This window comes from Cervus elaphus, chromosome 20, assembly GCF_910594005.1.
Source record: "Cervus elaphus chromosome 20, mCerEla1.1, whole genome shotgun sequence".
Classification (NCBI taxonomy): Eukaryota; Metazoa; Chordata; class Mammalia; order Artiodactyla; family Cervidae; genus Cervus; species Cervus elaphus.
This window is the reverse complement of record NC_057834.1, coordinates 11,966,437-12,038,525: the sequence shown is the minus strand read 5'-3', so window position 1 is coordinate 12,038,525 and position 72,089 is coordinate 11,966,437.

Sequence of the window (72,089 nt, the reverse complement as noted above, 5' to 3'; positions counted from 1 at the left end):
ATTCCTGTGGCACGTGGAAAGGGACCCTTGGTCTCCCGCCTCAGCTGGAGAGGCGTCCCAATTGCCCTGCCAAGCCTCGAGGAGAATCCCGAGGTGTCCCTCGCAACTAGGCAGGAGTCCTGATGGCGCTGAACAAACACGTGGGTGGAAGGGCCATCCCCGTCGTAACTCGAGAATATACCCCAGGTTCCCGCCGCAACTCGAGAAAAACCATGAGAATTCCCCCTTGTTGCGAGATGAGGCCCGATTCTCCTGCACTGCGTGCAGAGCAATTCCGTGTTAGACATCACACATGAAAGGAGCCTTGATTTCCTTGATGGCACTGCAGAGAAACCCCAAGAACACTGTTTCAAGGCTAGAGGGATCCTGAGGTCACTGTAGCAACATGAAAGAGCTCCGTGGACCAAAAATCAACTCGAGATGAGAGGTTAGTCCCTGGCTATGACTCCAGAGGAATACCACCTTACCACAAGCACCTCAAGAGGAGGCTTCTCTCAGCTCTAGGTATGTGAGAGGGACCCTGAGTTTGGGGCCTCAATAGGTATGGACAAAGCGATGCCCTGACGCGAAATAAGGCCGGATATCCCTGCAGTGACTTGAATGCAGGCTCGTCTTGCATCTCCCAAGATGAAAGGATGTCTGAATCCCCTGTGGAGACAACAGAGAAAGACCTAGTTCCCCACCTCATCGCGACAGGAGGCCTCACATCCTTTGAAAACTCCAGAGGTACGCGGAGATCAGTGCCTCCAAAGGAGACGATGCCTGACTCCTCGTGAAACTTGATAGGAGTTCCAGGATTCCTGTGGCACGTGGAAAGGGACACTTGGTCTCCCGCCTCAGCTGGAGAGGCGTCCCAATTGCCCTGCCAAGCCTCGAGGAGAATCCCGAGTTGTCCCTCGCAACTAGGCAGGAGTCCTGACGTCGCTGAACAAACACGTGGGTGGAAGGGCCATCCCAGTCGTAACTCGGGAATATACCCCAGGTTCCCGCCGCAACTCGAGAAAAACCATGAGACTTCCCCGTCGCCGCGATATGAGGCCCGATTCCCCTGCACTGCGTGCAGAGCAATTCCGTGTTGCACATCACACATGAAAGGAGCCTTGATTTCCTTGATGGCACTCCAGAGAAACCCCAGGAACACTCTTTCAAGGCGAGAGGGATCCTGAGGTCACTGTAGCAACACGAAAGAGCTCCGTGGACCAAAAATCAACTTGAGATGAGAGGTTAGTCCCTGGCTTCGACTCCAGAGGAATACCACCTAACCACAAGCACCTCAAGAGGAGGCTTCTCTCAGCTCTAGGTATGTGAGAGGGACCCTGAGTTTGCGGCCTCAAGTGGAATGGACACCGCGATGCCCTGACTCGAAATAAGGCAGGATATCCCTGCAGTGACTTGAATGCAGGCTCGTCTTGCATCTCCCAAGACGAAAAGATGTCTGAATCCCCTGTGTAGATCACAGAGAAAGACCTAGTTCAACACCTCATCGCGACCGGAGGCCTCACATTCTTTGAAAACTCCAGAGGTACGCGGAGATCAGTGCCTCCAAAGGAGACGATGCCTGACTCCTCGTGAAACTTGATAGGAGTCCCAGGATTCCTGTGGCACGTGGAAAGGGACCTTTGGTCTCCCGCCTCAGCTGGAGAAGCGTCCCATTGCCCTGCCAAGCCTCGAGGAGAATCCCGAGTTGTCCCTCGCAACTAGGCAGGAGTCCTGACGTCGCTGAACAAACTCGTGTGTGCAAGGGCCATCCCCATAGTAACTCGAGAATATACCCCAGGTTCCTGCCGCAACTCGAGAAAAACCATGAGACTTCCCCCTCGCCACGAGATGAGGCCCGATTCCCCTGCACTGTGTGCAGAGTAATTCCGTGTTGCACATCACACATGAAAGGAGCCATCATTTCCTTGGTGGCACTCCAGAGAAACCCCAAGAACACTGTTTCAAGGCTAGAGGGATCCTGAGGTCACTGTAGCAACATGAAACAGCTCCGTGGACCAAAAATCAACTCGAGATGAGAGGTTAGTCCCTGGCTACGACTCCAGAGGAATACCAACTTACCACAAGCACCTCAAGAGGAGGCTTCTCTCAGCTCTAGGTATGTGAGAGGGACCCTGAGTTCGGGGCCTCAATAGGTATGGACAAAGCGATGCCCTGACGCGAAATAAGGCCGGATATCCCTGCAGTGACTTGAATGCAGGCTCGTCTTGCATCTCCCAAGATGAAAGGATGTCTGAATCCCCTGTGGAGACAACAGAGAAAGACCTAGTTCCCCACCTCATCGCGACCGTAGGCCTCACATCCTTTGAAAACTCCAGAGGTACGCGGAGATCAGTGCCTCCAAAGGAGACGATGCCTGACTCCTCGTGAAACTTGATAGGAGTCCCAGGATTCCTGTGGCACGTGGAAAGGGACACTTGGTCTCCCGCCTCAGCTGGAGAGGCGTCCCAATTGCCCTGCCAAGCCTCGAGGAGAATCCCGAGTTGTCCCTCGCAAATAGGCAGGAGTCCTGACGTCGCTGAACAAACACGTGGGTGGAAGGGCCATCCCCGTCGTAACTCGAGAATATACCCCAGGTTCCCGCCGCAACTTGAGGAAAACATTGAGACTTTCCTCGCCGCGAAATGAGGCCCGATTCCCCTGCACTGTGTGCACAGCAATTCCGTGTTGCACATCACACATGAAAGGAGCCTTGATTTCCTTGATGGGACTCCAGAGAAACCCCAAGAACACTGTTTCAAGGCTAGAGGGATCCTGAGGTCACTGTAGCAACACGAAAGAGCTCCGTGGACCAAAAATCAACTCGAGATGAGAGGTTAGTCCCTGGCTTCGACTCCAGAGGAATACCACCTTACCACAAGCACCTCAAGAGGAGGCTTCTCTCAGCTCTAGGTATGGGAGAGGGACCCTGATTTTGCGGCCTCAAGTGGAATAGACACCGCGATGCCCTGACGCGAAATAAGGCCGGATATCCCTGCAGTGACTTGAATGCAGGCTCGTCTTGCATCTCCCAAGTCGAAAGGATGTCTGAATCCCCTGTGGAGACCACAGAGAAAGACCTAGTTCTCCACCTCATCCCGACCGGAGGCCTCACATCCCTTGAAAACTCCAGAGGTACGCGGAGATCAGTGCCTCCAAAGGAGACGATGCCTGACTCCTCGTGAAACTTGATAGGAGTCCCAGGATTCCTGTGGCACGTGAAAAGGGAACCTTCGTCTACCGCCTCAGCTGGAGAGGCGTCCCAATTGCCCTGCCAAACCTCGAGGAGAATCCCGAGTTGTCCCTCGCAACTAGGCAGGAGTCCTGACGTCGCTGAACAAACACGTGGGTCTAATGGCCATCCCCTTCGTAACTCGAGAATATACCCCAGGTTCCCACCGCAACTCGAGAAAAACCATGAGACTTCCCGCTCGCCGCGAGATGAGGCCCGATTCCCCTGCACTTCGTGCAGAGTAATTCCATGTTGCACATCACATATGAAAGGAGCCTTGATTTCCTTGATGGCACTCCAGAGAAACCCCAAGAACACTGTTTCAAGGCTAGAGGGATCCTGAGGTCACTGTAGCAATACGAAAGAGCTCCGTGGCCCAAAAATCAACTCGAGATGAAAGGTTAGTCCCTGGCTTCAAAACCAGAGGAATGCCACCTTACCACAAGCACCTCAAGAGGAGGCTTCTCTCAGCTCTAGGTATGTGAGAGGGACCCTGAATTTGCGGCCTCAAGTGGAATGGACACCGCGATGCCCTGACTCGAAATAAGGCCAGATATCCCTGCAGTGACTTGAATGCAGGCTCGTCTTGCATCTCCCAAGACGAAAGGATGTCTGAATCCCCTGTGGAGACCACCGAGAAAGACCTAGTTCCCCACCTCATCGCGACCGGAGGACTCACATCCTTTGAAAACTTCAGAGGTACGCGGAGATCAGTGCCTCCAAAGGAGACGATGCCTGACTCCTCGTGAAACTTGATAGGAGTCCCAGGATTCCTGTGGCACGTGGAAAGGGACCCTTGGTCTCCCGCCTCAGCTGCAGAGGCGTCCCAATTGCCCTGCCAAGCCTCGACGAGAATCCCGAGTTGTCCCTCGCAACTAGGCAGGAATCCTGATGGCGCTGAACAAACACGTGGGTGGAAGGGCCATCCCCGTCGTAACTAGAGAATATACCCCAGGTTCCCGCCGCAACTCGAGAAAAACCATGAGAATTCCCCCTTGCTGCGAGATGAGGCCCGATTCTCCTGCACTGCGTGCAGAACAATTCCGTGTTGCACATCACATATGAAAGGAGCCTTGATTTCCTTCATGGCACTGCAGAGAAACCCCAAGAACACTGTTTCAAGGCTAGAGGGATCCTGAGGTCACTATAGCAACATGAAAGAGCTCCGTGGACCAAAAATCAACTCGAGATGAGAGGTTAGTCCCTGGCTACGACTCCAGAGGAATACCACCTTACCACAAGCACCTCAAGAGGAGGCTTCTCTCAGCTCTAGGTATGTGAGAGGGACCCTGAATTTGCGGCCTCAAGTGGAATGGACACCGCGATGCCCTGGCTCGAAATAAGGCCGGATATCCCTGCAGTGACTTGAATGCAGGCTCGTCTTGCATCTCCCAAGATGAAAGAATGTCTGAATCCCCTGTGGAGACCACAGAGAAAGACCTAGTTCCCCACCTCATCGCGACAGGAGGCCTCACATCCTTTGAAAACTCCAGAGGTACGCGGAGATCAGTGCCTCCAAAGGAGACGATGCCTGACTCCTCGTGAAACTTGATAGGAGTCCCAGGATTCCTGTGGCACGTGGAAAGGGACCCTTGGTCTCCCGCCTCAGCTGGAGAGGCGTCCCAATTGCCCTGCCAAGCCTCGAGGAGAATCCCGAGTTTTCCCTCGCAACTAGGCAGGAGTCCTGACGGCGCTGAACAAACACGTGGGTGGAAGGGCCATCCCCGTCGTAACTCGAGAATATACCCCAGGTTCCCGCCGCAACTCGAGAAAAGCCATGAGACTTCCCTCTCGCCGCGAGATGAGGCACGATTCCCCTGCACTGCGTGCAGAGCAATTCCGTGTTGCACATCACACATGAAAGGAGCCTTCATTTCCTTGGTGGCACTCCAGAGAAACCCCAAGAACACTGTTTCAAGGCTAGAGGGATCCTGAAGTCACTGTAGCAACACGAAAGAGCTCCGTGGACCAAAAATCAACTCGAGATGAGAGGTTAGTCCCTGGCTTCGACTCCAGAGGAATACCACCTTACCACAAGCACCTCAAGAGGAGGCTTCTCTCAGCTCTAGGTATGTGAGAGGGACCCTGAGTTTGCGACCTCAAGTGGAATGGACACCGCGATGCCCTGGCTCGAAATAAGGCTGGATATCCCTGCAGTGACTTGAATGCAGGGTTGTCTTGCATCTCCCAAGACGAAAGGATGTCTGAATCCCCTGTGTAGATCATAGAGAAAGACCTAGTTCCCCACCTCATTGCGACCGGAGGGCTCACATCCTTTGAAAACTCCAGAGGTACGCGGAGATCAATGCCTCCAAAGGAGAGGATGCCTGACTCCTCGTGAAACTTGATAGGAGTCCCAGGATTCCTGTGGCACGTGGAAAGGGACCCTTGGTCTCCCGCCTCAGCTGGAGAGGCGTCCCAGTTGCCCTGCCAAGCCTCGAGGAGAATCCCGAGTGGTCCCTCGCAACTAGGCAGGAGTCCTGACTTCGCTGAAGAAACACGTGGGTGGAAGGGCCATCCCCGTCGTTACTCGAGAATATACCCCAGGTTCCCGTCGCAACTCGAGAAAAACCATGAGACTTCCCCCTCTCCGCGAGCTGAGGCCCGATTCCCCTTCACTGCGTGCAGAGCAATTCCGTGTTGCACATCACACATGAAAGGAGCCTTGATTTCCTTGATGGCACTCCAGAGAAACCCCACGAACACTGTTTCAAGGCTAGAGGGATCCTGCGGGCACTGTAGCAACACGAAAGAACTCCATGGACCAAAAATCAACTCGAGATGAGAGGTTAGTCCCTGGCTTCGACTCCAGAGGAATACCACCTTACCACAAGCACCTCAAGAGGAGGCTTCTCTCAGCTCTAGGTATGTGAGAGGGACCCTGAGTTTGCGGCCTCAAGTGGAATGGACACCGCGATGCCCTGGCTCGAAATAAGGCCGGATATCCCTGCAGTGACTTGAATGCAGGCTCGTCTTGCATCTCCCAAGACGAAAGGATGTCTGAATCCCCTGTGGAGACCACAGAGAAAGACCTAGTTCCCCAACTCATGGCGACCAGAGGCCTCACATCCTTTGAAAAATCCAGAGGTACGCGGAGATCAGTGCCTCCAAAGGAGACGATTCGTGACTCCTCGTGAAACTTGATAGGAGACCCAGGATTCCTGTGGCACGTGGAAAGGGAGCCTTAGTCTCCCGCCTCAGCTGGAGAGGCGTCCCAATTGCCCTGCCAAGCCTCGAGGAGAATTCCGAGTTGTGCCTCGCAACTAGGCAGGAGTCCTGACGTCGCTGAACAAACACGTGAGTGGAAGGGCCATCCCCGTCGTAACTCGAGAATATACCCCAGGTTCCCGCCGCAACTCGAGAAAAACCATGAGACTTCCCCCTCGCTGCGAGATGAGGCCTGATTCCCCTGCACTGCGTGCAGAGCAATTCCGTGTTGCACATCACACATGAAAGGAGCCTTGATTTCCTTGATGGCACTCCAGAGAAAACCCAAGAATAGTGTTTCAAGGCTAGAGGGATCCTGAGGTCACTGTAGCAACACGAAAGAGCTCCGGGGACCAAAAATCAACTCGAGATGAGAGGTTAGTCCCTGGCTTCGACTCCAGAGGAATACCACCTTACCACAAGCACCTCAAGAGGAGGCTTCTCTCAGCTCTAGGTATGTGAGAGGGACCCTGAGTTTGCGGCCTCAAGTGGAATGGACACCGCGATGTCCTGACTCAAAATAAGGCTGGATATCCCTGCAGTGACTTGAATGCAGGCTTGTCTTGCATCTCCCAAGACGAAAGGATGTCTGAATCCCCTGTGGAGACCACAGAGAAAGACCTAGTTCCCCACCTCATCGCGACCGGAGGGCTCATATCCTTTGAAAACTCCAGAGGTACGCGGAGATCAGTGCCTCCAAAGGAGACGATGCCTGACTCCTCGTGAAACTTGATAGGAGTCCCAGGATTCCTGTGGCACGTGGAAAGGGACCCTTGGTCTCCCGCCTCAGCTGGAGAGGCGTCCCAATTGCCCTGCCAAGCCTCGAGGAGAATCCCGAGTTGTCCCTCGCAACTAGGCAGGAGTCCTGACGTCGCTGAACAAACACGTGGGTGGAAGGGCCATCCCCGTCGTAACTCGAGAATATACCCCAGGTTCCCGCCGCAACTCGAGAAAAACCATGAGACTTCCCTCTCGCCGCGAGATGAGGCACGATTCCCCTGCACTGCGTGCAGAGCAATTCCGTGTTGCACATCACACATGAAAGGAGCCTTCATTTCCTTGGTGGCACTCCAGAGAAACCCCAAGAACACTGTTTCAAGGCTAGAGGGATCCTGAAGTCACTGTAGCAACACGAAAGAGCTCCGTGGACCAAAAATCAACTCGAGATGAGAGGTTAGTCCCTGGCTTTGACTCCAGAGGAATACCACCTTACCACAAGCACCTCAAGAGGAGGCTTCTCTCAGCTCTAGGTATGTGAGAGGGACCCTGAGTTTGCGACCTCAAGTGGAATGGACACCACGATGCCCTGACTCAAAATAAGGCTGGATATCCCTGCAGTGACTTGAATGCAGGCTTGTCTTGCATCTCCCAAGACGAAAGGATGTCTGAATCCCCTGTGTAGATCATAGAGAAAGACCTAGTTCCCCACCTCATCGCGACCGGAGGGCTCACATCCTTTGAAAACTCCAGGGGTACGCGGAGATCAATGCCTCCAAAGGAGAGGATGCCTGACTCCTCGTGAAACTTGATAGGAGTCCCAGGATTCCTGTGGCACGTGGAAAGGGACCCTTGGTCTCCCACCTCAGCTGGAGAGGCGTCCCAGTTGCCCTGCCAAGCCTCGAGGAGAATCCCGAGTTGTCCCTCGCAACTAGGCAGGAGTCCTGACTTCGCTGAAGAAACACGTGGGTGGAAGGGCCATCCCCGTCGTTACTCGAGAATATACCCCAGGTTCCCGTCGTAACTCGAGAAAAACCATGAGACTTCTCCCTCGCCGCGAGCTGAGGCCCGATTCCCCTGCACTGCGTGCAGAGCAATTCCGTGTTGCACATCACACATGAAAGGAGCCTTGATTTCCTTGATGGCACTCCAGAGAAACCCCAAGAACACTGTTTCAAGGCTAGAGGGATCCTGCGGGCACTGTAGCAACACGAAGAACTCCATGGACCAAAAATCAACTCGAGATGAGAGGTTAGTCCCTGGCTTCGACTCCAGAGGAATACCACCTTACCACAAGCACGTCAAGAGGAGGCTTCTCTCAGCTCTAGGTATGTGAGAAGGACCCTGAGTTTGCGGCCTCAAGTGGAATGGACACCGTGATGCCCTGGCTCGAAATAAGGCCGGATATCCCTGCAGTGACTTGAATGCAGGCTCGTCTTGCATCTCCCAAGACGAAAGGATGTCTGAATCCCCTGTGGAGACCACAGAGAAAGACCTAGTTCCCCAACTCATGGCGACCAGAGGCCTCACATCCTTTGAAAAATCCAGAGGTACGCGGAGATCAGTGCCTCCAAAGGAGACGATTCGTGACTCCTCGTGAAACTTGATAGGAGACCCAGGATTCCTGTGGCACGTGGAAAGGGAGCCTTGGTCTCCCGCCTCAGCTGGAGAGGCGTCCCAATTGCCCTGCCAAGCCTCGAGGAGAATTCCGAGTTGTCCCTCGCAACTAGGCAGGAGTCCTGACGTCGCTGAAGAAACACGTGTGTGGAAGGGCCATCCCCGTCGTAACTCGAGAATATACCCCAGGTTCCCGCCGCAACTCGAGAAAAACCATGAGACTTCCCCCTCGCTGCGAGATGAGGCCTGATTCCCCTGCACTGCGTGCAGAGCAATTCCGTGTTGCACATCACACATGAAAGGAGCCTTGATTTCCTTGATGGCACTCCAGAGAAAACCCAAGAACAGTGTTTCAAGGCTAGAGGGATCCTGAGGTCACTGTAGCAACACGAAAGAGCCCCGGGTACCAAAAATCAACTCGAGATGAGAGGTTAGTCCCTGGCTTCGACTCCAGAGGAATACCACCTTACCACAAGCACGTCAAGAAGAGGCTTCTCTCAGCTCTAGGTATGTGAGAGGGACCCTGAGTTTGCGGCCTCAAGTGGAATGGACACCGCGATGCCCTGACTCAAAATAAGGCCGGATATTCCTGCAGTGACTTGAATGCAGGCTCGTCTTGCATCTCCCAAGACGAAAGGATGTGTGAATCCCCTGTGGAGACCACAGAGAAAGACCAAGTTCCCCACCTCATCGCGACCGGAGGCCTCACATCCTTTGAAAACTCCAGAGGTACGCGGAGATCAGTGCCTCCAAAGAAGACGATGCCTGACTCCTCATGAACCTTGATAGGAGTCCCAGGATTCCTGTGGCACGTGGAAAGGGACCCTTGGTCTCCCGCCTTAGCTGGAGAGGCATCCCAATTGCCCTGCCAAGCCTCGAGGAGAATCCCGAGTTGTCCCTCGCAACTAGGCAGGAGTCCTGACGTCGCTGAACAAACACGTGTGTGAAAGGGCCATCCCCGTCGTAACTCGAGAATATAGCCCAGGTTCCCGCCGCAACTCGAGAAAGCCAAGAGACTTCCCCCTCGCCGTGAGATGAGGCCCGATTCCCCTGCACTGCATGCAGAGCAATTCCGTGTTGCACATCAAACATGAAAGGAGCCTTGATTTCCTTGATGGCACTCCACAGAAACACCAAGAACACTCTTTCAAGGCTAGAGGGATCCTGAGGTAACTGTAGCAACACGAAAGAGCTCCGTGGACCAAAAATCAACTCGAGATGAGAGGTTAGTCCCTGGCTTCGACTCCAGAGGACTACCACCTTACCACAAGCACCTCAAGAGGAGGCTTCTCTCAGCTCTAGGTATGTGAGAGGGGCCCTGAGTTTGCGGCCTCAAGTGGAATGGACACCGCGATGCCCTGACTCGAAATAAGGCCGGATATCCCTGCAGTGACTTGAATGCAGGCGCGTCTTGCATCTCCCAAGATGAAAGGATGTCTGAATCTCCTGTGGAGACCACAGAGAAAGACCTAGATCCCCACCTCATCGCGACCGGATTCCTTATATCCTTTGAAAATTCCAGAGGTACGCGGAGATCAGTGCCTCCAAAGGAGACGATGCCTGACTCCTCCTCAAACTTGATAGGAGTCCCAGGATTCCTGTGGCACGTGGAAAGGGACCCTTGGTCTCCCGCCTCAGCTGGAGAGGCGTCCCAATTGCCCTGCCAAGCCTCGAGGAGAATCCCGAGTTGTCCCTCGCAACTAGGCAGGAGTCCTGACGTCGCTGAACAAACACGTGGGTGGAAGGGCCATCCCCGTCGTAACTCGAGAATATACCCCAGGATCGCACCGCAACTCGAGAAAAACCATGAGACTTCCCTCTCGCCGCGAGATGAGGCACGATTCCCCTGCACTGCGTGCAGAGCAATTCCGTGTTGCACATCACACATGAAAGGAGCCTTCATTTCCTTGGTGGCACTCCAGAGAAACCCCAAGAACACTGTTTCAAGGCTAGAGGGATCCTGAGGTCACTGTAGCAACACGAAAGAGCTCCGTGGACCAAAAATCAACTCGAGATGAGAGGTTAGTCCCTGGCTTCGACTACAGAGGAATACCACCTTACCACAAGCACCTCAAGAGAAGCCTTCTCTCAGCTCTAGGTATGTGAGAGGGACCCTGAGTTTGCGGCCTCAAGTGGAATGGACACCGCGATGCCCTAGCTCGAAATAAGGCCGGATATCCCTGCAGTGACTTGAATGCAGGCTCGTCTTGCATCTCCCAAGACGAAAGGATGTCTGAATCCCCTGTGCAGACCACAGAGAAAGACCTAGTTCTCCACCTCATCGCGACCGGAGGCCTCACATCCTTTGAAAACTCCAGAGGTATGCGGAGATCAGTGCCTCCAAAGGAGATGATGCCTCACTCCTCGTGAAACTTGATAGGAGTCCCAGGATTCCTGTGGCACGTGGAAAGGGACCCTTGGTCTCCCGCCTCAGCTGGAGAGGCGTCCCAATTGCCCTGCCAAGCCTCGAGGAGAATCCCGAGTTGTCCCTCGCAACTAGGCAGGAGTCCTGACGTCGCTGAACAAACACGTGGGTGGAAGGGCCATCCCCGTCGTAACTCGAGAATATACCCCAGGTTCCCGCCGCAACTCGAGAAAAGCCATGAGACTTCCCCCTCGCCGCCAGATGAGGCCCGATTCCTCTGCACTGTGTGCAGAGGAATTCCGTGTTGCACATCACACATGAAAGGAGCCTTGATTTCCTTGATGGCACTCCAGAGAAACCCCAAGAACACTGTTTCAAGGCTAGAGGGATCCTGAGGTCACTGTAGCAACACGAAAGAGCTCCGTGGACCAAAAATCACCTCGAGATGAGAAGTTAGTCCCTGGCTTCAACTGCAGAGGAATACCACCTTACCACAAGCACCTCAAGAGGAGGCTTCTCTCAGCTCTAGGTATGTGAGAGGGACCCTGAATTTGCGGCCTCAACTGGAATGGACACCGCGATGCCCTGGCTCGAAATAAGGCCGGATATCCCTGCAGTGACTTGAATGCAGGCTCGTCTTGCATCTCCCAAGACGAAAGAATGTCTGAATCCCCTGTGGAGACCACAGAGAAAGACCTAATTCCCCACCTCATCGCGACCGGAGGCCTCACATCCTTTGAAAACTCCAGAGGTACGCGGAGATCAGTGCCTCCAAAGGAGACGATGCCTGACTCCTCGTGAAACTTGATAGGAGTCCCAGGATTCCTGTGGCACGTGGAAAGGGACCCTTGGTCTCCCGCCTCAGCTGGAGAGGCGTCCAAATTGCCCTGCCAAGCCTCGAGGAGAATCCCGAGTTTTCCCTGGCAACTAGGCAGGAGTCCTGACGTCGCTGAACAAACACGTGGGTGGAAGGGCCATCCCCGTCGTAACTCGAGAATATACCCCAGGTTCCCGTCGCAACTCGAGAAAAACCATGAGACTTCCCCCTCGCCGCGAGCTGAGGCCCGATTCCCCTGCACTGCGTGCAGAGCAATTCCGTGTTGCACATCACACATGAAAGGAGCCTTGATTTCCTTGATGGCACTCCAGAGAAACCCCAAGAACACTGTTTCAAGGCTAGAGGGATCCTGCGGGCACTGTAGCAACACGAAAGAACTCCATGGACCAAAAATCAACTCGAGATGAGAGGTTAGTCCCTGGCTTCGACTCCAGAGGAATACCACCTTACCACAAGCACCTCAAGAGGAGGCTTCTCTCAGCTCTAGGTATGTGAGAGGGACCCTGAGTTTGCGGCCTCAAGTGGAATGGACACCGCGATGCCCTGGCTCGAAATAAGGCCGGATATCCCTGCAGTGACTTGAATGCAGGCTCGTCTTGCATCTCCCAAGACGAAAGGATGTCTGAATCCCCTGTGGAGACCACAGAGAAAGACCTAGTTCCCCAACTCATGGCGACCAGAGGCCTCACATCCTTTGAAAAATCCAGAGGTACGCGGAGATCAGTGCCTCCAAAGGAGACGATTCGTGACTCCTCGTGAAACTTGATAGGAGACCCAGGATTCCTGTGGCACGTGGAAAGGGAGCCTTAGTCTCCCGCCTCAGCTGGAGAGGCGTCCCAATTGCCCTGCCAAGCCTCGAGGAGAATCCCGAGTTGTCCCTCGCAACTAGGCAGGAGTCCTGACGTCGCTGAACAAACACATGGGTGGAAGGGCCATCCCCGTCGTAACTCGAGAATATACCCCAGGTTCCCGCCGCAACTCGAGAAAAGCCATGAGACTTCCCCCTCGCCGCCAGATGAGGCCCGATTCCCCTGCACTGTGTGCAGAGGAATTCCGTGTTGCACATCACACATGAAAGGAGCCTTGATTTCCTTGATGGCACTCCAGAGAAACCCCAAGAACACTGTTTCAAGGCTAGAGGGATCCTGAGGTCACTGTAGCAACACGAAAGAGCTCCGTGGACCAAAAATCAACTCGAGATGAGAAGTTAGTCCCTGGCTTCAACTGCAGAGGAATACCACCTTACCACAAGCACCTCAAGAGGAGGCTTCTCTCAGCTCTAGGTATGTGAGAGGGACCCTGAATTTGCGGCCTCAAGTGGAATGGACACCGCGATGCCCTGGCTCGAAATAAGGCCGGATATCCCTGCAGTGACTTGAATGCAGGCTCGTCTTGCATCTTCCAAGACGAAAGGATGTCTGAATCCCCTGTGGAGACCACAGAGAAAGACCTAGTTCCCCAACTCATGGCGACCAGAGGCCTCACATCCTTTGAAAAATCCAGAGGTACGCGGAGATCAGTGCCTCCAAAGGAGACGATTCGTGACTCCTCGTGAAACTTGATAGGAGACCCAGGATTCCTGTGGCACGTGGAAAGGGAGCCTTAGTCTCCCGCCTCAGCTGGAGAGGCGTCCCAATTGCCCTGCCAAGCCTCGAGGAGAATTCCGAGTTGTCCCTCGCAACTAGGCAGGATTCCTGACGTCGCTGAACAAACACGTGTGTGGACGGGCCATCCCCGTCGTAACTCGAGAATATACCCCAGGTTCCCGCCGCAACTCGAGAAAAACCATGAGACTTCCCCCTCGCTGCGAGATGAGGCCTGATTTCCCTGCACTGCGTGCAGAGCAATTCCGTGTTGCACATCACACATGAAAGGAGCCTTGATTTCCTTGATGGCACTCCAGAGAAAACCCAAGAATAGTGTTTCAAGGCTAGAGGGATCCTGAGGTCACTGTAGCAACACGAAAGAGCTCCGGGGACCAAAAATCAACTGGAGATGAGAGGTTAGTCCCTGGCTTTGACTCCAGAGGAATACCACCTTACCACAAGCACCTCAAGAGGAGGCTTCTCTCAGCTCTAGGTATGTGAGAGGGACCCTGAGTTTGCGACCTCAAGTGGAATGGACACCGCGATGCCCTGACTCAAAATAAGGCTGGATATCCCTGCAGTGACTTGAATGCAGGCTTTTCTTGCATCTCCCAAGACGAAAGGATGTCTGAATCCCCTGTGTAGATCATAGAGAAAGACCTAGTTCCCCACCTCATCGCGACCGGAGGGCTCACATCCTTTGAAAACTCCAGAGGTACGCGGAGATCAATGCCTCCAAAGGAGAGGATGCCTGACTCCTCGTGAAACTTGATAGGAGTCCCAGGATTCCTGTGGCACGTGGAAAGGGACCCTTGGTCTCCCACCTCAGCTGGAGAGGCGTCCCAGTTGCCCTGCCAAGCCTCGAGGAGAATCCCGAGTTGTCCCTCGCAACTAGGCAGGAGTCCTGACTTCGCTGAAGAAACACGTGGGTGTAAGGGCCATCCCCGTCGTTACTCGAGAATATACCCCAGGTTCCCGTCGCAACTCGAGAAAAACCATGAGACTTCTCCCTCGCCGCGAGCTGAGGCCCGATTCCCCTGCACTGCGTGCAGAGCAATTCCGTGTTGCACATCACACATGAAAGGATCCTTGATTTCCTTGATGGCACTCCAGAGAAACCCCAAGAACACTGTTTCAAGGCTAGAGGGATCCTGCGGGCACTGTAGCAACACGAAGAACTCCATGGACCAAAAATCAACTCGAGATGAGAGGTTAGTCCCTGGCTTCGACTCCAGAGGAATACCACCTTACCACAAGCACGTCAAGAGGAGGCTTCTCTCAGCTCTAGGTATGTGAGAAGGACCCTGAGTTTGCGGCCTCAAGTGGAATGGACACCGCGATGCCCTGGCTCGAAATAAGGCCGGATATCCCTGCAGTGACTTGAATGCAGGCTCGTCTTGGATCTCCCAAGATGAAAGGATGTCTGAATCCCCTGTGGAGACCACAGAGAAAGACCTAGTTCCCCAACTCATGGCGACCAGAGGCCTCACATCCTTTGAAAAATCCAGAGGTACGCGGAGATCAGTGCCTCCAAAGGAGACGATTCGTGACTCCTCGTGAAACTTGATAGGAGACCCAGGATTCCTGTGGCACGTGGAAAGGGAGCCTTGGTCTCCCGCCTCAGCTGGAGAGGCGTCCCAATTGCCCTGCCAAGCCTCGAGGAGAATTCCGAGTTGTCCCTCGCAACTAGGCAGGAGTCCTGACGTCGCTGAAGAAACACGTGTGTGGAAGGGCCATCCCCGTCGTAACTCGAGAATATACCCCAGGTTCCCGCCGCAACTCGGGAAAAACCATGAGACTTCCCCCTCGCTGCGAGATGAGGCCTGATTCCCCTGCACTGCGTGCAGTGCAATTCCGTGTTGCACATCACACATGAAAGGAGCCTTGATTTCCTTGATGGCACTCCAGAGAAAACCCAAGAACAGTGTTTCAAGGCTAGAGGGATCCTGAGGTCACTGTAGCAACACGAAAGAGCTCCGGGGACCAAAAATCAACTCGAGATGAGAGGTTAGTCCCTGGCTTCGACTCCAGAGGAATACCACCTTACCACAAGCACGTCAAGAAGAGGCTTCTCTCAGCTCTAGGTATGTGAGAGGGACCCTGAGTTTGCGGCCTCAAGTGGAATGGACACCGCGATGCCCTGATTCGAAATAAGGCCGGATATTCCTGCAGTGACTTGAATGCAGGCTCGTCTTGCATTTCCCAAGACGAAAGGATGTGTGAATCCCCTGTGGAGACCACAGAGAAAGACCAAGTCCCCCACCTCATCGCGACCGGAGGCCTCACATCCTTTGAAAACTCCAGAGGTACGCGGAGATCAGTGCCTCCAAAGAAGACGATGCCTGACTCCTCATGAACCTTGATAGGAGTCCCAGGATTCCTGTGGCACGTGGAAAGGGACCCTTGGTCTCCCGCCTTAGCTGGAGAGGCATCCCAATTGCCCTGCCAAGCCTCGAGGAGAATCCCGAGTTGTCCCTCGCAACTAGGCAGGAGTCCTGACGTCGCTGAACAAACACGTGTGTGAAAGGGCCATCCCCGTCGTAACTCGAGAATATAGCCCAGGTTCCCGCCGCAACTCGAGAAAGCCAAGAGACTTCCCCCTCGCCATGAGATGAGGCCCGATTCCCCTGCACTGCATGCAGAGCAATTCCGTGTTGCACATCAAACATGAAAGGAGCCTTGATTTCCTTGATGGCACTCCAGAGAAACACCAAGAACACTCTTTCAAGGCTAGAGGGATCCTGAGGTAACTGTAGCAACACGAAAGAGCTCCGTGGACCAAAAATCAACTCGAGATGAGAGGTTAGTCCCTGGCTTCGACTCCAGAGGACTACCACCTTACCACAAGCACCTCAAGAGGAGGCTTCTCTCAGCTCTAGGTATGTGAGAGGGGCCCTGAGTTTGCGGCCTCAAGTGGAATGGACACCGCGATGCCCTGACTCGAAATGAGGCCGGATATCCCTGCAGTGACTTGAATGCAGGCGCGTCTTGCATCTCCCAAGATGAAAGGATGTCTGAATCTCCTGTGGAGACCACAGAGAAAGACCTAGATCCCCACCTCATCGCGACCGGATTCCTTATATCCTTTGAAAATTCCAGAGGTACGCGGAGATCAGTGCCTCCAAAGGAGACGATGCCTGACTCCTCCTCAAACTTGATAGGAGTCCCAGGATTCCTGTGGCACGTGGAAAGGGACCCTTGGTCTCCCGCCTCAGCTGGAGAGGCGTCCCAATTGCCCTGCCAAGCCTCGAGGAGAATCCCGAGTTGTCCCTCGCAACTAGGCAGGAGTCCTGACGTCGCTGAACAAACACGTGGGTGGAAGGGCCATCCCCGTCGTAACTCGAGAATATACCCCAGGTTCGCGCCGCAACTCGAGAAAAACCATGAGACTTCCCTCTCGCCGCGAGATGAGGCACGATTCCCCTGCACTGCGTGCAGAGCAATTCCGTGTTGCACATCACACATGAAAGGAGCCTTCATTTCCTTGGTGGCACTCCAGAGAAACCCCAAGAACACTGTTTCAAGGCTAGAGGGATCCTGAGGTCACTGTAGCAACACGAAAGAGCTCCGTGGACCAAAAATCAATTCGAGATGAGAGGTTAGTCCCTGGCTTCGACTCCAGAGGAATACCACCTTACCACAAGCACCTCAAGAGGAGGCTTCTCTCAGCTCTAGGTGTGTGAGAGTTATCCTGAGTTTGCGGCCTCAAGTGGAATGGACACCGCGATGCCCTGACTCGAAATAAGGCCGGATATCACAGCAGTGACTTGATTGCAGGCTCGTCTTGCATCTCCCAAGACGAAAGGATGTCTGAATCCCCTGTGGAGACCACAGAGAAAGACGTAGTTCCCCACCTCATCACGATCGGAGGCCTCACATCCTTTGAAAACTCTTGAGGGACGCGGAGATCAGTGCCTCCAAAGGAGACGATGCCTGACTCCTCGTGAAACTTGATAGGAGAACCAGGACTCCTGTGGCACGTGGAAAGGGACCCTTGGTCTCCCGCCTCAGATGGAGTGGCGTCTCAATTGCCCTGCCAAGCCTCGAGGAGAATCCCGTGTTGTCCCTCGCAACTAGGCAGGAGTCCTGACATGGCTTAACAAACACGTGGGTGGAAGGGCCATCCCCGTCGTAACTCGAGAATATACCACAGGTTCCCACCGCACTTCGAGAAAAACCATGAGACTTCCCCCTCGCCGCAAAATGAGGCCCGATACCCTGCACTGCGTGCAGAGCAATTCCGTGTTGCACATCACACATAAAAGGAGCCTTGATTTCCTTGATGGCACTCCACAGAAACCCCAAGAACACTGTTTCAAGGCTAGAGGGATCCTGAGGTCACTGTAGCAACACGAAAGAGCTCCGTGGACCAAAAATCAACTCGAGATGAGAGGTTAGTCCCTGGCTTCGACTCCAGAGGAATACCACCTTACCACAAGCACCTCAAGAGGAGGCTTCTCTCAGCTCTAGGTATGTGAGAGGGACCCTGAGTTTGCGGCCTCAAGTGGAATGGACACCGCGATGCCCTGACTCGAAATGAGGCCGGATATCACTGAAGTTACTTGAATGCAGGCTCGTCTTGCATCTCCCAAGACGAAAGGATGTCTGAATCCCCTGTGGAGACCACAGAGAAAGACCTACTTCCCCACCTCATCGCGACCGGAGGCCTCACATCCTTTGAAAACTCCAGAGGTACGCGGAGATCAGTGCCTCCAAAGGAGACGATGCCTGACTCCTCGTGAAACTTGATAGGAGTCCCTGGATTCCTGTGGCACGTGGAAAGGGACACTTGGTCTCCCGCCTCAGCTCGAGAGGCGCCCCAATTGCCCTGCCAAGCCTCGAGGAGAATCCCGAGTTGTCCCTCGCAACTAGGCAGGAGTCCTGACGTCGCTGAACAAACACGTGTGTGGAACGGCAATCCCCGTCGTAACTCGAGAATATACCCCAGGTTTCCGCCGCAACTCGAGAAAAACCATGAGACTTCCCCCTCGCCGCGAGATGAAGCCCGATTCCCCTGCACTGTGTGCAGAGCAATTCCGTGTTGCACATCACACATGAAAGGAGCCTTGATTTCCTTGATGGCACTCGAGAGAAAGCCCAAGAACACTGTTTCAAGGCTAGAGGGATCCTGAGGGCACTGTAGCAACACGAAAGAGCTCCATGGACCAAAAATCAACTCGAGATGAGAGGTTAGTCCCTGGCTTCGACACCAGAGGAATACCACCTTACCACAAGCACCTCAAGAGGAGGCTTCTCTCAGCTCTAGCTATGTGAGAGGGACCCTGAGTTTGCGACCTCAAGTGGAATGGACACCCCGATGCCCTGACTCGAAATAAGGCCGGATATCCCTGCAGTGACTTGAATGCAGGCTCGTCTTGCATCTCCCAAGACGAAAGGATGTCTGAATCCCCTGTGGAGACCACAGAGAAAGACCTAGTTCCCCACCTCATCGCGACCGGAGGCCTCACATCCTTTGAAAACTTCAGAGGTACGCGTAGATCAGTGCCTCCAAAGGAGACGATGCCTGACTCCTCGTGAAACTTGATAGGAGTCCCAGGATTCGGTGGCACGTGGAAAGGGACACTTTGTCTCCCGCCTCAGCTGGAGAGGCGTCCCAATTGCCCTGCCAAGCCTTGAGGAGAATCCCGAGTTGTCCCTTGCAACTAGGCAGGAGTCCTGACGTCGCTGAACAAACACGTTGGTGGAAGGGCCATCCTCGTCGTAACTCGAGAATATACCCCAGGTTCCCGGCCCAACTCGAGAAAAACAATGAGTCTTCCCACTTGTCGCGAGATGACGCTCAATTCCCCTGCACTGCGTGCAGAGCAATTCCGTGTTGCACATCACACACGAAAGGAGCCTTGATTTCCTTGATGGCACTCCAGAGAAACCCCAAGAACACTGTTTCAAGGCTAGAGGGATCCTGAGGTCACTGTAGCAACACGAAAGATCTCCGTGGACCAAAGATCAACTCGAGATGAGAGGTTAGTCCCTGGATTCCACTCCAGAGGAATACCACCTTACCACAAGCACCTCAAGAGGAGGCTTCTCTCAGCTCTAGGTATGTGAGAGGGTCCCTGATTTTGCGGCCTCAAGTGAAATGGACACCGCGATGCCCTGTCGCGAAATAAGGCCGGATATCCCTGCAGTGACTTGAATGCAGGCTCGTCTTGCATCTCCCAAGACGAAAGGATGTCTGAATCCCCTGTGGAGACCGCAGAGAAAGACCTAGTTCCCCACCTCATGGCGACCGGAGGCCTAACATCCTTTGAAAACACCAGAGGTACGCGGAGATCAGTGCCTCCAAAGGAGACGATGCCTGACTCCCCGGGAAACTTGATAGGAGTCCCAGGATTCCTGTGGCACGTGGAAAGGGACCCTTGGTCTCCCGCCTCAGCTGGAGAGGCGTCCCAATTGCCCTGCCAAGCCTCGAGGAGAATCACGAGTTGTCCCTCGCAACTAGGAAGGAGTCCTGACGTCGCTGAACAAACACATGTGTGGAAGGGCCATCCCCGTCGTACCTCGAGAATATACCCCAGGTTCCCGCCGCAACTCGACAAAAACGATGAGACTTCCCCCTCGCCGCGAGATGAGGCCCGATTCCCCTGCACTGCGTGCAGAGCAATTCCGTGTTGCACATCAAACATGAAAGGAGCCTTGATTTCCTTGATGGCACTCCAGAAAAACCCCAAGAACACTGTTTCAAGGCTAGAGGGATCCTGACACACTGTAGCAACACGAAAGAGCTCCGTGGACCAAAAGTCAACTCGAGATGAGAGGTTAGTCCCTGGCTTCGACTCCAGAGGAATACCACCTCACCACAAGCACCTCAAGAGGAGGCTTCTCTCAGCTCTAGGTGTGTGAGAGGGATCCTGAGTTTGTGGCCTCAAGTGGAATGGACACCGCGATGCCCTGACTCGAAATAAGGCCGGATATCCCTGCAGTGACTTGAATGCAGGCTCGTCTTGCATCTCCCAAGACGAAAGGATGTCTGAATCCCCTGTGGAGACCACAGAGAAAGATCTAGTTTCCCACCTCATCGCGACCGGAGGCTTCACATCCTTTGAAAACTCCTGAGGGACGCGGAGATCAGTGCCTCCAAAGGAGACGATGCCTGACTCCTCGTGAAACTTGATAGGAGTCCCAGGACTCCTGTGGCACGTGGAAAGGGACCCTTGGTCTCCCGCCTCAGCTGGAGAGGCGTCTCAATTGCCCTGCCAAGCCTCGAGGAGAATCCCGAGTTGTCCCTCGCAACTAGGCAGGAGTCCTGACGTCGCTGAACAAACACGTGGGTGGAAGGGCCATCCCTGTCGTAACTCGAGAATATACCCCAGGTTCCCACCGCAACTCGGGAAAAACCATGAGACTTCCCCCTCGCCGCGAGATGAGGCCCGATATCCTGCACTGCGTGCAGAGCAATTCCGTGTTGCACATCACACATGAAAGGAGCCTTGATTTCCTTGATGGCACTCCAGAGAAACCCCAAGAACACTGTTTCAAGGCTAGAGGGATCCTGAGGTCACTGTAGCAACACGAAAGAGCTCCGTGGACCAAAATTCAACTCGAGATGATAGGTTAGTCCCTGGCTTCGACTCCAGAGAAATACCACCTTACCACAAGCACCTCAAGAGGAGGCTTCTCTCAGCTCTAGGTATGTGAGAGGGAACCTGATTTTGCGGCCTCAAGCGGAATGGACACAGCGATGCCCTGACTCGAAATAAGGCTGGATATACCTGCAATGACTAGAATGCAGGCTCGTCTTGCATCTCCGAAGACGAAAGGTTGGCTGAGTCCCCTGTGGAGACCACAGAGAAAGACCTAGTTCCCCACCTCATCGCGACGGGAGGCCTCACATCCTTTGAAAACTCCAGAGGTACGCGGAGATCAGTGCCTCCAATTGAGATGATGCCTGACTCCTCGTGAAACTTGATAGGAGTCCCAGGATTCCTGTGGCACGTGGAAAGGGAGCCTTGGTTTCCCGCCTCAGCTGAGAGGCGTCCCAATTGCCCTGCCAAGCCTCGAGGAGAATCCCGAGTTGTCCCTCGCAACTATGCAGGAGTCCTGACGTCTCTAAACAAACACGTGTGTGGAAGGGCAATCCCCGTCGTAACTCGAGAATATACCCCAGGTTCCCGCCGCAACTCGAGAAAAACCATGAGACTTCCCCCTCGCCGCGAGATGAGGCCCGATTCCCCTGCATTGCGTGCAGAGCAATTCCGTGTTGCACATCACACATGAAAGGAGCCTTGATTTCCTTGATGGCACTGCAGAGAAACCCCAAGAACACTGTTTCAAGGCTAGACGGATCCTGAGGTCACTGTAGCAACACGAAAGAGCTCCGTGGACCAAAAATCAACTCGAGATGAGAGGTTAGTCCCTGGCTTCGACTCCAGAGGAATACCACCTTACCACAAGCACCTCAAGAGGAGGCTTCTCTCAGCTCTAGGTATGTGAGAGGGTCCCTGAGTTTGCGGCCTCAAGTGGAATGGACACCCCGATGCCCTGACTCGAAATAAGACCGGATATCCCTGCAGTGACTTGAATGCAGGCTCGTCTTGCATCTCCCAAGATGAAAGGATGTCTGAATCCCCTGTGGAGACCACAGAGAAAGACCTACTTCCCCACCTCATCGCGACCGGAGGCCTCACATCCTTTGAAAACTCCAGAGGTACACGGAGATCAGTGCCTCCAAAGGAGACGATGCCTGACTCCTCGTGAAACTTGATAGGAGTCCCAGGATTCCTGTGGCACATGGAAAGGGACCCTTGGTCTCCCGCCTCAGCTGGAGAGGCGTCCCAATTGCCCTGCCAAGCCTCGAGGAGAATCCCGAGTTGTCCCTCGCAACTAGGCAGGAGTCGTGACGTCGCTGAACAAACACGTGGGTGGAAGGGCCATCCCCATCGTAACTCGAGAATATACCGCAGGTTCCCGCCGTAACTCGAGAAAAACCATGAGACTTCCCCCTCGCTGGGAGATGAGGCCCGATTCCCCTGACTGCGTGCAGAGCAATTCCGTGTTGCCCACCACACATGAAAGGAGACTTGATTTCCTTGATGGCACTCCAGAGAAACCCCAAGAACACTGTTTCAAGGCTAGAGGGATCCTGAGGTCACTGTAGCAACACGAAAGACCTCCATAGACCAAAAATCAACTCGAGATGAGAGGTTAGTCCCTGGCTTCGACTCCAGAGGAATACCACCTTACCACAAGCACCTCAAGAGGAGGCTTCTCTCAGCTCTAGGTATGTGAGAGGGACCCTGAGTTTGCGGCCTCAAGTGGAATGGACACCGCGATGCCCTGACTCGAAATAAGGCCGGATATCCCTGCAGTGACTTGAATGCAGGCTCGTCTTGCATCTCCCAAGATGAAAGGATGTCTGAATCCCCTGTGGAGACCACAGAGAAAGACCTAGTTCCCCACCTCATCGCGACCGGAGGCCTCACATCCTTTGAAAACTCCAGAGGTACGCGGAGATCAGTGCCTCCAAAGGAGACGATGCCTGACTCCTCGTGAAACTTGATAGGAGTCCCAGGATTCCTGTGGCACGTGGAAAGGGATCCTTGGTCTTCTGCCTCAGCTGGAGAGGCGTCCCAATTGCCCTGCCAAGCCTCGAGGAGAATCCCGAGTTGTCTCTCGCAACTAGGCAGGAGTCCTGACGTCGCTGAACAAACACGTGGGTGGAAGGACCATCCCCGTAGTAACTCGACAATATACCCCTGGTTCCCGCCGCAACTCGAGAAAAACCATGAGACTTCCCACTCGCCGTTAGATGAGGCCTGATTCCCCTGCACTGCATGCAGAGCAATTCCGTGTTGCACATCACACATGAAAGGAGCCTTGATTTCCTTGATGGCACTCCAGAGAAACCCCAAGAACACTGTTTCAAGGCTAGAGGGATCCTGACGTCACTGTAGCAACACGAAAGAGCTCTGTGGACCAAAAATCAACTCGAGATGAGAGGTTAGTCCCTGGCTTCGACTCCAGACGAATACCACCTTACCACAAGCACCTCAAGAGGAGGCTTCTCTCAGCTCTAGGTATGTGAGAGGGACCCTGAGTTTGCGGCATCAAGTGGAATGGAAACCGCGATGCCCTGACTCAAAATAACGCCGGATATCCCTGCAGTGACTTGAATGCAGGCTCGTTTTGCATCTCCCAAGACGAAAGGATGTCTGAATCCCCTGTGGAGACCACAGAGAAAGACCTAGTTCCCCACCTCTTCGTGACCGGAGGCCTCACATCCTTTGAAAACTCCAGAGGTACGCGGAGATCAGTGCCTCCAAAGGAGACGATGCCTGACTCCTCGTGAAACTTGATAGGAGTCCCAGGATTCCTGTGGCACGTGGAAAGGGACCCTTGGTCTCCCGCCTCAGCTGGAGAGGCGTCCCAATTGCCCTGCGAAGCATCGAGGAGAATCCCGAGTTGTCCCTCGCAACTATGCAGGAGTCCTGACGTCACTGAAAAAACACGTGGGTGGAAGGGCCATCCCCGTCGTAACTCGAGAATATAACCCAGGTTCCCGCCGCAACTCGAGAAAAACCATGAGACTTCCCCCTCGCTGCGAGATGAGGCCCGATTCCCCTGCACTGCGTGCAGAGCAATTCCGTGTTGCACATCACACATGAAAGGAGCCTTGATTTCCTTGATGGCACTCCAGAGAAACCCCACGAACACTGTTTCAAGGCCAGAGGGATCCTGAGGTCACTGTAGCAACACGAAAGAGCTCCGTGCACCAAAAATCAACTCGAGATGAGAGGTTAGTCCCTGGCTTTGACTCCAGAGGAATACCACCTTACCACAAGCACCTCAAGAGAAGGCTTCTCTCAGCTCTAGCTATGTGAGAGGGACCCTGAGTTTGCGGCCTCAACTGGAATGGACACCGCGATGCCCTGACTCGAAATAAGGCCGGATATCACAGCAGTGACTTGAATGCAGGCTCGTCTTGCATCTCCCAAGACGAAAGGATGTCTGAATCCCCTGTGGAGACCACAGGGAAAGACCTAGTTCCCCACCTCATCGCGACCGGAGGCCTCACATCCTTTGAAAACTCCAGAGGGACGCGGAGATCAGTGCCTCCAAAGGAGACGATGCCTGACTCCTCGTGAAACTTGATAGGAGTCCCAGGATTCCTGTGGCACGTGGAAAGGGACCCTTGGTCTCCCGCCTCAGCTGGAGAGGCGTCCCAATTGCCCTGCCAAGCCTCGAGGAGAATCCTGAGTTGTCCCTCGCAACTAGGCAGGAGTCCTGACGTCGCTGAACAAACACGTGTGTGGGAGGGCCATCCCCGTCGTAACTCGAGAATATACCCCAGGTTCCCGCCGCAACTCGAGAAAAACCATGAGACTTCCCCCTCGCCGCGAGATGAGGCCCGATTCCCCTGCACTGTGTGCAGAGCAATTCCGTGTTGCACATCACACATGAAAGGAGCCTTGATTTCCTTGATGGCACTCCAGAGAAACCCCAAGAACACTGTTTCAAGGCTAGAGGGATCCTGAGGTCACTGTAGCAACCCGAAAGAGCTCCGTGGACCAAAAATCAACTCGAGATGAGAGGTTAGTCCCTGGCTTCGACTCCAGAGGAATACCACCTTACCACAAGCACCTCAAGAGGAGGCTTCTCTCAGCTCTAGGTATGTGAGAGGGACCCTGAGTTTGCGGCCTCAAGTGGAATGGACACCGCGATGCCCTGACTCGAAATGAGGCCGGATATCACTGAAGTTACTTGAATGCAGGCTCGTCTTGCATCTCCCAAGAAGAAAGGATGTCTGAATCCCCTGTGGAGACCACAGAGAAAGACCTAGTTCCCCACCTCATCGCGACCGGAGGCCTCACATCCTTTGAAAACTCCAGAGGTACGCGGAGATCAGTGCCTCCAAAGGAGACGATGCCTGACTCCTCGTGAAACTTGATAGGAGTCCCAGGATTCCTGTGGCACGTGGAAAGGGACACTTGGTCTCCCGCCTCAGCTCGAGAGGCGCCCCAATTGCCCTGCCAAGCCTCGAGGAGAATCCCGAGTTGTCCCTCGCAACTAGGCAGGAGTCCTGACGTCGCTGAACAAACACTTGTGTGGGAGGGCCATCCCCGTCGTAACTCGAGAATATACCCCAGGTTTCCGCCGCAACTCGAGAAAAACCATGAGACTTCCCCCTCGCCGCGAGATGAAGCCCGATTCCCCTGCACTGTGTGCAGAGCAATTCCGTGTTGCACATCACACATGAAAGGAGCCTTGATTTCCTTGATGGCACTCGAGAGAAAGCCCAAGAACACTGTTTCAAGGCTAGAGGGATCCTGAGGGCACTGTAGCAACACGAAAGAGCTCCATGGACCAAAAATCAACTCGAGATGAGAGGTTAGTCCCTGGCTTCGACACCAGAGGAATACCACCTTACCACAAGCACCTCAAGAGGAGGCTTCTCTCAGCTCTAGCTATGTGAGAGGGACCCTGAGTTTGCGACCTCAAGTGGAATGGACACCCCGATGCCCTGACTCGAAATAAGGCCGGATATCCCTGCAGTGACTTGAATGCAGGCTCGTCTTGCATCTCCCAAGACGAAAGGATGTCTGAATCCCCTGTGGAGACCACAGAGAAAGACCAAGTTCCCCACCTCATCGCGACCGGAGGCCTCACATCCTTTGAAAACTTCAGAGGTACGCGTAGATCAGTGCCTCCAAAGGAGACGATGCCTGACTCCTCGTGAAACTTGATAGGAGTCCCAGGATTCGGTGGCACGTGGAAAGGGACACTTTGTCTCCCGCCTCAGCTGGAGAGGCGTCCCAATTGCCCTGCCAAGCCTTGAGGAGAATCCCGAGTTGTCCCTTGCAACTAGGCAGGAGTCCTGACGTCGCTGAACAAACACGTTGGTGGAAGGGCCATCCTCGTCGTAACTCGAGAATATACCCCAGGTTCCCGGCCCAACTCGAGAAAAACAATGAGTCTTCCCACTTGTCGCGAGATGACGCTCAATTCCCCTGCACTGCGTGCAGAGCAATTCCGTGTTGCACATCACACACGAAAGGAGCCTTGATTTCCTTGATGGCACTCCAGAGAAACCCCAAGAACACTGTTTCAAGGCTAGAGGGATCCTGAGGTCACTGTAGCAACACGAAAGATCTCCGTGGACCAAAGATCAACTCGAGATGAGAGGTTAGTCCCTGGATTCCACTCCAGAGGAATACCACCTTACCACAAGCACCTCAAGAGGAGGCTTCTCTCAGCTCTAGGTATGTGAGAGGGTCCCTGATTTTGCGGCCTCAAGTGAAATGGACACCGCGATGCCCTGTCGCGAAATAAGGCCGGATATCCCTGCAGTGACTTGAATGCAGGCTCGTCTTGCATCTCCCAAGACGAAAGGATGTCTGAATCCCCTGTGGAGACCGCAGAGAAAGACCTAGTTCCCCACCTCATGGCGACCGGAGGCCTCACATCCTTTGAAAACACCAGAGGTACGCGGAGATCAGTGCCTCCAAAGGAGACGATGCCTGACTCCCCGGGAAACTTGATAGGAGTCCCAGGATTCCTGTGGCACGTGGAAAGGGACCCTTGGTCTCCCGCCTCAGCTGGAGAGGCGTCCCAATTGCCCTGCCAAGCCTCGAGGAGAATCACGAGTTGTCCCTCGCAACTAGGAAGGAGTCCTGACGTCGCTGAACAAACACATGTGTGGAAGGGCCATCCCCGTCGTACCTCGAGAATATACCCCAGGTTCCCGCCGCAACTCGACAAAAACGATGAGACTTCCCCCTCGCCGCGAGATGAGGCCCGATTCCCCTGCACTGCGTGCAGAGCAATTCCGTGTTGCACATCAAACATGAAAGGAGCCTTGATTTCCTTGATGGCACTCCAGAAAAACCCCAAGAACACTGTTTCAAGGCTAGAGGGATCCTGACGTCACTGTAGCAACACGAAAGAGCTCCGTGGACCAAAAGTCAACTCGAGATGAGAGGTTAGTCCCTGGCTTCGACTCCAGAGGAATACCACCTCACCACAAGCACCTCAAGAGGAGGCTTCTCTCAGCTCTAGGTGTGTGAGAGGGATCCTGAGTTTGTGGCCTCAAGTGGAATGGACACCGCGATGCCCTGACTCGAAATAAGGCCGGATATCCCTGCAGTGACTTGAATGCAGGCTCGTCTTGCATCTCCCAAGACGAAAGGATGTCTGAATCCCCTGTGGAGACCACAGAGAAAGACCTAGTTTCCCACCTCATCGCGACCGGAGGCTTCACATCCTTTGAAAACTCCTGAGGGACGCGGAGATCAGTGCCTCCAAAGGAGACGATGCCTGACTCCTCGTGAAACTTGATAGGAGTCCCAGGACTCCTGTGGCACGTGGAAAGGGACCCTTGGTCTCCCGCCTCAGCTGGAGAGGCGTCTCAATTGCCCTGCCAAGCCTCGAGGAGAATCCCGAGTTGTCCCTCGCAACTAGGCAGGAGTCCTGACGTGGCTTAACAAACACGTGGGTGGAAGGGCCATCCCCGTCGTAACTCGAGAATATACCCCAGGTTCCCACCGCAACTCGAGAAAAACCATGAGACTTCCCCCTCGCCGCGAGATGAGGCCCGATATCCTGCACTGCGTGCAGAGCAATTCCGTGTTGCACATCACACATGAAAGGAGCCTTGATTTCCTTGATGGCACTCCAGAGAAACCCCAAGAACACTGTTTCAAGGCTAGAGGGATCCTGAGGTCACTGTAGCAACACGAAAGAGCTCCGTGGACCAAAATTCAACTCGAGATGATAGGTTAGTCCCTGGCTTCGACTCCAGAGAAATACCACCTTACCACAAGCACCTCAAGAGGAGGCTTCTCTCAGCTCTAGGTATGTGAGAGGGAACCTGATTTTGCGGCCTCAAGCGGAATGGACACAGCGATGCCCTGACTCGAAATAAGGCTGGATATACCTGCAATGACTAGAAGGCAGGCTCGTCTTGCATCTCCGAAGACGAAAGGTTGGCTGAGTCCCCTGTGGAGACCACAGAGAAAGACCTAGTTCCCCACCTCATCGCGACGGGAGGCCTCACATCCTTTGAAAACTCCAGAGGTACGCGGAGATCAGTGCCTCCAATTGAGATGATGCCTGACTCCTCGTGAAACTTGATAGGAGTCCCAGGATTCCTGTGGCACGTGGAAAGGGAGCCTTGGTTTCCCGCCTCAGCTGAGAGGCGTCCCAATTGCCCTGCCAAGCCTCGAGGAGAATCCCGAGTTGTCCCTCGCAACTATGCAGGAGTCCTGACGTCTCTAAACAAACACGTGTGTGGAAGGGCAATCCCCGTCGTAACTCGAGAATATACCCCAGGTTCCCGCCGCAACTCGAGAAAAACCATGAGACTTCCCCCTCGCCGCGAGATGAGGCCCGATTCCCCTGCATTGCGTGCAGAGCAATTCCGTGTTGCACATCACACATGAAAGGAGCCTTGATTTTCTTGATGGCACTGCAGAGAAACCCCAAGAACACTGTTTCAAGGCTAGACGGATCCTGAGGTCACTGTAGCAACACGAAAGAGCTCCGTGGACCAAAAATCAACTCGAGATGAGAGGTTAGTCCCTGGCTTCGACTCCAGAGGAATACCACCTTACCACAAGCACCTCAAGAGGAGGCTTCTCTCAGCTCTAGGTATGTGAGAGGGGCCCTGAGTTTGCGGCCTCAAGTGGAATGGACACCCCGATGCCCTGACTCGAAATAAGACCGGATATCCCTGCAGTGACTTGAATGCAGGCTCGTCTTGCATCTCCCAAGATGAAAGGATGTCTGAATCCCCTGTGGAGACCACAGAGAAAGACCTACTTCCCCACCTCATCGCGACCGGAGGCCTCACATCCTTTGAAAACTCCAGAGGTACGCGGAGATCAGTGCCTCCAAAGGAGACGATGCCTGACTCCTCGTGAAACTTGATAGGAGTCCCAGGATTCCTGTGGCACGTGGAAAGGGATCCTTGGTCTTCTGCCTCAGCTGGAGAGGCGTCCCAATTGCCCTGCCAAGCCTCGAGGAGAATCCCGAGTTGTCCCTCGCAACTAGGCAGGAGTCGTGACGTCGCTGAACAAACACGTGGGTGGAAGGGCCATCCCCATCGTAACTCGAGAATATACCGCAGGTTCCCGCCGTAACTCGAGAAAAACCATGAGACTTCCCCCTCGCTGGGAGATGAGGCCCGATTCCCCTGACTGCGTGCAGAGCAATTCCGTGTTGCCCATCACACATGAAAGGAGACTTGATTTCCTTGATGGCACTCCAGAGAAACCCCAAGAACACTGTTTCAAGGCTAGAGGGATCCTGAGGTCACTGTAGCAACACGAAAGACCTCCATAGACCAAAAATCAACTCGAGATGAGAGGTTAGTCCCTGGCTTCGACTCCAGAGGAATACCACCTTACCACAAGCACCTCAAGAGGAGGCTTCTCTCAGCTCTAGGTATGTGAGAGGGACCCTGAGTTTGCGGCCTCAAGTGGAATGGACACCGGGATGCCCTGACTCGAAATAAGGCCGGATATCCCTGCAGTGACTGGAATGCAGGCTCGTCTTGCATCTCCCAAGATGAAAGGATGTCTGAATCCCCTGTGGAGACCACAGAGAAAGACCTAGTTCCCCACCTCATCGCGACCGGAGGCCTCACATCCTTTGAAAACTCCAGAGGTACGCGGAGATCAGTGCCTCCAAAGGAGACGATGCCTGACTCCTCGTGAAACTTGATAGGAGTCCCAGGATTCCTGTGGCACGTGGAAAGGGATCCTTGGTCTTCTGCCTCAGCTGGAGAGGCGTCCCAATTGCCCTGCCAAGCCTCGAGGAGAATCCCGAGTTGTCCCTCGCAACTAGGCAGGAGTCCTGACGTCGCTGAACAAACACGTGGGTGGAAGGACCATCCCCGTCGTAACTCGACAATATACCCCTGGTTCCCGCCGCAACTCGAGAAAAACCATGAGACTTCCCACTCGCCGTTAGATGAGGCCTGATTCCCCTGCACTGCATGCAGAGCAATTCCGTGTTGCACATCACACATGAAAGGAGCCTTGATTTCCTTGATGGCACTCCAGAGAAACCCCAAGAACACTGTTTCAAGGCTAGAGGGATCCTGAGGTCACTGTAGCAACACGAAAGAGCTCTGTGGACCAAAAATCAACTCGAGATGAGAGGTTAGTCCCTGGCTTCGACTCCAGACGAATACCACCTTACCACAAGCACCTCAAGAGGAGGCTTCTCTCAGCTCTAGGTATGTGAGAGGGACCCTGAGTTTGCGGCATCAAGTGGAATGGAAACCGCGATGCCCTGACTCAAAATAACGCCGGATATCCCTGCAGTGACTTGAATGCAGGCTCGTTTTGCATCTCCCAAGACGAAAGGATGTCTGAATCCCCTGTGGAGACCACAGAGAAAGACCTAGTTCCCCACCTCTTCGTGACCGGAGGCCTCACATCCTTTGAAAACTCCAGAGGTACGCGGAGATCAGTGCCTCCAAAGGAGACGATGCCTGACTCCTCGTGAAACTTGATAGGAGTCCCAGGATTCCTGTGGCACGTGGAAAGGGACCCTTGGTCTCCCGCCTCAGCTGGAGAGGCGTCCCAATTGCCCTGCGAAGCATCGAGGAGAATCCCGAGTTGTCCCTCGCAACTATGCAGGAGTCCTGACGTCACTGAAAAAACACGTGGGTGGAAGGGCCATCCCCGTCGTAACTCGAGAATATAACCCAGGTTCCCGCCGCAACTCGAGAAAAACCATGAGACTTCCCCCTCGCTGCGAGATGAGGCCCGATTCCCCTGCACTGCGTGCAGAGCAATTCCGTGTTGCACATCACACATGAAAGGAGCCTTGATTTCCTTGATGGCACTCCAGAGAAACCCCAAGAACACTGTTTCAAGGCCAGAGGGATCCTGAGGTCACTGTAGCAACACGAAAGAGCTCCGTGCACCAAAAATCAACTCGAGATGAGAGGTTAGTCCCTGGCTTTGACTCCAGAGGAATACCACCTTACCACAAGCACCTCAAGAGAAGGCTTCTCTCAGCTCTAGCTATGTGAGAGGGACCCTGAGTTTGCGGCCTCAACTGGAATGGACACCGCGATGCCCTGACTCGAAATAAGGCCGGATATCACAGCAGTGACTTGAATGCAGGCTCGTCTTGCATCTCCCAAGACGAAAGGATGTCTGAATCCCCTGTGGAGACCACAGGGAAAGACCTAGTTCCCCACCTCATCGCGACCGGAGGCCTCACATCCTTTGAAAACTCCAGAGGGACGCGGAGATCAGTGCCTCCAAAGGAGACGATGCCTGACTCCTCGTGAAACTTGATAGGAGTCCCAGGATTCCTGTGGCACGTGGAAAGGGACCCTTGGTCTCCCGCCTCAGCTGGAGAGGCGTCCCAATTGCCCTGCCAAGCCTCGAGGAGAATCCTGAGTTGTCCCTCGCAACTAGGCAGGAGTCCTGACGTCGCTGAACAAACACGTGTGTGGGAGGGCCATCCCCGTCGTAACTCGAGAATATACCCCAGGTTCCCGCCGCAACTCGAGAAAAACCATGAGACTTCCCCCTCGCCGCGAGATGAGGCCCGATTCCCCTGCACTGTGTGCAGAGCAATTCCGTGTTGCACATCACACATGAAAGGAGCCTTGATTTCCTTGATGGCACTCCAGAGAAACCCCAAGAACACTGTTTCAAGGCTAGAGGGATCCTGAGGTCACTGTAGCAACCCGAAAGAGCTCCGTGGACCAAAAATCAACTCGAGATGAGAGGTTAGTCCCTGGCTTCGACTCCAGAGGAATACCACCTTACCACAAGCACATCAAGAGGAGGCTTCTCTCAGCTCTAGGTATGTGAGAGGGACCCTGAGTTTACGGCATCAAGTGGAATGGAAACCGCGATGCCCTGACTCGAAATAAGGCCGGATATCCCTGCAGTGACTTGAATGCAGGCTCGTCTTGCATCTTCCAAGACGAAAGGATGTCTGAATCCCCTGTGGAGACCACAGAGAAAGACCTAGTTCCCCACCTCATCGCGACCGGAGGCCTCACATCCTTTGAAAACTCCAGAGGTATGCGGAGATCAGTGCCTCCAAAGGAGACGATGCCTGACTCCTCGTGAAACTTGATAGGAGTCCCAGGATTCCTGTGGCACGTGGAAAGGGAACGTTGGTCTCCCGCCTCAGCTGGAGAGGCGTCCCAATTGCCCTGCCAAGCCTCGAGGAGAATCCCGAATTGTCCCTCGCAACTAGCTAGGAGTCCTGACGTCGCTGAACAAACACGTGGGTGGAAGGGCCATCCCCGTCGTAACTCGAGAATATAACCCAGGTTCCGGCCGCAACTCGAGAAAAACCATGAGACTTCCCCCTCGCCGCGAGATGAGGCCCGATTCCCCTGCACTGCGTGCAGAGCAATTCCGTGTTGCACATCACACATGAAAGGAGCCTTGATTTCCTTGATGGCACTCCAGAGAAACCCAAAGAACACTGTTTCAAGGCTAGAGGGATCCTGAGGTCACTGTAGCAACACGAAAGAGCTCCGTGGACCAAAAATCAACTCGAGATGAGAGGTTAGTCCCTGGCTTCGACTCCAGAGGAATACCACCTTACCACAAGCACCTCAAGAGGAGGCTTCTCTCAGCTCTAGCTATGTGAGAGGGACCCTGAGTTTGCGGCCTCAAGTGGAATGGACACCGCGATGCCCTGATTCGAAATGAGGCCGGATATCCCTGAAGTGACTTGAATGCAGGCTCGTCTTGCATCTCCCAAGACGACAGGATGTCTGAATCCCCTGTGGAGACCACAGAGAAAGACCTAGTTCCCCACCTCATCGCGACCGGAGGCCTCACATCCTTTGAAAACTCCAGAGGTACGCGGAGATCAGTGCCTCCAAAGGAGACGATGCCTGACTCCTCGTGAAACTTGATAGGAGTCCCAGGATTCCTGTGGCACGTGGAAAGGGACCCTTGGTCTCCCGCCTCTGCTCGAGAGGCGCCCCAATTGCCCTGCCAAGCCTCGAGGAGAATCCCGAGTTGTCCCTCGCAACTAGGCAGGAGTCCTGACGTCGCTGAACAAACACGTGTGTGGAAGGGCCATCCCCGTCGTAACTCGAGAATATACCCCAGGTTCCCGCCGCAACTCGAGAAAAACCATGAGACTTCCCCCTCGCCGCGAGATGAGGCCCGATTCCCCTGCACTGTGTGCAGAGCAATTCCGTGTTGCACATCACACATGAAAGGAGCCTTGATTTCCTTGATGGCACTCCAGAGAAACCCCAAGAACACTGTTTCAAGGCTAGAGGGATCCTGAGGTCACTGTAGCAACACGAAAGAGCTCCGTGGACCAAAAATCAACTCGAGATGAGAGGTTAGTCCGTGGCTTCGACTCCAGAGGAATACCACCTTACCACAAGCACCTAAAGAGGAGGCTTCTCTCAGCTCTAGGTATGTGAGAGGGACTCTGAGTTTGCGGCCTCAAGTGGAATGGACACCGCGATGCCCTAGCTCGAAATAAGGCCGGATATCCATGCAGTGACTTGAATGCAGGGCCGTCTTGCATCTCCCAAGACGAATGGATGTCTGAATCCTCTGTGGAGACCACAGAGAAAGACCTAGTTCCCCACCTCATCGCGACCGGAGGCCTCACATATTTTGAAAACTTCAGAGGTACGGGGAGATCAGTGCCTCCAAAGGAGACGATGCCTGACTCCTCGTGAAACTTGATAGGAGTCCCAGGATTCCTGTGGCACGTGGAAAGGGACACTTGGTCTCCCGCCTCAGCTGGAGAGGCGTCCCAATTGCCCTGCCAAGCCTCGAGGAGAATCCCGAGTTGTCCCTCGCAACTAGGCAGGAGTCCTGAAGTCGCTGAACAAACACGTGGGTGGAAGGGCCATCCTCGTCGTAACTCGAGAATATACCCCAGGTTCCCGCCGCAACTCGAGAAAAACCTTGAGTCTTCCCACTTGTCGCGAGATGAGGCTTAATTCCCCTGCACTACATGCAGAGCAATTCCGTGTTGCACATCACACACGAAAGGAGCCTTGATTTCCTTGATGGCACTCCAGAGAAACCCCAGGAACACTGATTCAAGGCTAGAGGGATCCTGAGGTCACTGTAGCAACACGAAAGATCTCCGTGGACCAAAGATTAACTCGAGATGAGAGGTTAGTCCCTGGCTTCGACTCCAGATGAATACCACCTTACCACAAGCACCTCAAGAGGAGGCTTCTCTCAGCTCTAGGTATGTGAGAGGGTCCCTGATTTTGCGGCCTCAAGTGAAATGGACACTGCAATGCCCTGTCGCGAAATAAGGCCGGATATCCCTGCAGTGACTTGAATGCAGGCTCGTCTTGCATCTCCCAAGACGAAAGGATGTCTGAATCCCCTGTGGAGACCGCAGAGAAAGACCTAGTTCCACACCTCATGGCGACCGGAGGCTTCACATCCTTTGAAAACTCCAGAGGTACGCGGAGATCAGTGCCTCCAAAGGAGACGATGCCTGACTCCTCGTGAAACTTGATAGGAGTCCCAGGATTCCTGTGGCAGGTGGAAAGGGACACTTGGTCTCCCGCCTCAGCTGGAGAGGCGTCCCAATTGCCCTGCCAAGCCTCGAGGAGAATCCCTAGTTGTCCCTCCCAACTAGGCAGGAGTCCTGACGACGCTGAACAAACACGTGGGTGGAAGGGCCATCCCCGTCGTACCTCGAGAATATACCCCAGGTTCCCGCCGCAACTCAACAAAAACGATGAGACTTCCCCCTCGCCGCGAGATGAGGCCCGATTCCCCTGCACTGTGTGCAGAGCAATTCCGTGTTGCACATCAAACATGAAAGGAGCCTTGATTTCCTTGATGGCACTCCAGAGAAACACCAAGAACACTCTTTCAAGGCTAGAGGTATCCTGAGGTCACTGTAGCAACACGAAAGAGCTCCGTGGATGAAAAATCAACTCGAGATGAGAGGTTAGTCCCTGGCTTCGACTCCAGAGGAATACCACCTTACCACAAGCACCTCAAGAGGAGGCTTCTCTCAGCTCTAGGTATGTGAGAGGGACCCAAATTTAGCGGCCTCAAGCGGAATGGACACTGCGATGCCCTGACGCGAAATAAGGCCGGATATCCCTGCAGTGACTTGAATGCAGGCTCGTCTTGCATCTCCCAAGAGGAAAGGATGTCTGAATCCCCTGTGGAGACCACAGAGAAAGACCTAGTTCCCCACCTCATCGCGACCGGAGGCCTCACATCCTTTGAAAACTCCAGAGGTACGCAGAGATCAGTGCCTCCAAAGGAGACGATGCCTGACTCCTCGTGAAACTTGATAGGAGTCCCAGGATTCCTGTGGCACGTGGAAAGGGACCCTCGGTCTCCCGCCTCAGCTGGACAGGCGTCCCAATTGCCCTGCCAAGCCTCGAGGAGAATCCCGAGTTGTCCCTCGCAACTAGGCAGGAGTCCTGACGTCGCTGAACAAACACGTGGGTGGAAGGGCCATCCCCGTCGTAACTCGAGAATATACCCCAGGTTCCCGCCGCAACTCGAGAAAAACCATGAGACTTCCCCCTCGCCAGGAGATTAGGCCCAATTCCCCTGCACTGTGTGCAGAGCAATTTCGTGTTGCACATCACACATGAAAGGAGCCTTGATTTCCTTGATGGCACTCCAGAGAAACCCCAAGAACACTGTTTCAAGGCTAGAGGGATCCTGAGGTCACTGTAGCAACACGAAAGACCTCCGTGGACCAAAAATCAACTCGAGATGAGAGGTTAGTCCCTGGCTTCGACTCCAGAGGAATACCACCTCACCACAAGCACCTCAAGAGGAGGCTTCTCTCAGCTCTAGCTATGTGAGAGGGACCCTGAGTTTGCGGCCTCAAGTGGAATGGACACCCCGATGCCCTGACTCGAAATAAGGCCGGATATCCATGCAGTGACTTGAATGCAGGGTCGTCTTGCATCTCCCAAGACGAATGGATGTCTGAATCCCCTGTGGAGACCACAGAGAAAGACCTAGTTCCCCACCTCATCGCGACCGGAGGCCTCACATCCTTTGAAAACTTCAGAGGTACGCGGAGATCAGTGCCTCCAAAGGAGACGATGCCTGACTCCTCGTGAAACTTGATAGGAGTCCCAGGATTCCTGTGGCACGTGGAAAGGGACACTTGGTCTCACGCCTCAGCTGGTGAGGCGTCCCAATTGCCCTGCCAAGCCTCGAGGAGAATCCCGAGTTGTCCCTCGCAACTAGGCAGGAGTCCTGACGTCGCTGAACAAACACGTGGGTGGAAGGGCCATCCTCGTCGTAACTCGAGAATATACCCCAGGTTCCCGCCGCAACTCGAGAAAAACCATGAGTCTTCCCACTTGTCGCGAGATGAGGCTCAATTCCCCTGCACTACATGCAGAGCAATTCCGTGTTGCACATCACACACGAAAGGAGCCTTGATTTCCTTGATGGCACTCCAGAGAAACCCCAGGAACACTGATTCAAGGCTAGAGGGATCCTGAGGTCACTGTAGCAACACGAAAGATCTCCGTGGACCAAAGATCAACTCGAGATGAGAGGTTAGTCCCTGGCTTCGACTCCAGAGGAATACCACCTTACCACAAGCACCTCAAGAGGAGGCTTCTCTCAGCTCTAGGTATGTGAGAGGGTCCCTGATTTTGCGGCCTCAAGTGAAATGGACACTGCAATGCCCTGACGCGAAATAAGGCCGGATATCCCTGCAGTGACTTGAATGCAGTCTCGTCTTGCATCTCCCAAGACGAAAGGATGTCTGAATCCCCTGTGGAGACCGCAGAGAAAGACCTAGTTCCCCACCTCATGGCGACCGGAGGCCTCACATCCTTTGAAAACTCCAGAGGTACGCGGAGATCAGTGCCTCCAAAGGAGACGATGCCTGACTCCTCGTGAAACTTGATAGGAGTCCCAGGATTCCTGTGGCACGTGGAAAGGGACCCTTGGTCTCCCGCCTCAGCTGGAGAGGCGTCCCAATTGCCCTGCCAAGCCTCGAGGAGAATCCCGAGGTGTCCCTCGCAACTAGGCAGGAGTCCTGACGTCGCTGAACAAACACGTGGGTGGAAGGGCCATCCCCGTCGTACCTCGGGAATATACCCCAGGTTCCCGCCGCAACTCCACAAAAACGATGAGACTTCCCCCTCGCCGCGAGATGAGGCCCGATTCCCCTGCACTGCGTGCAGAGCAATTCCGTGTTGCACATCAAACATGAAAGGAGCCTTGATTTTCTTGATGGCACTCCAGAGAAACCCCAAGAACACTGTTTCAAGGCTAGAGGGATCCTGAGGTCACTGTAGCAACACGAAAGAGCTCCGTGGACCAAAAATCAACTCGAGATGAGAGGTTAGTCCCTGGCTTCGACTCCAGAGGAATACCACCTTACCACAAGCACCTCAAGAGGAGGCTTCTCTCAGCTCTAGGTGTGTGAGAGGGATCCTGAGTTTGCGGCCTCAAGTGGAATGGACACCGCGATGCCCTGACTCGAAATAAGGCCGGATATCCCTGCAGTGACTTGAATGCAGGCTCGTCTTGCATCTCCCAAGACGAAAGGATGTCTGAATCCCATGTGAAGACCACAGAGAAAGACGTAGTTCCCCACCTCATCACGACCGGAGGCCTCATATCCTTTGAAAACTCTTGAGGGACGCGGAGATCAGTGCCTCCAAAGGAGACGATGCCTGACTCCTCGTGAAACTTGATAGGAGTACCAGGACTCCTGTGGCACGTGGAAAGGGACCCTTGGTCTCACGCCTCAGATGGAGTGGCGTCTCAATTGCCCTGCCAAGCCTCGAGGAGAATCCCGTGTTGTCCCTCGCAACTAGGCAGGAGTCCTGACATGGCTTAACAAACACGTGGGTGGAAGGGCCATCCCCGTCGTAACTCGAGAATATACCACAGGTTCCCACCGCAACTCGAGAAAAACCATGAGACTTCCCCCTCGCCGCAAAATGAGGCCCGATACCCTGCACTGCGTGCAGAGCAATTCCGTGTTGCACATCGCACATAAAAGGAGCCTTGATTTCCTTGATGGCACTCCACAGAAACCCCAAGAACACTGTTTCAAGGCTAGAGGGATCCTGAGGTCAGTGTAGCAACACGAAAGAGCTCCGTGGACCAAAAATCAACTCGAGATGAGAGGTTAGTCCCTGGCTTCGACTCCAGAGGAATACCACCTCACCACAAGCACCTCAAGAGGAGGCTTCTCTCAGCTCTAGGTGTGTGAGAGGGATCCTGAGTTTGCGGCCTCACGTGGAATGGACACCTCGATGCCCTGACTCGAAATAAGGCCGGATATCCCTGCAGTGACTTGAATGCAGGCTCGTCTTGCATCTCCCAAGACGAAAGGATGTCTGAATCCCCTGTGGAGACCACAGAGAAAGACCTAGTTTCCCACCTCATCGCGACCGGAGGCTTCACATCCTTTGAAAACTCCTGAGGGACGCGGAGATCAGTGCCTCCAAAGGAGACGATGCCTGACTCCTCGTGAAACTTGATAGGAGTCCCAGGACTCCTGTGGCACGTGGAAAGGGACCCTTGGTCTCCCGCCTCAGCTGGAGAGGCGTCTCAATTGCCCTGCCAAGCCTCGAGGAGAATCCCGAGTTGTCCCTCGCAACTAGGCAGGAGTCCTGACGTGGCTTAACAAACACGTGGGTGGAAGGGCCATCCCCGTCGTAACTCGAGAATATACCCCAGGTTCCCGCCGCAACTCGAGAAAAACCATGAGACTTCCCCCTCGCCACGAGATGAGGCCCGATACCCTGCACTGCGTGCAGAGCAATTCCGTGTTGCACATCACACATGAAAGGAGCCTTGATTTCCTTGATGGCACTCCAGAAAAACCCCAAGAACACTGTTTCAAGGCTAGAGGGATCCTGAGGTCGCTGTAGCAACACCAAAGAGCTCCGTGGACCAAAATTCAACTCGAGATGATAGGTTAGTCCCTGGCTTCGACTCCTGAGAAATACCACCTTACCACAAGCACCTCAAGAGGAGGCTTCTCTCAGCTCTAGGTATGTGAGAGGGAACCTGAGTTTGTGGCCTCAAGCGGAATGGACACAGCGATGCCCTGACTCGAAATAAGGCTGGATATACCTGCAATGACTTGAATGCAGGCTCGTCTTGCATCTCCGAAGACGAAAGGTTGGCTGAGTCCCCTGTGGAGACCACAGAGAAAGACCTAGTTCCCCACCTCATCGCGACCGGAGGCCTCACATCCTTTGAAAACTCCAGAGGTACGCGGAGATCAGTTCCTTCAAAAGGGACGATGCCTGACTACTCGTGAAACTTGATAGGAGTCCCAGGATTCCTGTGGCACGTGGAAAGGGACACTTGGTCTCCCGCCTCAGCTGGAGAGGCTTCCCAATTGCCCTGCCAAGCCTCGAGGAGAATCCCGAATTGACCCTCACAACTAGGCAGGAGTCCTGACGTCGCTGAACAAACACGTGTGTGGAAGGGCCATCCCCATCGTAACTCGAGAATATACCCCAGGTTCCCGCCGCAACTCGGGAAAAACCGTGAGACTTCCCCCTCGCCACGAGATGAGGCCCGATTCCCCTGCACTGCATGCAGAGCAATTCCGTGTTGCACATCACACATGAAAGGATCCTTGATTTACTTGATGGCACTCCAGAGAACCCCCAAGAACACTGTTTCAAGGCTAGAGGGATCCTGAGGTCACTGTAGCAACACGAAAGATCTCCGTGGACCAAAAATCAACTCGAGATGAGAGGTTAGTCCCTGGCTTCGACTCCAGAGGAATACCACCTTACCACAAGCACCTCAAGAGGAGGCTTCTCTCAGCTCTAGGTATGTGAGAGGGACCCTGAGTTTGCGGCCTCAAGTGGAATGGACACCGCGATGCCCTGACTCGATATAAGGCCGGATATCCCTGCAGTGACTTGAATGCAGGCTCGTCTTGCATCTCCCAAGACGAAAGGATGTCTGAATCCCCTGTGGAGACCACAGAGAAAGACGTAGTTCCCCATCTCATCGCGACCGGAGGCCTCACATCCTTTGAAAACTCCAGAGGTACACGGAGATCAGTGCTTCCAAAGGAGACGATGCCTGACTCCTCGTGAAACTTGATTGGAGTCCCAGGATTCCTGTGGCACGTGGAAAGGGACCCTTGGTCTCCCGCCTCAGCTAGAGAGGCGTCCTAATTGCCCTGCCAAGCCTCGAAGAGAATCCCGAGTTGTCCCTCGCAACTAGGCAGGAGTCCTGACGTCCCTGAACAAACACGTGGGTGGAAGGGCCATCCCCGTCGTAACTCGAGAATGTACCCCAGGTTCCCGCCACAACTCGAGAAAAACCATGAGACTTCCCCCACGCCGAGAGATGAGGCCCGATTCCCCTGCACTGCATGCAGAGCAATTCTGTGTTGCACATCACGCATTAAAGAAGCTTTGATTTCCTTGATGGCACTCCAGAGAAACCTCAATAACACTGTTTCAAGGCTAGAGGGATCCTGAGGTCACTGTAGCAACACGAAAGAACTTCATGGACCAAAAATCAACTCGAGATGAGAGGTTAGTCCCTGGCTTCGACTGCAGAGGACTACCACCTTACCACAAGCACCTCAAGAGGAGGCTTCTCTCGGCTCTAGGTATGTGAGAGGGACCCTGATTTTGCGGCCTCAAGTGGAATGTACACTGCAGTGCCCTGACTCGAAATAAGGCCGGATATCCCTGCCGTGACTTGAATGCAGGCTCCTCTTGCATCTCCCAAGACGAAAGGATGTCTAAATCCCCTTTGGAGACCACAGAGAAAGACCTAGTTCCCCACCTCATGGCGACCGGAGGCCTCACATCCTTTGAAAACTCCAGAGCTACGCGGAGATCAGTTCCTCCAAAGGAGACGATGCCTGACTCCTCGTGAAACTTGATAGGAGTCCCAGGATTCCTGTGGCACGTGGAAAAGGACCCTTGGTCTCCCGCCTCACCTGGAAAGGCGTCCCAATTGCCCTGCCAAGCCTCGAGGAGAATCCCGAGTTATCCCTCGCAACTAGGCAGGAGTCCTGACGTCGCTGAACAAACACGTGGTTGGAAGGGCCATCCCCGTCGTAACTCGAGAATATACCCCAGGTTCCCGCCGCAACTCGAGAAAAACCATAAGACTTCCCCCTCGCCGCAAGATGAGGCCCGATTCCCCTGCACTGCATTCAAAGCAATTCCGTATTGCACATCAAACATGAAAGGAGCCTTGATTTCCTTGATGGCACTCCAGAGAAACCCCAAGAACACTGTTTCAAGGCTAGAGGGATCCTGAGGTCACTGTAGCAACACGAAAGAGCTCCGTGGACCAAAAATCAACTCGAGATGACAGGTTAGTCCCTGGCTTCGACTCCAGCGGAAAACCACCTTACCACAAGCACCTCAAGGGGAGGCTTCTCTCAGCTCTAGGTATGTGAGAGGGATCCTGAGTTTGCGGCCTCAAGTGGAATGGACACTGCGATGCCCTGACGCGAAATAAGGCCGAATATCCCTGAAGTGACTTGAATGCAGGCTCGTCTTGCATCTCCCAAGACGAAAGGATGTCTGAATCCCCTGTGGAGACCACAGAGAAAGACCTAGTTCCCCACTTCATGGCGACCGGAGTCCTCACATCCATTGAAAACTCCAGAGGTACGCGGAGATCAGTGCCTCCAAAGGAGACGATGCCTGACTCCTCGTGAAACTTGATAGGAGTCCCAGGATTCCTGTGGCACGTGGAAAGGGACTCTTGGTCTCCCGCTTCAGCTGGAGAGGCGTCCTAATTGCCCTGCCAAGCCTCGAAGAGAATCCCGAGTTGTCCCTCGCAACTAGGCTGGAATCCTGACGTCCCTGAACAAACACGTGGGTGCAAGGTCCATCCCCGTCGTAACTCGAGAATGTACCCCAGGTTCCCGCCACAACTCGAGAAAAACCATGAGACTTCCCTCTCCCCGCGAGATGAGGCCCGATTCTCCTGCACTGCATGCAGAGCAATTCTGTGTTACACATCACGCATGAAAGGAGCTTTGATTTCCTTGATGGCACTCCAGAGAAACCTCAAGAACTCTGTTTCAAGGCTAGAGGGATCCTGAGGTCACTGTAGCAACACGAAAGAGCTCCGTGGACCAAAAATCAACTCGAGATGAGAGGTTAGTCCCTGGCTTCGACTGCAGAGGACTACCACCTTACCACAAGCACCTCAAGATTAGGCTTCTCTCCGCTCTAGGTATGTGAGAGGGACCCTGAGTTTGCGGCCTCAAGTGGAATGGACACCGCGATGCCCTGACTCGAAATAAGGCCAGATATCCCTGCAGTGACTTGAATGCAGGCTCGTCTTGCACCTCCCAAGACGAAAGGATGTCTGAATCCCCTGTGGAGACCACAGAGAAAGACCTAGTCTATCATCTCATCGCGATTGGAGGCCTCACATCCTTTGAAAACTCCAGAGGTACGCGGAGATCAGTGCCTCCAAAGGAGACGATGCCTGACTCCTCGTTAAACTTGATAGGAGTCCCAGGATTCCTGTGGCACGTGGAAAGGGACCCTTGGTCTCCCGCCTCAGCTGGAGAGGCGTTCCAATTGCCCTGGAAAGCCTCGAGGAGAATCCCGAGTTGGCCCTCGCAACTAGGCAGGAGTCCTGACGTCGCTGAATAAACACGTGTGTGGAAGGGCTTTCCCCGTCGTAACTCGGGAATATACCCCAGGTTCCCGCCGCAACTCGAGAAAAACCATGAGACTTCCCCCTCACCGCGAGATGAGGCCCGATTCCCCTGCACTGCATGCAGAGCAATTCTGTATTGCACATCACACATGAAAGGAGCCTTGATTTCCTTGATGGCACTCCAGAGAAACCCCAAGAACACTGGTTCAAGGCTAGAGGGATCCTGAGGTCACTGTAGCAACACGAAAGAACTCAGTGGACCAAGAATCAACTCGAGATGAGAGGTTAGTCCCTGGCTTCGACTCCAGAGGAATACCAGCTTACCACAAGCACCTCAAGAGGAGGCTTCTCTCAGCTCTTGGTATGTGAGAGGGACCTTGGGTTTGGGGCCTCAAGTGGAATGGACACCGCGATGCCCTGACTCAAAATGAGGCCGCATATCCCTGCAGTGACTTGAATGCAGGCTCGTCTTGCATCTCCCAAGACGAAAGGATGTCTGAATCCCCTGTGGAGACCACAGAGAAAGACTTAGTTCCCCACCTCATCGCGACCGGAGGCCTGACATCCTTTGAAAAGTTCAGAGGTATGCGGAGATCAGTGCCTCCAAAGGAGACGATGCCTGACGCCTCGTGAATTTGATAGGAGTCCCAGGATTCCTGTGGCACGTGGAAAGGGACCCTTGGTCTCCCGCCTCACCTGGAGACGCGTCCCAATTGGCCTGCCATGCCTCGAGGAGAATCCCGAGTTGTCCCTCGCAACTAGGCTGGAGTCCAGACGAGGCTGAACAAACACGTGTGTGGAAGGGCCATCCCCGTCGTAACTCGAGAATGTACCCCAGGTTCCCGCCGCAACTCGAGAAAAACCATGAGACTTCCCCCTCGCCGCGAGATGACCTCCGATTCCCCTGGACCGTGTGCAGAGCAATTCCGAGTTGCACATCACACATGAAAGGAGCCTTGATTTCCTTGATGGCACTCCAGAGAAACCGCAAGAACACTGTTTTAAGGCTAGAGGGATTCTGATGTCACTGTAGCAACACGAAAGAGCTCCGTGGACCAAGAATCAACTCGAGACGAGAGGTTAGTTCCTGGCTTCGACTCCAGAGGAATACCACCTTACCACAAGCACCTCAAGAGGAGGCTTCTCTCAGCTCTTGGTATGTGAGAGGGACTCTGAGTTTGCGGCCTCAAGTGGAATGGACACCGCGATGCCCTGACTCGAAATAAGGCCGAATATCCCTGCAGTGACTTGAATGCCGGCTCGTTTTGCATTTGCAAAGATGAAAGGATGTTTGAATCCCCTGTGGAGACCACAGAGAAAGACCTAGTTCCCCACCTCAACGCGACTGGAGGCCTCAAATCCTTTGAAAACTCCAGAGGTACGCGGAGATCAGTGCCTCTAAAAGGGACGATGCCTGACTCCTCGTGAAACTTGATAGGAGTCCCAGGATTCCTGTGGCACGTGGAAAGGGACCCTTGGTCTCCCGCCTCAGCTGGAGAGGCGTCCCAATTGCCCTGCCAAGCCTCGAGGAGAATCCCGAATTGACCCTCACAACTAGGCAGGAGTCCTGACGTCGCTGAACAAACACGTGTGTGGAAGGGCCATCCCCGTCGTAACTCGAGAATATACCCCAGGTTCCCGCCGCAACTTGAGAAAAACCATGAGGTTTCCTCCTCGCCACGAGATGAGGCCCGATTCCCCTGCACTGCATTCAAAGCAATTCCGTGTTGCACATCACACATGAAAGGAGCCTTGATTTCCTTGATGGCACTCCAGAGAAACCCCAAGAACCCTGTTTCAAGGCTAGAGGGATCCTGAGGACACTGTAGCCACACGAAAGAGCTCCGTGGACCAAAAATCAACTCGAGAAGAGAGGTTAGTCCCTGGCTTCGACTCCAGAGGAATACCACCTTACCACAAGCACCTCAAGAGGAGGCTTCTCTCAGCTCTAGGTATGTGAGAGGGACCCTGAGTTTGCGGCCTCAAGTGGAATGGACACTGCGATGCCCTGACGCGAAATAATGCCGGATATCCCTGCAGTGACTTGAATCCAGGCTCGTTTTGCATCTCCCAAGACGAAAGGATGTCTGAATCCCCTGTGGAGACCACAGGGAAAGACCTAGTTCCCCACCTCATTGCGACCGGAGGCCTCACATCATTTGAAAACTCCAGAGGTACGCGGAGATCAGTGCCTCCAAAGGAGACGATGCCTGACTCCTCGTCAAACTTGATAGGAGTCCCAGGATTCCTGTGGCACGCCGAAAGGGACACTTGGTCTCTGCCTCAGCTGGAGAGGCCTCCAAATTGCCCTGCCAAGACTCGAAGAGAATCCCGAGTTGTCCCTCGCAACTAGGCAGGAGTACTGACGTCGCTGAACAAACACGTGTGTGGAAGGGCCATCCCTGTCGTAATTCGAGAATATACCCCAGGTTCCCGCCGCAACTCGAGAAAAACCATGAGACTTTTCCCTCGCTGCGATATGAGGCCCGATTCCCCTGCACTGCGTGCAGAGCAATTCCGTGTTGCACATCACACATGAAAGGAGCCTTGATTTCCTTGATGGCACTCCAGAGAAACCCCAAGAACACAGTTTCAAGGCTAGAGGGATTCTGAGGTCACTGTAGCCACACGAAAGAGCTCCGTGGACCAAAAATCAACTCGAGATGAGAGGTTAGTCCCTGGCTTCGACTCCAGAGGAATACCACCTTACCACAAGCACCTCAAGAGGAGGCTTCTCTCAGCTCTAGCTATGTGAGAGGGACCCTGAGTTTGCGGCCTCAAGTGGAATGGACACCGCGATGCCCTGACTCGAAATAAGGCCGGATATCCCTGCAGTGACTTGAATGTAGGCTCGTCTTGCATCTCACAAGACGAAAGGATGTCTGAATCCCCTGTGGAGACCACAGAGAAAGACATAGTTCCCCACCTCATCGCGACCGGAGGCCTCACATCCTTTGAAAACTCCAGAGGTACGCGGAGATCAGTGACTCCAAAGGAGACGATGCCTGACTCCTCGTGAAACTTGATAGGAGTCCCAGGATTCCTGTGGCATGTGGAAAGGGACACTTGGTCTCCCGCCTCAGCTGGAGAGGCGTCCGAATTGCCCTGCCAAGCCTCGAGGAGAATCCCGAGTTGTCCCTCGCAACTAGGCAGGAGTCCTGACGTCGCTGAACAAACACGTGTGTGGAAGGGCCCTCCCCGTCATAACTCGAGAATATACCCCAGGTTCCCGCCCCAACTCGAGAAAAACCATGAGACTTCCCCCTCGCCGCGAGATGAGGCCTGATACCCCTGCACTGCGTTCAGAGCAATTCCGTGTTGCACATCACACATGGAAGGAGCCTTGATTTCCTTGATGGCACTCCAGAGAAACCCCAAGAACATTGTTTCAAGGCTCGAGGGATCCTGAGGTCACTGTAGCAACACGAAAAAGCTCCGTGGACCAAAAATCAACTCGAAATGAGAGGTTAGTCCGTGGCTTCGACTCCAGAGGAATACCACCTTACCACAAGCACCTCAAGAGGAGGCTTCTCTCAGCTCTAGGTATGTGAGAGGGACCCTGAGTTTGCGGCCTCAAGTGGAATGGACACCGAGATGCCCTGGCTCGAAATAAGGCCGGATATCCCTGCAGTGACTTGAATGCAGGCTCGTCTTGCATCTCCCAAGATGAAAGGATGTCTGAATCCCCTGTGGAGACCACAGAGAAAGACCTAGTTCCCCACCTCATCGCGACCGGAAGCCTCACATCCTTGGAAAACTGCAGAGGGACGTGGAGATCAGTGCCTCAAAAGGAGATGATGCCTGACTCCTCGTGAAACTTGATAGGAGTCCGAGGATTCCTGTGGCACGTGCAAAGGGAGCCTCGGTCTCCCGCCTCAGCTGGAGAGGCGTCCCAATTGCCCTGCCAAGCCTCGAGGAGAATCCCGAGTTGTCCCTCGCAACTAGGCAGGAGTCCTGACGTCGCTGAACAAACACGTGTGTGGAAGGGCCCTCCCCGTCATAACTCGAGAATATACCCCAGGTTCCCGCCCCAACTCGAGAAAAACCATGAGACTTCCCCCTCGCCGCGAGATGAGGCCTGATTCCCCTGCACTGCGTGCAGAGCAATTCTGTATTGCACATCACACATGAAAGGAGCCTTGATTTCCTTGATGGCACTCCAGAGAAACCCCAAGAACACTGTTTCAAGGCTAGAGGGATCCTGAGGTCACTGTAGCAACACGAAAGAACTCAGTGGACCAAGAATCAACTCGAGATGAGAGGTTAGTCCCTGGCTTCGACTCCAGAGGAATACCAGCTTACCACAAGCACCTCAAGAGGAGGCTTCTCTCAGCTCTTGGTATGTGAGAGGGAACTTGGGTTTGGGGCCTCAAGTGGAATGGACACCGCGATGCCCTGACTCAAAATGAGGCCGCATATCCCTGCAGTGACTTGAATGCAGGCTCGTCTTGCATCTCCCAAGACGAAAGGATGTCTGAATCCCCTGTGGAGACCACAGAGAAAGACCTAGTTCCCCACCTCATCGCGACCGGAGGCCTCACATCCTTTGAAAACTCCAGAGGTACGCTGAGATCAGTTCCTTCAAAAGGGACGATGCCTGACTACTCGTGAAACTTGATAGGAGTCCCAGGATTCCTGTGGCACGTGGAAAGGGACACTTGGTCTCCCGCCTCAGCTGGAGAGGCTTCCCAATTGCCCTGCCAAGCCTCGAGGAGAATCCCGAATTGACCCTCACAACTAGGCAGGAGTCCTGACGTCGCTGAACAAACACGTGTGTGGAAGGGCCATCCCCGTCGTAACTCGAGAATATACCCCAGTTTCCCGCCGCCACTCGGGAAAAACCGTGAGACTTCCCCCTCGCCGAGAGATGAGGCCCGATTCCCCTGCACTGCATGCAGAGCAATTCCGTGTTGCACATCACACATGAAAGGATCCTTGATTTACTTGATGGCACTCCAGAGAACCCCCAAGAACACTGTTTTAAGGCTAGAGGGATCCTGAGGTCACTGTAGCAACACGAAAGATCTCCGTGGACTAAAAATCAACTCGAGATGAGAGGTTAGTCCCTGGCTTCGACTCCAGAGGAATACCACCTTACCACAAGCACCTCAAGAGGAGGCTTCTCTCAGCTCTAGGTATGTGAGAGGGACCCTGAGTTTGCGGCCTCAAGTGGAATGGATACCGCGATGCCCTGACTCGATATAAGGCCGGATATCCCTGCAGTGACTTGAATGCAGGCTCGTCTTGCATCTCCCAAGACGAAAGGATGTCTGAATCCCCTGTGGAGACCACAGAGAAAGACGTAGTTCCCCATCTCATCGCGACCGGAGGCCTCACATCCTTTGAAAACTCCAGAGGTACACGGAGATCAGTGCTTCCAAAGGAGACGATGCCTGACTCCTCGTGAAACTTGATTGGAGTCCCAGGATTCCTGTGGCACGTGGAAAGGGACCCTTGGTCTCCCGCCTCAGCTGGAGAGGCGTCCTTATTGCCCTGCCAAGCCTCGAAGAGAATCCCGAGTTGTCCCTCGCAACTAGGCTGGAATCCTGACGTCCCTGAACAAACACGTGGGTGGAAGGGCCATCCCCGTCGTAACTCGAGAATGTACCCCAGGTTCCCGCCACAACTCGAGAAAAACCATGAGACTTCCCCCTCGCCGAGAGATGAGGCCCGATTCCCCTGCACTGCATGCAGAGCAATTCTGTGTTGCACATCACGCATGAAAGAAGCTTTGATTTCCTTGATGGCACTCCAGAGAAACCTCAATAACACTGTTTCAAGGCTAGAGGGATCCTGAGGTCACTGTAGCAACACGAAAGAACTTCATGGACCAAAAATCAACTCGAGATGAGAGGTTAGTCCCTGGCTTCGACTGCAGAGGACTACCACCTTACCACAAGCACCTCAAGAGGAGGCTTCTCTCGGCTCTAGGTATGTGAGAGGGACCCTGATTTTGCGGCCTCAAGTGGAATGTACACTGCAGTGCCCTGACTCGAAATAAGGCCGGATATCCCTGCCGTGACTTGAATGCAGGCTCGTCTTGCATCTCCCAAGACGAAAGGATGTCTAAATCCCCTTTGGAGACCACAGAGAAAGACCTAGTTCCCCACCTCATGGCGACCGGAGGCCTCACATCCTTTGAAAACTCCAGAGCTACGCGGAGATCAGTTCCTCCAAAGGAGACGATGCCTGACTCCTCGTGAAACTTGATAGGAGTCCCAGGATTCCTGTGGAACATGGAAAAGGACCCTTGGTCTCCCGCCTCAGCTGGAGAGGCGTCCAAATTGCCCTGCCAAGCCTCGAGGAGAATCCCGAGTTGTCCCTCGCAACTAGGCTGGAGTCCTGACGAGGCTGAACAAACACGTGGGTGGAAGGGCCATCCCCGTCGTAACTCGAGAATATACCCCAGGTTCCCGCCGCAACTCGAGAAAAACCATGAGACTTCCCCCTCGCCGCGAGATGAGGCCCGATTCCGCTGCACTGCATGCAGAGTAATTCCGTGTTGCACATCACACATGAAAGGAGCCTTGATTTCCTTGATGGCACTCCAGAGAAACCCCAAGAACACTGTTTCAAGGCTAGACTGATCCTGAGGTCACTGTTGCAACACGAAAGAGCTCCGTGGCCCAAAAGTCAACTCGAGATGAGAGGTTAGTCCCTGGCTTCGACTCCAGAGGAAAACCACCTTACCACAGGTACCTCAAGAGGAGGCTTCTCTCAGCTCTAGGTATGTGAGAGGGACCCTGAGTTTGCGGCCTCAAGTGGAATGGACACTGCGATGCCCTGACGCGAAATAATGCCGGATATCCCTGCAGTGACTTGAATCCAGGCTCGTCTTGCATCTCCCAAGACGAAAGGATGTCTGAATCCCCTGTGGAGACCACAGAGAAAGACTTAGTTCCCCACCTCATTGCGACCGGAGGCCTCACATCTTTTGAAAACTCCAGAGGTACGCGGAAATCAGTGCCTCCAAAGGAGACGATGCCTGACTCCTCGTGAAAGTTGATAGGAGTCCCAGGATTCCTGTGGCACGCCGAAAGGGACACTTGGTCTCTGCCTCAGCTGGAGAGGCCTCCAAATTGCCCTGCCAAGACTCGAAGAGAATCCCGAGTTGTCCCTCGCAACTAGGCAGGAGTACTGACGTCGCTGAACAAACACGTGTGTGGAAGGGCCATCCCGGTCGTAACTCGAGAATATACCCCAGGTTCCCACTGCAACTCGAGAAAAACCATGAAACTTTCCCCTCGCCGCGAGATGAGGCCCGATACCCCTGCACTGCGTGCAGAGCAATTCCGTGTTGCACATCACACATGAAAGGAGCCTTGATTTCCTTGATGGCACTCCAGAGAAACCCCAAGAACACTGTTTCAAGGCTAGAGGGATCCTGAGGTCACTGTAGAAACACGAAAGAGCTCCGTGGACCAAGAATCAACTCGAGATGAGAGGTTAGTCCCTGGCTTCGACTCCAGAGGAATACCACCTTACCACAAGCACCTCAAGAGGAGGCTTCTCTCAGCTCTAGGTATGTGAGAGGGACCCTGAGTTTGCGGCCTCAAGTGGAATGGACACCGCGATGCCCTGACTCGAAATAAGGCCGGATATCGCTGCACTGACTTGAATGCAGGCTCGTCTTGCATCTCCCAAGACGAAAGGATGTCTGAATCCCCGGTGGAGACCACAGAGAAAGACCTACTTCCCCACCTCATCGCGACCGGAGGCCTCACATCCTTTGAAAACTCCAGAGGTACGCGGAGATCAGTGCCTCCAAAGGAGACGATGCCTGACTCCTCGTGAAACTTGATAGGAGTCCCAGGATTCCTGTGGCACGTGGAAAGGGAGCCTTGGTCTCCCGCCTCACCTGGAGAGGCGTCCCAATTGCCCTGCCAAGCCTCGAGGAGAATCCCGAGTTGTCCCTCGTAACTAGGCAGGAGTCCTGACGTCGCTGAACAAACACGTGGTTGGAAGGGCCATCCCCGTCGTAACTCGAGAATATACCCCAGGTTCCCGCCGCAACTCGAGAAAAACCATAAGACTTCCCCCTCGCCGCAAGATGAGGCCCGATTCCCCTGCACTGCATTCAAAGCAATTCCGTATTGCACATCAAACATGAAAGGAGCCTTGATTTCCTTGATGGCACTCCAGAGAAACCCCAAGAACACTGTTTCAAGGCTAGAGGGATCCTGAGGTCACTGTAGCAACACGAAAGAGCTCCGTGGACCAAAAATCAACTCGAGATGAGAGGTTAGTCCCTGGCTTCGACTCCAGCGGAAAACCACCTTACCACAAGCACCTCAAGGGGAGGCTTCTCTCAGCTCTAGGTATGTGAGAGGGATCCTGAGTTTGCGGCCTCAAGTGGAATGGACACTGCGATGCCCTGACGCGAAATAAGGCCGAATATCCCTGAAGTGACTTGAATGCAGGCTCGTCTTGCATCTCCCAAGACGAAAGGATGTCTGAATCCCCTGTGGAGACCACAGAGAAAGACCTAGTTCCCCACTTCATGGCGACCGGAGTCCTCACATCCATTGAAAATTCCAGAGGTACGCGGAGATCAGTGCCTCCAAAGGAGATGATGCCTGACTCCTCGTGAAACTTGATAGGAGTCCCAGGATTCCTGTGGCACGTGGAAAGGGACTCTTGGTCTCCCGCTTCAGCTGGAGAGGCGTCCTAATTGCCCTGCCAAGCCTCGAAGAGAATCCCGAGTTGTCCCTCGCAACTAGGCTGGAATCCTGACGTCCCTGAACAAACACGTGGGTGCAAGGTCCATCCCCGTCATAACTCGAGAATGTACCCCAGGTTCCCGCCACAACTCGAGAAAAACCATGAGACTTCCCTCTCCCCGCGAGATGAGGCCCGATTCCCCTGCACTGCATGCAGAGCAATTCTGTGTTACACATCACGCATGAAAGGAGCTTTGATTTCCTTGATGGCACTCCAGAGAAACCTCAAGAACTCTGTTTCAAGGCTAGAGGGATCCTGAGGTCACTGTAGCAACACGAAAGAACTTCATGGACCAAAAATCAACTCGAGATGAGAGGTTAGTCCCTGGCTTCGACTGCAGAGGACTACCACCTTACCACAAGCACCTCAAGATTAGGCTTCTCTCCGCTCTAGGTATGTGAGAGGGACCCTGAGTTTGCGGCCTCAAGTGGAATGGACACCGCGATGCCCTGACTCGAAATAAGGCCGGATATCCCTGCAGTGACTTGAATCCAGGCTCGTTTTGCATCTCCCAAGACGAAAGGATGTCTGAATCCCCTGTGGAGACCACAGGGAAAGACCTAGTTCCCCACCTCATTGCGACCGGAGGCCTCACATCCTTTGAAAACTCCAGAGGTACGCGGAAATCAGTGCCTCCAAAGGAGACGATGCCTGACTCCTCGTCAAACTTGATAGGAGTCCCAGGATTCCTGTGGCACGCCGAAAGGGACACTTGGTCTCTGCCTCAGCTGGAGAGGCCTCCAAATTGCCCTGCCAAGACTCGAAGAGAATCCCGAGTTGTCCCTCGCAACTAGGCAGGAGTACTGACGTCGCTGAACAAACACGTGTGTGGAAGGGCCATCCCTGTCGTAATTCGAGAATATACCCCAGGTTCCCGCCGCAACTCGAGAAAAACCATGAGACTTTTCCCTCGCTGCGATATGAGGCCCGATTCCCCTGCACTGCGTGCAGAGCAATTCCGTGTTGCACATCAAACATGAAAGGAGCCTTGATTTCCTTGATGGCACTCCAGAGAAACCCCAAGAACACTGTTTCAAGGCTAGAGGGATTCTGAGGTCACTGTAGCCACACGAAAGAGCTCTGTGGACCAAAAATCAACTCGAGATGAGAGGTTAGTCCCTGGCTTCGACTCCAGAGGAATACCACCTTACCACAAGCACCTCAAGAGGAGGCTTCTCTCAGCTCTAGGTATGTGAGAGGGACCCTGAGTTTGCGGCCTCAAGTGGAATGGACACCGCGATGCCCTGACTCGAAATAAGGCCGGATATCCATGCAGTGACTTGAATGTAGGCTCGTCTTGCATCTCCCAAGACGAAAGGATGTCTGAATCCCCTGTGTAGACCACAGAGAAAGACATAGTTCCCCACCTCATCGCGACCGGAGGCCTCACATCCTTTGAAAACTCCAGAGGTACGCGGAGATCAGTGACTCCAAAGGAGACGATGCCTGACTCCTCGTGAAACTTGATAGGAGTCCCAGGATTCCTATGGCATGTGGAAAGGGACACTTGGTCTCCCGCCTCAGCTGGAGAGGCGTCCGAATTGCCCTGCCAAGCCTCGAGGAGAATCCCGAGTTGTCCCTCGCAACTAGGCAGGAGTCCTGACGTCGCTGAACAAACACGTGTGTGGAAGGGCCCTCCCCGTCATAACTCGAGAATATACCCCAGGTTCCCGCCCCAACTCGAGAAAAACCATGAGACTTCCCCCTCGCCGCGAGATGAGGCCTGATTCCCCTGCACTGCGTGCAGAGCAATTCCGTGTTGCACATCACACATGGAAGGAGCCTTGATTTCCTTGATGGCACTCCAGAGAAACCCCAAGAACATTGTTTCAAGGCTCGAGGGATCCTGAGCTCACTGTAGCAACACGAAAAAGCTCCGTGGACCAAAAATCAACTCGAAATGAGAGGTTAGTCCCTGGCTTCGACTCCAGAGGAATACCACCTTACCACAAGCACCTCAAGAGGAGGCTTCTCTCAGCTCTAGGTATGTGAGAGGGACCCTGAGTTTGCGGCCTCAAGTGGAATGGACACCGAGATGCCCTGGCTCGAAATAAGGCCGGATATCCCTGCAGTGACTTGAATGCAGGCTCGTCTTGCATCTCCCAAGATGAAAGGATGTCTGAATCCCCTGTGGAGACCACAGAGAAAGACCTAGTTCCCCACCTCATCGCGACCGGAGGCCTCACATCCTTGGAAAACTGCAGAGGGACGTGGAGATCAGTGCCTCAAAAGGAGATGATGCCTGACTCCTCGTGAAACTTGATAGGAGTCCCAGGATTCCTGTGGCACGTGCAAAGGGAGCCTCGGTCTCCCGCCTCAGCTGGAGAGGCGTCCCAATTGCCCTGCCAAGCCTCGAGGAGAATCCCGAGTTGTCCCGCGCAACTAGGCAGGAGTCCTGACGTCGCTGAAGAAACACGTGTGTCTAAGGGCCATCCCCGTCGTAACTCGAGAATATACCCCAGGTTTCTGCGGCAACTCGAGAAAAACCATGAGACTTCCCTCTCGCCGCGAGATGAGGCACGATTCCCCTGCACTGCGTGCAGAGCAATTCAGTGTTGCACATCACACAGGAAAGGAGCCTTGATTTCCTTGGTGGCACTCCAGAGAAACCCCAAGAACACTGTTTCAAGGCTAGAGGGATCCTGACGTCACTGTAGCAACACGAAAGAGCTCCGTGGACCAAAAATCAACTCGAGATGAGAGGTTAGTCCCTGGCTTCGACTCCAGAGGAATACCACCTTACCACAAGCACCTCAAGAGGAGGCTTCTCTCAGCTCTAGCTATGTGAGAGGGGCCCTGAGTTTGCGGCCTCAAGTGGAATGGACACCGCGATGCCCTGACTCGAAATAAGGCGGGATATCCCTGCAGTGACTTGAATGTAGGCTCGTCTTGCATCTCCCAAGACGAAAGGATGTCTGAATCCCCTGTGTAGACCACAGAGAAAGACATAGTTCCCCACCTCATCGCGACCGGAGGCCTCACATCCTTTGAAAACTCCAGAGGTACGCGGAGATCAGTGCCTCCAAAGGAGACGATGCCTGACTCCTCGTGAAACTTGATAGGAGTCCCAGGATTCCTGTGGCACGCCGAAAGGGACACTTGGTCTCTGCCTCAGCTGGAGAGGCCTCCAAATTGCCCTGCCAAGACTCGAAGAGAATCCCGAGTTGTCCCTCGCAACTAGGCAGGAGTACTGACGTCGCTGAACAAACACGTGTGTGGAAGGGCCATCCCTGTCGTAATTCGAGAATATACCCCAGGTTCCCGCCGCAACTCGAGAAAAACCATGAGATTTTTCCCTCGCCGCGATATGAGGCCCGATTCCCCTGCACTGCGTGCAGAGCAATTCCGTGTTGCACATCACACATGAAAGGATCCTTGATTTCCTTGATGGCACTCCAGAGAAACCCCAAGAACACTGTTTCAAGGCTAGAGGGATCCTGAGGTCACTGTAGCCACACGAAAGAGCTCCGTGGACCAAAAATCAACTCGAGATGAGAGGTTAGTCCCTGGCTTCGACTCCAGAGGAATACCACCTTACCACAAGCACCTCAAGAGGAGGCTTCTCTCAGCTCTAGCTATGTGAGAGGGACCCTGAGTTTGCGGCCTCCAGTGGAATGGACACCGCGATGCCCTGACTCGAAATAAGGCCGGATATCCCTGAAGTGACTTGAATGTAGGCTCGTCTTGCATCTCCCAAGACGAAAGGATGTCTGAATCCCCTGTGTAGACCACAGAGAAAGACATAGTTCCCCACCTCATCGCGACCGGAGGCCTCACATCCTTTGAAAACTCCAGAGGTACGCGGAGATCAGTGACTCCAAAGGAGACGATGCCTGACTCCTCGTGAAACTTGATAGGAGTCCCAGGATTCCTGTGGCATGTGGAAAGGGACACTTGGTCTCCCGCCTCAGCTGGAGAGGCGTCCGAATTGCCCTGCCAAGCCTCGAGGAGAATCCCGAGTTGTCCCTCGCAACTAGGCAGGAGTCCTGACGTCGCTGAACAAACACGTGTGTGGAAGGGCCCTCCCCGTCATAACTCGAGAATATACCCCAGGTTCCCGCCCCAACTCGAGAAAAACCATGAGACTTCCCCCTCGCCGCGAGATGAGGCCTGATTCCCCTGCACTACGTGCAGAGCAATTCCGTGTTGCACATCACACATGGAAGGAGCCTTGATTTCCTTGATGGCACTCCAGAGAAACCCCAAGAACACTGTTTCAAGGCTAGAGGGATCCTGAGGTCACTGTAGCAACACGAAAGAACTCAGTGGACCAAGAATCAACTCGAGATGAGAGGTTAGTCCCTGGCTTCGACTCCAGAGGAATACCAGCTTACCACAAGCACCTCAAGAGGAGGCTTCTCTCAGCTCTTGGTATGTGAGAGGGACCTTGGGTTTGGGGCCTCAAGTGGAATGGACACCGCGATGCCCTGACTCAAAATGAGTCCGCATATCCCTGCAGTGACTTGAATGCAGGCTCGTCTTGCATCTCCCAAGACGAAAGGATGTCTGAATCCCCTGTGGAGACCACAGAGAAAGACTTAGTTCCCCACCTCATCGCGACCGGAGGCCTGACATCCTTTGAAAAGTTCAGAGGTATGCGGAGATCAGTGCCTCCAAAGGAGACGATGCCTGACGCCTCGTGAATTTGATAGGAGTCGCAGGATTCCTGTGGCACGTGGAAAGGGACCCTTGGTCTCCCGCCTCAGCTGGAGACGCGTCCCAATTGGCCTGCCATGCCTCGAGGAGAATCCCGAGTTGTCCCTCGCAACTAGGCTGGAGTCCTGACGAGGCTGAACAAACACGTGTGTGGAAGGGCCATCCCCGTCGTAACTCGAGAATGTACCCCAGGTTCCCGCCCCAACTCGAGAAAAACCATGAGACCTCCCCCTCGCCGCGAGATGAGGCCTGATTCCCCTGCACTGCGTGCAGAGCAATTCCGTGTTGCACATCACACATGGAAGGAGCCTTGATTTCCTTGATGGCACTCCAGAGAAACCCCAAGAACATTGTTTCAAGGCTCGAGGGATCCTGAGGTCACTGTAGCAACACGAAAAAGCTCCGTGGACCAAAAATCAACTCGAAATGAGAGGTTAGTCCCTGGCTTCGACTCCAGAGGAATACCACCTTACCACAAGCATCTCAAGAGGAGGCTTCTCTCAGCTCTAGGTATGTGAGAGGGACCCTGAGTTTGCGGCCTCAAGTGGAATGGACACCGAGATGCCCTGGCTCGAAATAAGGCCGGATATCCCTGCAGTGACTTGAATGCAGGCTCGTCTTGCATCTCCCAAGATGAAAGGATGTCTGAATCCCCTGTGGAGACCACAGAGAAAGACCTAGTTCCCCACCTCATCGCGACCGGAGGCCTCACATCCTTGGAAAACTGCAGAGGGACGTGGAGATCAGTGCCTCAAAAGGAGATGATGCCTGACTCCTCGTGAAACTTGATAGGAGTCCCAGGATTCCTGTGGCACGTGCAAAGGGAGCCTCGGTCTCCCGCCTCAGCTGGAGAGGCGTCCCAATTGCCCTGCCAAGCCTCGAGGAGAATCCCGAGTTGTCCCGCGCAACTAGGCAGGAGTCCTGACGTCGCTGAAGAAACACGTGTGTCTAAGGGCCATCCCCGTCGTAACTCGGGAATATACCCCAGGTTCCCGCCGCAACTCGAGAAAAACCATGAGACTTCCCCCTCGCCGCGAGATGAGGCCCGATTCCCCTGCACTGCGTGCAGAGCAATTCCGTGTTGCACATCACACATGAAAGGAGCCTTGATTTCCTTGATGGCACTCCAGAGAAACCCCAAGAACACTGTTTCAAGGCTAGAGGGATCCTGAGGTCACTGTAGCAACACGAAAGAGCTCCGTGGACCAAAAATCAACTCGAGATGAGAGGTTAGTCCCTGGCTTCGACTCCAGAGGAATACCACCTTACCACAAGCACCTCAAGAGGAGGCTTCTCTCAGCTCTAGGTATGTGAGAGGGGCCCTGAGTTTGCGGCCTCAAGTGGAATGGATACTGCGATGCCCTGACTCGAAATAAGGCGGGATATCCCTGCAGTGACTTGAATGCAGGCTCGTCTTGCATCTCCTAAGATGAAAGTATGTCTGAATCCCCTGTGGAGACCACAGAGAAAGACCTAGTTCCCCAGCTCATCGCGACCGGATTCCTTATATCCTTTGAAAAATCCAGAGGTACGCGGAGATCACTGCCTCCAAAGGAGACGATGCCTGACTCCTCGTGAAACTTGATAGGAGACCCAGGATTCCTGTGGCACGCGGAAAGGGACCCTTGGTCTCCTGCCTCAGCTGGAGAGGCGTCCCAATTGCCCTGCCAAGCCTCGAGGAGAATCCCGAGTTGTCCCTCGCAACTAGGCAGGAGTCCTGCCGTCGCTGAACAAACACGTGTGTGGAAGGGCCATCCCCGTCATAACTCGAGAATATACCCCAGGTTCCCACCCCAACTCGAGAAAAACCATGAGACTTCCCCCTCCCCACGAGATGAGGCCTGATTCCCCTGCACTGCGTGCAGAACAATTCCGTGTTGCACATCACACATTGAAGGAGCCTTGATTTCCTTGATGGCACTCCAAAGAAACCCCAAGAACACTGTTTCAAGGCTAGAGGGATCCTGAGGTCACTGTAGCAACACGAAAGAGCTCCGTGGACCACAAATCAACTCGAGATGAGAGGTTAGTCCCTGGCTTCGACTCCAGAGGAATACCACCTTACCACAAGCACCTCAAGAGGAGGCTTCTCTCTGCTCTAGGTATGTGAGAGGGACCCTGAGTTTGCCGCCTCAAGTGGAATGGACACCGCGATGCCCTGGCTCGAAATAAGGCTGGATATCCCTGCACTGACTTGAATGGAGGCTCGTCTTGCATCTCCCAAAATGAAAGGATGTCTGAATCCCCTGTGGAGACCACAGAGAAAGACCTAGTTCCCCACCTCATCGCGACCGGAGGCCTCACATCCTTTGAAAACTCCAGAGGTACGCGGAGATCAGTGCCTCCAATTGAGATGATGCCTGACTCCTCGTGAAACTTGATAGGAGTCCCAGGATTCCTGTGGCACGTGGAAAGGGAGCCTTGGTCTCCCGCTTCAGCTGGAGAGGCGTCCCAATTGCCCTGCCAAGCCTCGAGGAGAATCCCGAGTTGTCCCTCGCAACTAGGCAGGAGTCCTGACGTCGCTGAACAAACACGTGGGTGGAAGGGCCATCCCCATCGTAACTCGAGAATATACCGCAGGTTCCCGCCGTAACTCGAGAAAAACCATGAGACTTCCCCCTCGCTGGGAGATGAGGCCGGATTCCCCTGCACTGCGTTCAGAGCAATTCCGTGTTGCCCATCACACATGAAAGGAGACTTGCTTTCCTTGATGGCACTCCAGAGAAACCCCAAGAACACTGTTTCAAGGCTAGAGGGATCCTGAGGTCACTGTAGCAACACGAAAGACCTCCATGGACCAAGAATCAACTCGAGATGAGAGGTTAGTCCCTGGCTTTGACTCCAGAGGAATACCACCTTACCACAAGCACCTCAAGAGGAGGCTTCTCTCAGCTCTAGGTATGTGAGAGGGACCCTGAGTTTGCGGCCTCAAGTGGAATGGACACCGCGATGCCCTGATTCGAAATAAGGCCGGATATCCCTGCAGTGACTTGAATGCAGGCTCGTCTTGCATCTCCCAAGACGAAAGGATGTCTGAATCCCCTGTGGAGACCACAGAGAAAGACCTAATTTCCCACCTCAAAACGACCGGAGGCCTCACATTCTTTGAAAACTCCAGAGGTACGCGGAGATCAGTGCCTCCAAAGGAGACGATGCCTGACTCCTTGTGAAACTTGATAGGAGTCCCAGGATTCCTGTGGCACGTGGAAAGGGACCCTTGGTCTCCCGCCTCAGCTGGAGAGGCGTCCTTATTGCCCTGCCAAGCCTCGAAGAGAATCCCGAGTTGTCCCTCGCAACTAGGCTGGAATCCTGACGTCCCTGAACAAACACGTGGGTGGAAGGGCCATCCCCGTCGTAACTCGAGAATGTACCCCAGGTTCCCGCCACAACTCGAGAAAAACCATGAGACTTCCCCCTCGCCGAGAGATGAGGCCCGATTCCCCTGCACTGCATGCAGAGCAATTCTGTGTTGCACATCACGCATGAAAGAAGCTTTGATTTCCTTGATGGCACTCCAGAGAAACCTCAATAACACTGTTTCAAGGCTAGAGGGATCCTGAGGTCACTGTAGCAACACGAAAGAACTTCATGGACCAAAAATCAACTCGAGATGAGAGGTTAGTCCCTGGCTTCGACTGCAGAGGACTACCACCTTACCACAAGCACCTCAAGAGGAGGCTTCTCTCGGCTCTAGGTATGTGAGAGGGACCCTGATTTTGCGGCCTCAAGTGGAATGTACACTGCAGTGCCCTGACTCGAAATAAGGCCGGATATCCCTGCCGTGACTTGAATGCAGGCTCGTCTTGCATCTCCCAAGACGAAAGGATGTCTAAATCCCCTTTGGAGACCACAGAGAAAGACCTAGTTCCCCACCTCATGGCGACCGGAGGCCTCACATCCTTTGAAAACTCCAGAGCTACGCGGAGATCAGTTCCTCCAAAGGAAACGATGCCTGACTCCTCGTGAAACTTGAAAGGAGTCCCAGGATTCCTGTGGAACATGGAAAAGGACCCTTGGTCTCCCGCCTCAGCTGGAGAGGCGTCCAAATTGCCCTGCCAAGCCTCGAGGAGAATCCCGAGTTGTCCCTCGCAACTAGGCTGGAGTCCTGACGAGGCTGAACAAACACGTGGGTGGAAGGGCCATCCCCGTCGTAACTCGAGAATATACCCCAGGTTCCCGCCGCAACTCGAGAAAAACCATGAGACTTCCCCCTCGCCGCGAGATGAGGCCCGATTCCGCTGCACTGCATGCAGAGTAATTCCGTGTTGCACATCACACATGAAAGGAGCCTTGATTTCCTTGATGGCACTCCAGAGAAACCCCAAGAACACTGTTTCAAGGCTAGACGGATCCTGAGGTCACTGTTGCAACACGAAAGAGCTCCGTGGCCCAAAAGTCAACTCGAGATGAGAGGTTAGTCCCTGGCTTCGACTCCAGAGGAAAACCACCTTACCACAGGTACCTCAAGAGGAGGCTTCTCTCAGCTCTAGGTATGTGAGAGGGACCCTGAGTTTGCGGCCTCAAGTGGAATGGACACTGCGATGCCCTGACGCGAAATAATGCCGGATATCCCTGCAGTGACTTGAATCCAGGCTCGTTTTGCATCTCCCAAGACGAAAGGATGTCTGAATCCCCTGTGGAGACCACAGAGAAAGACTTAGTTCCCCACCTCATTGCGACCGGAGGCCTCACATCTTTTGAAAACTCCAGAGGTACGCGGAAATCAGTGCCTCCAAAGGAGACGATGCCTGACTCCTCGTGAAAGTTGATAGGAGTCCCAGGATTCCTGTGGCACGCCGAAAGGGACACTTGGTCTCTGCCTCAGCTGGAGAGGCCTCCAAATTGCCCTGCCAAGACTCGAAGAGAATCCCGAGTTGTCCCTCGCAACTAGGCAGGAGTACTGACGTCGCTGAACAAACACGTGTGTGGAAGGGCCATCCCGGTCGTAACTCGAGAATATACCCCAGGTTCCCACTGCAACTCGAGAAAAACCATGAAACTTTCCCCTCGCCGCGAGATGAGGCCCGATACCCCTGCACTGCGTGCAGAGCAATTCCGTGTTGCACATCACACATGAAAGGAGCCTTGATTTCCTTGATGGCACTCCAGAGAAACCCCAAGAACACTGTTTCAAGGCTAGAGGGATCCTGAGGTCACTGTAGCAACACGAAAGAGCTCCGTGGACCAAAAATCAACTCGAGATGAGAGGTTAGTCCCTGGCTTTGACTCCAGAGGAATACCACCTTATCACAAGCACCTCAAGAGGAGGCTTCTCTCAGCTCTAGCTATGTGAGAGGGACCCTGAGTTTGCGGCCTCAAGTGGAATGGACACCGCGATGCCCTGGCTCGAAATAAGGCCGGATATCCCTGCAGTGACTTGAATGCAGGCTCGTCTTGCATCTCCCAAGACGAACGGATGTCTGAATCCCCTGTGGAGACCACAGAGAAAGACCTAGTTCGCCACCTCATCGCGACCGGAGGCCTCACATCCTTTGAAAACTCCAGAGGTACGCGGAGATCAGTGCCTCCAAAGGAGACGATGCCTGACTCCTCGTGAAACTTGATAGGAGTCCCAGGATTCCTGTGGCACGTGGAAAGGGACCCTCGGTCTCCCGCCTCAGCTGGAGAGGCGTCCCAATGCCCTGCCAAGCCTCGAGGAGAATCCCGAGTTGTCCCTCGCAACTAGGCAGGAGTCCTGACGTCGCTGAACAAACACGTGTGTGGAAGGGCCATCCCCGTTGTAACTCGGGAATGTACCCCTGGTTCCCGCCACAACTCGAGAAAAACCATGAGACTTCCCCCTCGCCGCGAGATGAGTCCTGATTCCCCTGCACTGCATGCAGAGCAATTCCGTGTTGCACATCACACATGAAAGGAGCCTTGATTTCCTTGATGGCACTCCAGAGAAACCCCAAGAACACTGTTTCAAGGCTAGAGGGATCCTGAGGTCACTGTAGCAAGACGAAAGAGCTCCGTGGACCAAAAATCAACTCGAGATGAGTGGTTAGTCCCTGGCTTCGACTCCAGACGAATACCACCTTACCACAAGCACCTCAAGAGGAGGCTTCTCTCAGCTCTAGGTATGTGAGAGGGACCCTGAGTTTGCGGCCTCAAGTGGAATGGACACCGCGATGCCCTGGCTCGAAATAAGGCTGATATCCCTGCACTGACTTGAATGCAGGCTCGTCTTGCATCTCCCAAGACGAAAGGATGTCTGAATCCCCGGTGGAGACCACAGAGAAAGACCTACTTCCCCACCTCATCGCGACCGGAGGCCTCACATCCTTTGAAAACTCCAGACGTACGCGGAGATCAGTGCCTCCAAAGGAGACGATGCCTGACTCCTCGTGAAACTTGATAGGAGTCCCAGGATTCCTGTGGCACGTGGAAAGGGAGCCTTGGTCTCCCGCCTCAGCTGGAGAGGCGTTCCAATTGCCCTGGAAAGCCTCGAGGAGAATCCCGAGTTGGCCCTCGCAACTAGGCAGGAGTCCTGACGTCGCTGAATAAACACGTGTGTGGAAGGGCTTTCCCCGTCGTAACTCGGGAATATACCCCAGGTTCCCGCCGCAACTCGAGAAAAACCATGAGACTTCCCCCTCACCGCGAGATGAGGCCCGATTCCCCTGCACTGCATGCAGAGCAATTCTGTATTGCACATCACACATGAAAGGAGCCTTGATTTCCTTGATGGCACTCCAGAGAAACCCCAAGAACACTGTTTCAAGGCTAGAGGGATCCTGAGGTCACTGTAGCAACACGAAAGAACTCAGTGGACAAAGAATCAACTCGAGATGAGAGGTTAGTCCCTGGCTTCGACTCCAGAGGAATACCAGCTTACCACAAGCACCTCAAGAGGAGGCTTCTCTCAGCTCTTGGTATGTGAGAGGGAACTTGGGTTTGGGGCCTCAAGTGGAATGGACACCGCGATGCCCTGACTCAAAATGAGGCCGCATATCCCTGCAGTGACTTGAATGCAGGCTCGTCTTGCATCTCCCAAGACGAAAGGATGTCTGAATCCCCTGTGGAGACCACAGAGAAAGACTTAGTTCCCCACCTCATCGCGACCGGAGGCCTGACATCCTTTGAAAAGTTCAGAGGTATGCGGAGATCAGTGCCTCCAAAGGAGACGATGCCTGACGCCTCGTGAATTTGATAGGAGTCGCAGGATTCCTGTGGCACGTGGAAAGGGACCCTTGGTCTCCCGCCTCAGCTGGAGACGCGTCCCAATTGGCCTGCCATGCCTCGAGGAGAATCCCGAGTTGTCCCTGGCAACTAGGCAGGAGTACTGACGAGGCTGAACAAACACGTGTGTGGAAGGGCCATCCCCGTCGTAACTCGAGAATGTACCCCAGGTTCCCGCCGCAACTCGAGAAAAACCATGAGACTTCCCCCTCGCCGCGAGATGACCTCCGATTCCCCTGGACCGTGTGCAGAGCAATTCCGAGTTGCACATCACACATGAAAGGAGCCTTGATTTCCTTGATGGCACTCCAGAGAAACCCCAAGAACATTGTTTCAAGGCTCGAGGGATCCTGAGGTCACTGTAGCAACACGAAAAAGCTCCGTGGACCAAAAATCAACTCGAAATGAGAGGTTAGTCACTGGCTTCGACTCCAGAGGAATACCACCTTACCACAAGCATCTCAAGAGGAGGCTTCTCTCAGCTCTAGGTATGTGAGAGGGACCCTGAGTTTGCGGCCTCAAGTGGAATGGACACCGAGATGCCCTGGCTCGAAATAAGGCCGGATATCCCTGCAGTGACTTGAATGCAGGCTCGTCTTGCATCTCCCAAGATGAAAGGATGTCTGAATCCCCTGTGGAGACCACAGAGAAAGACCTAGTTCCCCACCTCATCGCGACCGGAGGCCTCACATCCTTGGAAAACTGCAGAGGGACGTGGAGATCAGTGCCTCAAAAGGAGATGATGCCTGACTCCTCGTAAAACTTGATAGGAGTCCCAGGATTCCTGTGGCACGTGCAAAGGGAGCCTCGGTCTCCCGCCTCAGCTGGAGAGGCGTCCCAATTGCCCTGCCAAGCCTCGAGGAGAATCCCGAGTTGTCCCGCGCAACTAGGCAGGAGTCCTGACGTCGCTGAAGAAACACGTGTGTCTAAGGGCCATCCCCGTCGTAACTCGAAAATATACCCCAGGTTTCTGCGGCAACTCGAGAAAAACCATGAGACTTCCCCCTCGCCGCGCGATGAGGCCCGATTCCCCTGCACTGCGTGCAGAGCAATTCCGTGTTGCACATCAAACATGAAAATAGCCTTGATTTCCTTGGTGGCACTCCAGAGAAACCCCAAGAACACTGTTTCAAGGCTAGAGGGATCCTGACGTCACTGTAGCAACACGAAAGAGCTCCGTGGACCAAAAATCAACTCGAGATGAGAGTTTAGTCCCTGGCTTCGACTCCAGAGGAATACCACCTTACCACAAGCACCTCAAGAGGAGGCTTCTCTCAGCTCTAGGTATGTGAGAGGGGCCCTGAGTTTGCGGCCTCAGGTGGAATGGACACCGTGATGCCCTGACTCGAAATAAGGCCGGATATCCCTGCAGTGACTTGAATGCAGGCTCGTCTTGCATCCCCCAAGAGGAAAGCATGTCTGAATCCCCTGTGGAGACGACAGAGAAAGACCTAGTTCCCCACCTCATCGCGACCGGAGGCCTCACATCCTTTGAAAACTCCAGAGGTACGCGGAGATCAGTGCCTCCAAAGGAGACGATGCCTGACTCCTCGTGAAACTTGATAGGAGTCCCAGGATTGCTGTGGCACGTGGAAAGGGACACTTGGTCTCCCACCTCAGCTGGAGAGGCGTCCCAATTGCCCTGCCAAGCCTCGAGGAGAATCCCGAGTTGTCCCTCGCAACTAGGCCGGAGTCCTGCCGTCGCTGAACAAACACGTGTGTGGAAGGGCCATCCCCGTCGTAACTCGAGAATATACCCCAGGTTCCCGCCGCAACTCGAGAAAAACCATGAGACTTCCCCCTCGCCGCGAGATGAGGCCTGATTCCCCTGCACTGCGTGCAGAGCAATTCCGTGTTGCACATCACACATGGAAGGAGCCTTGATTTCCTTGATGGCACTCCAGAGAAACCCCAAGAACACTGTTTCAAGGTTCGAGGGATCCTGAGGTCACTGTAGCTACACGAAAAAGCTCCGTGGACCAAAAATCAACTCGAGATGAGTGGTTAGTCCCTGGCTTTGACTCCAGAGGAATACCACCTTATCACAAGCACCTCAAGAGGAGGCTTCTCTCAGCACTAGGTATGTGAGAGGGACCCTGAGATTGCGGCCTCAAGTGGAATGGACACCGCGATGCCCTGGCTCGAAATAAGGCTGGATATCCCTGCAGTGACTTGAATGCAGGCTCGTCTTGCATATCCCAAGATGAAAGGATGTCTGAATCCCCTGTGGAGACCACAGAGAAAGACCTAGTTCCCCACCTCATCGCGACCGGAGGCCTCACATCCTTTGAAAACTCCAGAGGGACGCGGAGATCAGTGCCTCCAAAGGAGATGATGCCTGACTCCTCGTGAAACTTGATAGGAGTCCCAGGATTCCTGTGGCACCTGGAAAAGGAGCCTTGGTCTCCCGCCTCAGCTGGAGAGGCGTCCCAATGCCCTGCCAAGCCTCGAGGAGAATCCCGAGTTGTCCCTCGCAACTATGCAGGAGTCCTGACGTCGCTGAAGAAACACGTGGGTGGAAGGGCCATCCCCGTAGTAACTCGAGAATATACCCCAGGTTCCCGCCGCAACTCGAGAAAAACCATGAGACTTCCCCCTCGCCGCGAGATGAGGCCCGATTCCCCTGCACTGCGTGCAGAGCAATTTCGTGTTGCACATCACACATGAAAGGAGCCTTGATTTCCTTAATGGCACTCCAGAGAAACCCCAAGAACACTGTTTCAAGGCTAGAGGGATCCTGAGGTCACTGTAGCAACACGAAAGAGCTCCGTGGACGAAAAATTAACTCGAGATGAGAGGTTAGTCCCTGGCTTCGATTCCAGAGGAATACCACCTTACCACAAGCACCTCAAGAGGAGGCTTCTCTCAGCTCTAGGTATGTGAGAGGGGCCCTGAGTTTGCGGCCTCAGGTGGAATGGACACCGTGATGCCCTGACTCGAAATAAGGCCGGATATCCCTGCAGTGACTTGAATGCAGGCTCGTCTTGCATCCCCCAAGAGGAAAGCATGTCTGAATACCCTGTGGAGACCACAGAGAAAGACCTAGTTCCCCACCTCATCGCGACCGTAGGCCTCACATCCTTTGAAAACTCCAGAGGTACGCGGAGATGAGTGCCTCCAAAGGAGACGATGCCTGACTCCTCGTGAAACTTGATAGGAGTCCCAGGATTCCTGTGGCACATGGAAAGGGACCCTTGGTCTCCCACCTCAGCTGGAGAGGCGTCCCAATTGCCCTGCCAAGCCTCGAGGAGAATCCCGAGTTGTCCCTCGCAACTAGGCAGGAGTCCTGACGTCGCTGAAGAAACACGTGTGTGGAAGGGCCATCCTCGTCGTAACTCGAGAATATACCCCAGGTTCCCGCCGCAACTCGAGAAAAACCATGAGACTTCCCCCTCGCCGCGAGATGAGGCCCGATTCCCCTGTACTGCATGCAGAGCAATTCCGTGTTGCACATCACACATGAAAGGAGCCTTGATTTCCTTGATGGCACTCCAGAGAAACCCCAAGAACACTGTTTCAAGGCTAGAGGGATCCTGACGTCACTGTAGCAACACGAAAGAGCTCCGTGGACCAAAAATCAACTCGAGATGAGAGGTTAGTCCCTGGCTTCGACTCCAGAGCAATACCACCTTACCACAAGCACCTCAAGAGGAGGCTTCTCTCCGCTCTAGGTATGTGAGAGGGACCCTGAATTTGTGGCCTCAAGTGGAAAGGACACCGCGATGCCCTGACTCAAAATAAGGCCGGATATCCCTGCAGTGACTTGAATGCAGGCTCGTCTTGCATCTCCCAAGAAGAAAGGATGTCTGAATCCCCTGTGGAGACCACAGAGAAAGACCTAGTTCCCCACCTCATCGCGACCGGAGGCCTCACATCCTTTGAAAACTCCAGAGGTACACGGAGATCAGTGCCTCCAAAGGAGACGATACCTGACTCCTCGTGAAACTTGATAGGAGTCCCAGGATTCCTGTGCACGTGGATAGGGACCCTTGGTCTCCCGCCTCAGCTGGAGAGGCGTCCCAATTGCCCTGCCAAGCCTCGAGTAGAATCCCGAGTTGTCCCTTGCAACTAAGCAGTAGTCCTGACGTCGCTGAACAAACACGTGGTTGAAAGGGTCATCCCTGTCGTAACTCGACAATATACCCCAGGTTCCCGCCGCAACTCGAGAAAAACCATGAGACTTTCCCCTCTCCGCGATATGAGGCCCGATTCCCGTGCACTGCGTGCAGAGCAATTCCGTTTTGCACATCACACATGAAAGGAGCCTTGATTTCCTTGATGGCACTCCAGAGAAACCCCAAGAACACTGTTTCAAGGCTAGAGGGATCCTGAGGTCACTGTAGCAACACGAAAGAGCTCCGTGGACCAAAAATCAACTCGAGATGAGAGGTTAGTCCCTGGCTTTGACTCCAGAGGAATACCACCTTATCACAAGCACCTCAAGAGGAGGCTTCTCTCAGCTCTAGCTATGTGAGAGGGACCCTGAGTTTGCGGCCTCAAGTGGAATGGACACCGCGATGCCCTGGCTCGAAATAAGGCCGGATATCCCTGCAGTGACTTGAATGCAGGCTCGTCTTGCATCTCCCAAGACGAACGGATGTCTGAATCCCCTGTGGAGACCACAGAGAAAGACCTAGTTCGCCACCTCATCGCGACCGGAGGCCTCACATCCTTTGAAAACTCCAGAGGTACGCGGAGATCAGTGCCTCCAAAGGAGACGATGCCTGACTCCTCGTGAAACTTGATAGGAGTCCCAGGATTCCTGTGGCACGTGGAAAGGGACCCTCGGTCTCCCGCCTCAGCTGGAGAGGCGTCCCAATTGCCCTGCCAAGCCTCGAGGAGAATCCCGAGTTGTCCCTCGCAACTAGGCAGGAGTCCTGACGTCGCTGAACAAACACGTGTGTGGAAGGGCCATCCCCGTTGTAACTCGGGAATGTACCCCTGGTTCCCGCCACAACTCGAGAAAAACCATGAGACTTCCCCCTCGCCGCGAGATGAGTCCTGATTCCCCTGCACTGCATGCAGAGCAATTCCGTGTTGCACATCACACATGAAAGGAGCCTTGATTTCCTTGATGGCACTCCAGAGAAACCCCTAGAACACTGTTTCAAGGCTAGAGGGATCCTGAGGTCACTGTAGCAACACGAAAGAGCTCCGTGGACCAAAAATCAACTCGAGATGAGTGGTTAGTCCCTGGCTTCGACTCCAGACGAATACCACCTTACCACAAGCACCTCAAGAGGAGGCTTCTCTCAGCTCTAGGTATGTGAGAGGGACCCTGAGTTTGCGGCCTCAAGTGGAATGGACACCGCGATGCCCTGGCTCGAAATAAGGCTGATATCCCTGCAGTGACTTGAATGCAGGCTCGTCTTGCATCTCCCAAGATGAAAGGATGTCTGAATCCCCTGTGGAGACCACAGAGAAAGACCTAGTTCCCCACCTCATCGCGACCGGAGGCCTCACATCCTTTGAAAACTCCAGAGGGAGGCGGAGATCAGTGCCTCCAAAGGAGACGATGCCTGACTCCTCGTGAAACTTGATAGGAGTCCCAGGATTCCTGTGGCACGTGGAAAGGGATCCTTGGTCTTCTGCCTCAGCTGGAGAGGCGTCCCAATTGCCCTGCCAAGCCTCGAGGAGAATCCCGAGTTGTCCCTCGCAACTAGGCAGGAGTCCTGACGTCGCTGAACAAACACGTGTGTGGAAGGGCCATCCCCGTCGTAACTCGAGAATATACTCCAGGTTCCCGCCGCAACTCGAGAAAAACCATGAGACTTTCCCCTCGCCGCGAGATGAGGCCCGATTCCCCTGCACTGCGTGCAGAGCAATTCCGTGTCGCACATCACACATGAAAGGAGCCTTGATTTCCTTGATGGCACTCCAGAGAAACCCCAAGAACACTGTTTCAAGGCTAGAGGGATCCTGAGGTCACTGTAGCAACACGAAAGAGCTCCGTGGACCAAAAATCAACTCGAGATGAGAGGTTAGTCTCTGGATTCGACTCCAGAGGAATACCACCTTACCACAATCAACTCAAGAGGAGTCTTCTCTCAGCTCTAGGTATGTGAGAGGAACCCTGAGTTTGCGGCCTCAAGTGGAATGGACACCCCGATGCCCTGACTCGAAAAAAGACTGGATATCCCTGCAGTGACTTGAATGCAGGCTCGTCTTGCATTTCCCAAGACGAAAGAATATCTGACTCCCCTGTGGAGACCACAGAGAAAGACCTAGTTCCCCACCTCATCGCGACCGGAGGCCTCACATCCTTTGAAAACTCCAGAGGTATGCGGAGATCAGTGCCTCCAAAGGAGACGATGCCTGACTCCTCGTGAAACTTGATAGGAGTCCCAGGATTCCTGTGGCACGTGGAAAGGGACCCTTGGTCTCCCGCCTCAGCTGGAGAGGCGTCCCAATTGCCCTGCCAAGCCTCGAGGAGAATCCCGAGTTGTCCCTCGCAACTAGGCAGGAGTCCTGACGTCGCTGAACAAACACGTGGGTGGAAGGGCCATCCCCGTCGTAACTCGACAATATACCCCTGGTTCCCGCCGCAACTCGAGAAAAACCATGAGACTTCCCACTCGCCGTTAGATGAGGCCTGATTCCCCTGCACTGCATGCAGAGCAATTCCGTGTTGCACATCACACATGAAAGGAGCCTTGATTTCCTTGATGGCACTCCAGAGAAACCCCAAGAACACTGTTTCAAGGCTAGAGGGATCCTGAGGTCACTGTAGCAACACGAAAGAGCTCTGTGGACCAAAAATCAACTCGAGATGAGAGGTTAGTCCCTGGCTTCGACTCCAGACGAATACCACCTTACCACAAGCATCTCAAGAGCAGGATTCTATCAGCACTAGGTATGTGAGAGGGACCCTGATTTTGCGGCCTGAAGTGGAATGTAAACTGCGATGCCCTGACGCGAAATAAGGCCGGATATCCCTGCAGTGACTTGAATGCAGGCTCGTCTTGCATCTCCCAAGATGAAAGGATGTCTGAATCCCCTGTGGAGACCACAGAGTAAGACCTAGTTGCCCACCTCATCGCGACCGGAGGCCTCACATCCTTTGAAAACTCCAGAGGTATGCGGAGATCAGTGCCTCCAAAGGAGACGATGCCTGACTCCTCGTCAAACTTGATAGGAGTCCCAGGATTCCTGTGGCACGTGGAAAGGGACCCTCGGTCTCCCGCCTCAGCTGGAGAGGCGTCCCAATTGCCCTGCCAAGCCTCGAGGAGAATCCCGAGTTGTCCCTCGCAACTAGGCAGGAGTCCTGACGTCGCTGAACAAACACGTGTGTGGAAGGGCCATCCCCGTCGTACCTCGAGAATATACCCGAGGTTCCCGCCGCAACTCGACAAAAACGATGAGACTTCCCCCTCGCCGCGAGATGAGGCCCGATTCCCCTGCAGTGCGTGCAGAGCAATTCCGTGTTGCACATAAAACATGAAAGGAGCCTTGATTTCCTTGATGGCACTCCAGAAAAACCCCAAGAACACTGTTTCAAGGCTAGAGGGATCCTGACGTCACTGTAGCAACACGAAAGAGCTCCGTGGACCAAAAGTCAACTCGAGATGAGAGGTTAGTCCCTGGCTTCGACTCCAGAGGAATACCACCTCACCACAAGCACCTCAAGAGGAGGCTTCTCTCAGCTCTAGGTGTGTGAGAGGGATCCTGAGTTTGCGGCCTCAAGTGGAATGGACACCGCGATGCCCTGACTCAAAATAAGGCCGGATATCCCTGCAGTGACTTGAATGCAGGCTCGTCTTGCATCTCCCAAGACGAAAGGATGTCTGAATCCCCTGTGGAGACCACAGAGAAAGACCTAGTTCCCCACCTCATCGCGACCGGAGGCTTCACAACCTTTGAAAACTCCTGAGGGACGCGGAGATCAGTGCCTCCAAAGGAGACGATGCCTGACTCCTCGTGAAACTTGATAGGAGTCCCAGGACTCTTGTGGCACGTGGAAAGGGACCCTTGGTCTCCCGCCTCAGCTGGAGAGGCGTCTCAATTGCCCTGCCAAGCCTCGAGGAGAATCCCGAGTTGTCCCTCGCAACTAGGCAGGAGTCCTGACGTCGCTGAACAAACACGTGGGTGGAAGGGCCATCCCCGTCGTAACTCGAGAATATACCCCAGGTTCCCACCGCAACTCGAGAAAAACCATGAGACTTCCCCCTCGCCGCGAGATGAGGCCCGATACCCTGCACTGCGTGCAGAGCAATTCCGTGTTGCACATCACACATGAAAGGAGCCTTGATTTCCTTGATGGCACTCCAGAGAAACCCCAAGAACACTGTTTCAAGGCTAGAGGGATCCTGAGGTCACTGTAGCAACACGAAAGAGCTCCGTGGACCAAAATTCAATTCGAGATGATAGGTTAGTCCCTGGCTTCGACTCCAGAGAAATACCACCTTACCACAAGCACCTCAAG